The 72,089-nt window shown below is 37.7% G+C and overlaps 1 protein-coding gene across 2 annotated transcripts; it reads right to left on the bottom strand.

Moving 5' to 3' along the window:
• Positions 1-20,150: 20,150 nt before the first annotated feature.
• Positions 20,151-64,657, bottom strand: PKIA (cAMP-dependent protein kinase inhibitor alpha). Of its 2 annotated transcripts, none has more exons than XM_015619139.3 (3): positions 64,403-64,657; positions 27,727-27,904; positions 20,151-22,839 (listed from the first exon to the last, which is right to left on the bottom strand). In XM_015619139.3, the coding sequence occupies exons 2-3, from the start codon at positions 27,875-27,877 to the stop codon at positions 22,760-22,762; spliced, it is 231 nt and encodes a 76-aa protein (XP_015474625.1). In that variant the 5' UTR covers positions 27,878-27,904; positions 64,403-64,657; the 3' UTR covers positions 20,151-22,759. The 2 variants fall into 2 exon arrangements, with proteins under 2 accessions (XP_015474625.1, XP_015474626.1); XM_015619140.3 differs by lacking the exon at positions 64,403-64,657 and adding an exon at positions 39,774-39,916.
• Between the last annotated feature and the right edge of the window lie 7,432 nt (positions 64,658-72,089).

Raw genomic sequence — 72,089 nt, 5'->3', positions numbered from 1 at the left:
TTTTAAATTAAGAAATTAAAATGGCATTACAAATTAATCTATATTTATATTGTAATTTGATACTGTATTTCTTCACTATGCAGAGGAACAGGTCATATTAGATTATGGCAAGACTAGAAATCCTGTCTGAACTTAAATTTCGTTTCAGAATAAAGTATTCTGATGGAATAGATGGAAAAGTTTCATTTTTTATTAATCACCTAAGATACTCAGCTTTTCTCCCAGAATGTGATCTTGTAATCCATCTATTCTTCCACGAAAACATGGACAGATTATGCAGTGCATATCATCCCTTATCACATTGTGAGATGTGACTCAATTTGCACGTTTGCAGTTCTTTGGGAATACATAGCCATGGATATGCCAGTAGAAGTCCTTCTTAAATAATTTTTATATAACAATTTTGCAAAGAAAGAAAACACTAAAGTTTCATCTAGTTTTAGATGAACATTTAGTTTTGTCTAAGCCAAGTATCATTAAATTAGATGTACTTTCCCTTGAGTTAAACAAAGAGCCCAGTCAATGAATTCACCAGGCCTGTTCTAGTTGTAGCTGATCTCCCAGTGATCGTCTCTTTTTATTTTTCCTTTCAAAGCCACAGCCTCACTCTCTATGTTTCTTTGGCCTTTCTCACACTGTCTCACACCAGTAACATTTGTGCATGGCCAGGGTGAGAATTCCCTCTGTCTTATGATGATTTGTGGGTTTTTTTCCCCCAAATAATAGATACCTGCATACCCCATGTTCTGGTACTAAGATGTGTCAGTGATTACATCTACTGCGAGTATGGGATGAAAACTGATGCTCCAGCCTCTGTAACACCCAGCTCAACAGGGTATTGCAATCAATTTCTTTTTAGGTATAGACCAGTACATTGGAAGTTTTCAGCAAACTGGAAATAATCGTGGCAAATGTGGTGGCCCTCAGTCTGAGCTACTTTGGCTTTCTCTGTAAAACTTTGCTTTGCTATGTAGTTAGATGCTTGGATAAAAATCTAATTTCACCATGTGATACAACTCCACTGATCTTTCCAGCTTCATGTGAGTACTTATGGAAGAATCTTGACACATTTGGCACATAGTAGATTGTAAAAATTATTTGTTGTGATGAATGGTTGCTCATGAGTGAGTTTAATAATTACTGTAGATTTTAATATAAAGAAAAAAATGTTGCATTTTATTTTCTAATTTGCCATCTGGCAGGAAGTTTTCCATATCTTGATAAAAACTCATCAAATCTACACAGGCTTGAGCAAGAAGCACAGAAATATTAGTCCATACTTTCACTTTGGGGAATGGGCCCATCAAACTGGAATATGTCAGCAATTGGGCTGTGGCACAGTTCTATTTTTAATCACAGAAATCAGAAATAGAGCGGACACATGCTAGGTCAGAATAATTTTCACAATATGTTCTTAAATATTTCATGCCATTTGAGCAAACTGTAGAATTTAGAGATGCAAAAAAATCTTTGATTATTTGATTCACTGGATAGTATTTGATTTGACATAGCTTTTCCTTGATTCTCTTCTTTGGCTTACTGTGAAATGTCATATTGATGAAAAAGATTTACATATATTGATCTCAGAAATGGAGTCAAGGTTTCTGTTTTTATTCAACAGCATGAGACACACTTCAAATTCAGAGTCTGATTAAGCTGATATTTGCTCTGAGTGTAAAAAAAACCTATTTGGATATAGAAGCTGTTACTTGTGAAAATAATATCCAGCAACTATGGAAGTTTTTTGATCTAAAACAATTACTGACACTGGCAGAGTAAGACATGGAAAAAGGAAACGAAAGCACAAAAAACCACAAGTTGAATGAAGAGCTGAAATCGTCCCATCTGCCTGTTACTCAGAATCATCTTCTTTTTGCTTGAAGAGAGGTAAATATTTGCAAAATGTAAACTTAAGTATGTGATTTTGGCTTTCATTTAATAATGGGAATAAAGGAGATTTTGAGAATCAATCTATTCCGCATTGATTATAACACTTTATGATGGGATTTTTGTTTGTTTATTTCATTTTCCTGATGCCACTTCCATGATGTTTGTGAGGATTTTGTTGATTTTAAATGGAATTCAATCTTATTTTCTCAACAGATTATATACAAAATAAGATAAAATGTGCCAGGCAAAATCTGTCCAAAAATATTTTTTTATTTTGTGTCTCTGTACATCAAAATTTCTTATGGGACTCTTCTTAGTCTTTAAAACATGAACATTTTAAGTGTTCAGTAGATTTTTGTGTCCATTTGAGAAGGCCATTTAGATCATAAACGTATCAGGTGCTTCCAAGTATTGTCATTTAAAATGCAAAGGAGTTGGTCAGAGATCAAACATAGGCAGTAATGGGAGAAAAAAAAAGTGTTTTGCTGGCAGGCACTGCTGATTGTCTCTTTCCTTATTGATTCCTCCCTTTGATTTTTCTTTAAATGCTTTTGGAGAACTAATTCTATAAAAAGTCTAATTAAAACTGAAAGGAGAAACAAGGAACTGAAACTGAGCTTCAAGCCCAATTTTGTATTTTCAAATATGACTTTTGTGTGGATCTAACTGCAACTAAGTCAGCAAAAATCTTTTACAGCTCTGGGATACTGCTTACACTCCCTAAACATTTTGCAATGGAGTCCTTTTACCTACAGATCTATCTACTTCCCTCTGATCCTAGGGATCACTTAATTCAATATCCACTAGTGTGAAATTCTCACTTTTTGTGGACCTAATTCATTAGCAATAGAATGGAAAGAGCTGGCTTAGCAGTGCTGTGCAACTGGAAGTTCAGGGAGATACTCCAGTGAATGCTATTACTCCTCTGAATACCTTAAAATCAGCTTCTTGTGTTACTTTCTTGGCTTGATTTTCTATCAATATTTCAGATAAGGCTATTTCCTAAGTATTCTCTCCAGGTATTTGAACATCTATTTCCAGAACTTTGCTCTCAAGGAATGCTCTTGCAACCTCAAGTTCTTCACTTCCCTCTCATCATTATTTCCCTCACTGATTTCTGTATTGTAAGCAGAATTAAATGAGGCCAGCTCTTCATTTGCACTTCTGATCTGGCTTGGATGAATATGTCTGTATTATCCCTTGTATGCATTTCATGCATCTTAATCAAGATTTGGGACAGCAGAGTCAGTAGGCACTACTTGTACCTGAAACTACTTTTCCTGAAACCAAACTTAAGCATACAGATATGATTTGACCTTGTGAAAGGAGATTCTTGGGCATCTCAAAATACCCCAAGTTCTCTCACCTGTCCAGTGTCCTACATAAAATCACCATATGCAGTTGGGATAGATGGAGGCTGTTCAGCCATGTCTTGAAAGGCTGGGGCTGTTTGCACCTCAGATAAATATGTGACTAAGTGGGTTTCAAAGTGCCTGCAGTACAGCAGACAAATGTGGGGATTTGCTTAGAGCATGGTGACTGAGTCATCATAAAGCAAGCCCCATTTATGTCTTACGAGTCAGCACTTTGCATACCTGCTGAATATAGCCTTCAGCCCATATTTACAGATAGGCATGCCCTCCCTGCTGACCAGTCCTACAGGATATGTTACCTCAAGTCTTGGTGTCTTCACCCTTATGGCAAAGAGAGGGAATGATGTTGTGGACTGCACTGACAAAGCACTGCCAGCAGGCAAAGGGAGGGAATTCTGCTGCTCTACTCAGCACTGGTACTCAGTACTGGGGGGTACTACACTGCACCTGGAGTACTGCATCCCATTCTGGATGGCCCAGTGCAACAGAAATATGGATGTACTGGGCCATCTGTGGAGGATACAGTGGAGGACCATCAGAATGCTGAGAGGACTGGAGCATGTCTCCAGTAAGGAAAGGCAGACAGAGCTGGGACTATTCAGCCTGGAGAAGAGAAGGCTCAGAGGGATTTCATCAATGTGTAGAAATATCTCAAGTGAGAGGGCAAAGAGTACAGAGCCAGGCTCTTATCAGCAGTGCCAGTGACGGGACCAGGGGCAGTGGGCACACACCAACACACAGGAGGCTCCTTCTGAACATCAGGAAAGAGCTTTTTACTGTGAGAGTGACTGGGTACTGACACAAGTTACCCAGGGAGGTTGTGGAGTCTCTGTTCTTGAAAATACTCAAAATTCACCTGAACATGGTCATTGGTAGCTTGCTGCATGTGGCCCTGCTTAAGCAAGGGGGTTGGAGCAAATAACCTCCAGAGGCCCCTTCCCTCTTCAACCATCCTGTGATTCTATAAATAATTTCAAACATAAAAGTCTAGCACAGTTCCTGGCAGAACCTGAACATCCCCTTGTACTATTATTTCTATGTCAGAACTACAGTGTTATAAAAATGAGTAGGTATCTCTTAGGTCATTCAGTTTCCCTATATTCAGACCTCAAACTTTTTGTGTCTTGGACCTTGTATTTGAATTGTCATTTTAGCTCTTTCTAGTTCTTTGCTTCCCTCAAAGTCCTCCACAGAAATCTCAAATGTAATTTCCGTCAGCTGATGTGTTTAATCATCCATTATCTTAATCAGTCATCTTTTGTGTATGTTATGCTATAGTTGTGTGCATGCCAGTTCAGTTAATATGCTTGATGCATAAACATCTGGTTTGCTAACAAAATGATTATTATTTTTGTCATCAAAAGAAACAAAAATTAGAAGCAAATGCTGCCACTGACATTCTTTGAGGTAATTGGGTTTTTCTTTGCCAATGGCTTACAATTACTGTGTAGCTATTTTTGTATATAACAGATTTCATAGTTTAGTAGAGGGGATGAGGTCACTGTTTCATATCTATGGAAATGTGGATCAGCATGCAGTATTCTACTTGATACAGTAATTTATAGGAGCTCTGCATTGTTCCTGTTTGCACTGTGAATTTAAAATCTGTACATGCTATCAAAATAGCATATGCACACCCTTTAATGCCAATTCTCCCCTTTTTTGTTTGCTGAGAAATTTTCATTTTCAGAGAAATTCTTTCTTTCCTGGTACCATCTCAAGGCTTTTGTTTGCAGCTTTAAAACTCCTGCCATTCCTAGTTTGAGGAAATACCATTTTAACAAAAAGTATTGCTTATTTATGAAATATTCCCATTTCTGCTATGGATCATTAAATCACCATGAAAACAGCAGAGAAGTTGATTTTGGATGCTGCTGTGGTACAGATGATTTATGTCCTTATGCTTCTTTAATGCTTTGTGAAGTGATATTGACAGACAAGGTTTTCTACATTCAATATGATTGTAGACTTTGGCACAGAAACTATATTAGCTTCATTTTCAGATAGACAAGATTTTTTAGAAACAAAAATTCTTCCTTTCCCAGGAATCACTTTTAGCTACAGTTCTTTTAAATGACCAGTAGAAAACCTTTTTGTGAGTGGAAGGACATCCTTAAAAGTATGAAAAAATTTATTGGTCCAGTTAGCTGCATGCTAAATAATCAACACTGAAAAGTACTATCTAACCAAAACTAGGTGAAAAACAGGTGACTCGATATGGGAATGCATTGTTGTTGAATATCAGAATCACAAAACAAGCTTATTGTGCCTTTTTCTCCCAGCAATTCCATAATTCTAGAAATGTTAATAATAAAAAGGTATAAAGTGAAATATCATTTTTATATGTTTTGATCATTCTTTCTATGACTATTCATCTATCTGCAGTGGGGTAGAAAAACAGACTGTGAAATCTTTTTTTTTTCAGGCTTTTCATTTTGCATGATGTGAACTTCTTTTCCCTTAATAACATCTAGAAAAGTTATTCTTAAAAAGCTTGACCTGGGTGCTTGACTTACTGTCTAAAGAAGGCTACACCCACATAATTGGTGTAGAAAAAAATGTGACCTCTTGTTATCAGCCGATACTAAAGCTTTGTTTATCCTTTTGTGGGTTCAGTATGCGCTTCCAAAGCCATCAGCCCGAGATCTGACCTCACATTCTTAAGTTTCTTACTTATTCTGAGATTGTTCTAGTTACTATGCAGACTTCCCTTCATTTCAAAGAGGATTTTGCTTGAAGGAGTTGTGCAGAAATGCTCCTGTTCTTTATTTGAGGTGAATTCCTAAAGTTGTAGGGGTTCAGTGTGGTTAGGAAACTTGTAAGCAAGAGTAGAGAGTGAAACAATGATATGGTCAAATGTCATTACAAAAATTCTATTGGTATTTGCTTAACAACGCTCCTGAAATCCAGGCAGGCCCTTAAAGAGTACTCCTTTTCCTTCTCACAGCAAAGGCATTCAATCCCAGAGCTTTTTAGTAAGGCATGAAGGGACTGGTCCATAGTCTCTTCTACATTGCTTAATTAACCCATAAGACTTAGTTAATTAGTAAGGGCTATCATTCTCTATCCAAATCTTACTAACAGGTTATGAAAAGCATGTGTCACCAATTACAACTGTCCTAACTGCAATAATCTATTGTAGCTTTTTCATTAGGGAGCTCTTCCACGTTTGTTAGCCTATGACTTGGTCAAGAACTGTGAGGGGAACAAGAGCTCTCTCTGCAGTAGCCTCTTCCAAACAAGACTTTATGAAAAGAGTAAACAGTAAAGCTTGTGCTGCCAAAGTGACTATGTAGTCCTTTGGCATCTGAGCCTCTGCCCAGAGAGGATGTTCTGCCTGGCTGGCTGTGCTACCTTTCTACTCAGGTCCCCAGAAGTTGTCATTGTTTTGGTACAGAGCACTGGCTAAAAAAAGCTTTTTAAGTGTTTTTTCTTGCAATACAGTCAAGCAAAATGCTTGAGAAACTTGACAAAAAATGTTTTTTTTTTGTAAAAAAGAGGAAGAAGAAGAGACTGTCTTGATCTTAATAGGCATCCATCTGCTATGTGACTTCATAGCTTGCAAATGCTATGCTGCATCCATCTGCTATGTGACTACCACTGCCTTTCTGAAACTCTTAAAGAAAAGGATCTCACTCCATAACTCAGGCTTAAAAGGAATACTTAAAAGATGAAATGGGAAAACATTAAGCATCAAAGAGGCAAGTTTCATCTACAGTTATTGAAGAAAACAAAATTTTGACTTGTCTGTACACTTCTTGGAAGATGCTCCAGTCTGGGATGTCTGACCTGCTGTTGGAGAGGTCCAGCCCCAGCTGGAAGAGAAAGGAAACATTTTCTATGACCAGCTGGACTGGAGACAAAGCCCAAGACTTCTAGAATCAGAGTTGCTAATGACACACTTCAAAAGGAAGAATGAGGCTGGGAAAGTCAGAGGAAAGGTCATCACAGAAGCAGCAAATAAAACCAATCATTGCAAAGAAATCTGACTGTCCTGCCCTTCTCTTAAAAATGCTCTTGTAAACCAGAAACTTGAACCAGGAACACGATGTTTATCAGGTTTCCAGAATCTCTGTGCACACTGTCTGTTTGCTGTGTTCTCTGCTTTATCTGTGTTCTCTGCTTTTTAAGTCCTCTGTCATCTCTTCTAAAGCATTCAAATCACGAAGTATTTCTCCAATAGATCTCACATGTATTTACTGTAACTGAGTGTAACTTGGTAGTACATGATGTTGACAAGGTTACCTTCCTCTTTGCATGTTTTGAGTGAACAACAACTGTGGAACAGTTACCAGACATCATATGTTAGAAAATATCTGGCCTGTAGGGCCTAGCCAGCATGGATGAACCCTCCTAGGATACAGCACTGAAGAGTTAAATGGTAGGACTCAGGCTTGTGCCCTTGGGCCCTTGGTCCTACACCAAACTAAAACTTATGTGTGTATCAGCTCACAGATTGCACTCAGTCTAATGGTTTCCATTAGAAGGAAAACACATCTGCTGTCCTATAAAGCCCCTGTTTTGGACAATGAAAAAGTCAAGTGTACTGATGATATCACGTGACCTCAGAAAACATCATTAATAAGTTCCAAAAAAGCACCATGCTTCTGATAAAAAGGACTTAGCATATGAGACCTTACTTTTTACCATTCACGGTAAGAAAACAAGGTGAGGATGATGTAGAATGGTGTCATTATTCAGGTTCATGGGTATGTCAGAGTAGGGTTTTCCTAAGGAAAAAGCTTGGAGGCATGTAGAAGATGTCTGTCACTAATGCTAACCATGATATTAAATCAGTTAGTTGCCATGTATTAAATAAATGCGTGCAGTGATCTCATTTTTTACTGTATATGGATTTCACCATGGTTCCATTTAGGTAACTGTTTTGTGAGAAGCAAAATCATCATAGCTTGCATAATCAAGCTATGATGAAAGAAAAATGAACTCAGTATTATATAATAAAAACAATAGCAATAATAATAATAGTAATCCCCCCTCATGACTCCTTAAAGTCTCAAGGCTGAAAGTCAAATAAATATGAGGGGAATGAAAATAATCAAGATTTTGTTTGAAGAATGGGGATTTTGTTTTTGTTTCAAATGTATTGTTTGCTCTTCTGAACTTTCAGAACAATATGCTATTCTCAGATACTGCCTTACAGCTGTAAACAGTAACAGTATTTGTAGTCTTACGTTCAAAGAAAGAAGTGAGCTTTGAAATATGTTCACTGGATTTTGTTTAGGATAATTTTCTAGGATACAGACATTTTGCATTAAAAGGAATCCCAGTACACTGCTGGACACCTCCCCCTCCCCTCCACCGATAGACCTGTAGTAGCAATTTTCAACAAATGCCCTAAGAATAAATACATCAATGCACAGATTTAGATCCTGATAAAACATGAATCTGATTTACAGCATGGGTTTGATGCAGAAATTACAGGGTACAGTCAATTCCTGCCCTAAAAGCCAATAAATAAATGTAATGTAATATTCACTTCAACACCATTATCCTAAATTTACATCACAGGAGCTGAATTTGCCTCAGCAGTCTCACATCTACTCAGGAACAATGGATTTTAGAAAGATGGAGTCAAGGTAAATTTCTCACTTGTAATTTTCTTTTTTCAGATGATCACTTAATTTTAGTATCTCACTTCATCGATTTCTCCAGTCATACGTATAGATTTATGGTGTACTTTTCTATCACATATATACCATTTATATTCACATCAGATAAATCTTTCTGTTAAACACAGCTGTATAAGTTATATTTTTCCTATTAGTTTTAAATGTATTTTCTTCATGAAGAATAGGTCTTTATTTTTAGAAGTGTTTTTAAAATATTTGTTTGGAATACTATAAAAAGAACTGCCAGGTCAGAAAACTACTGACTCCAAGTTTTTTTTAGATTTTTTTTCTCTTCTTCTTTTCCCAGATTTCATTCTTCCAGTTACATGTTTCTCTTGGTAAAGGATGTTTTGGGATTTTTTATGAACTATCAACATCATACATGAAAAAGGCAGGTTGAGTTATTAATTTAAAGACCCTAGGATGGAGAAGCATTGAGTAACTGACAGCTTCAAAAGCAGCTGTTTGTCACTAACCTCTCCCAAAATTAGCCTGGAATATTAATGCTGAAAGGAAATCTGCTCCTGGATGCCAATGCTTAGTTGAATAGTTATAGTTTAAGGATGTTTTATTATTCTTACTGTTGAACAGAAAACGTTGGTTATATCTAAATTTCAGATCAGTTGTGGCTTGTGATGTCTCCCATGAGAAGAGTTAATAAATGTTTGACTGTGTTCATGAGGAGGATACAACTCTTGCAATTCTTTGTCCTTTGAGGATGCCCAGACTGACCCTGGGTTATGGGCACAGAAATGGGATCTGCAGAAATCATGTGCCTGTACATTAGCCATAAGTGAAGGATAGCACAAGGTGATGTCTAAGACCTGCTTGTCAAGGATGTAAATGTCTCCTTTTGAGCTTGGAATGACTTTCTCTTCTTTGGCTTGACTGCTCTTATTAAGTATGCAAATTCCTTTGAGTAGGTCCCTTTGAAGACGAGATTATCAATCTCAGTCTTTTTCCTTCAAGAAAAAAAATCAGTGTAGTTTTGGACCCATTGTGAGGTAATCTAGTGGTTTATGATATTCACCTGGGAGAAGGTAAGAAAGGCCTTTGATTTCTTTTTACACAGTGGGGAAATGCTTTTGAAGGAAGTCTTGAGAATCTCGGCACCAGAATACTTTCTTGTCTAGAAGGTATATGGTGCAGATTCAAAGCCTCAGACAAAGCATGGGAATTACGCTAAATCTTTGATGCCATGGATCAAAGATATCAAAGCTTTATTTTTCAAACTGTTGTGGAAACAGGCACAATTGCTATATCCTTTAATAAAGTGGTGTCCTAGGAAGAATGACTGATAGATTGAGACACAGTGTACTCTCATGATCATCTGGCCTTTGTTTTTTCTCATGTATACTTCAGGTATTTTCTTTAAAGAGCAAAATGCCCTGAAGTTCCTGTGGCTTTCAACAGGAAAGATGGAGAGATCTCATCTTCAGCCACAAAAGGACATGGCATCTGGACCTCGTGCTGTTTTGTACTTTTATTTAAAATTTTGAGTTTTAACTTCAAAAAATCATTCATGAAAGTGACGAATAGCTGTCCAAAATAATAGAAACCTGACTTTCTGGAAGAATAAAGGGTTTAGGGAGAGTAGTTCTGAGTCTTGTATTAAGTGGCTGTCATATTCAGAGCCACTAAATGAGCTTAGTCAAAACCAATCCTTATGCAGAATGCTTCTGTCCAATGTTTATTTCAACTCTCTGGCAAGGACAAGTGAGCATATTGGCTTATGGCTAAAAGATGGTAATTGAAAGAGAGGGCTAACCTTTCCTATGTCTCAAGCTACAAGGTTATATGCAGCACCTTCACTTCATGTACAGCACATCTGCACTTCCTTGTGATGCAGCCTGGCACACTGGTTCATAGAAATCATGAATTTCAAAGCCCAAGCTGTCAAACTGCACCCTGAAAGCTTTTAAGATAAAACTGCTTCCTTGTCCAGTAATGTGTCTTCAAAAAGCTTAGTGTATTATCTTTACTGAAATATAAAAACTAACAAAGACTTTTGAACAATATAAAAAATAATCTCATCCTACCTGGACTTGTTAGGTATTACAATGCTCAAGAAAAAAATGTTCTGCTTTTCCTGTTGATGAAACTGAAAAAAATATTGAATGCTATTGAAAAATCAATTGCCATGTGATTATGCTTGGTGAGTTGAGCAGTTTCTCTGCTTGGGAGATTGTACTGTTCTACTCATTATAGATTACAGAGATATGTAATACATACCTATAATATCCCTATATATCTATATGCTTATATTTGTATAAATGTGTCTAGTGTATCTCTATATGGCTATATCTGATCTATATGATTAGATGGAGATATAGATACAAATACAGATATATAGGTCCAAAGATAAATACAGATATTTTATTGATGCACTGCACGGTCCAAGAAACAAGTATTAAGATACGGCACCTTTCACTGCTCTGAACTCGTTCACATATTAAGTAGGCAAAAGCCTATTGCTCCTGGCTGAGTAGTGGAACAGATTGATTTTCTTAGTCAGTATGCCCCCACATTCTGTAAAAAAGCTTTATCAGTATCATTCTGAAACCTTTCTAAGTGTTCCCTGTGCTGTAGGCAAGAGCGGAATCACCTCAAAGGTGTTACTTACCAAGTGCACGTGCTTCTCTGAAACTGCTTATTTCCTATGTAAAAATGGTCAAAAAAACTTCATATTTGATTTAAACAAGCCAACAAGCCATGGGCTTATTTTTAAAGCATTAAAAGTAGATGTCTCAGGCTTAAACAAGCAATGTATTCAAAAAGTGAAGAGGGGAATGTCAGTATATGGTACAGAAATAGTAAGAAAGGAAATAAATTTACTGGTATTGATGAAACATATATTGGTAAAAAAAGTATTGTATTATATTTAATTGTATTGAATTCTATTGAATATATTCAGTTTCAGGTATTACCACTGGTTTAATTCATTATGCTAGTTCTGCTACACTCACTTTGCAGCCCTACTCAAATATTAAAATAGAAAAGAACACAGTATAGATGGAAATACCTTCCAAGTTGACATATATCTTCTGCCTCCTTCTACAAAGTGCCAAGAAATAAGACAATATGAAATACAGTCGTGTCATCCTGTCTTTTTAAAATAAAATCACTGATACAACTCAATTCACAGCTTTTTCATAAAGGAAGACGTTTTCAAGATTTCTCATCAAATAGCACCGAAGGTGCTCTAAAATGATCCTGCTTGAGCAAGGAAGCTGGACCAGATGATCCACTGTGGTCCTTCCAACCTGACCTGTTCTGTGACTCTGTGAAAAGCAGACTTGCAGCTGTTACCACTGAAGACACTGAATTGCCAGATGACTTTATGTGCAATGCAGTTGCGGAAGGGAACAAACTCCAGATGCCTCTTGCTGGGGTTATTGATGTCCTTTCTTTAGAACCTTACACAGCTGTTCAAATTAGTGTCTTTTGAAGTACTGCTTTCCAGCTCAAGTTGGATTTTTTTCAGGTTGGCAGATTGTCATATGTTAAAAAGTTGATCATTGTGTTTATGAACTGCAACCTTATTGTGAATCATCTTGTGTCTAAATCTGCAAAACCCCATTCACCCAGTTAATGTGGTTCATAAAACATAATGACTATAGTGAAACTGGCACATATGTTTGAAATACCTGCTCCACTTGGATATGAGCCTTTGCTATCTCATTTCATGAGAAAGGGCAAAATTAATAGAAAGTGAAGGTGAAAAGACAACTTTGTGAGTCCTGATTTTCATTGCCTAGGTATAAAGAAATATTCGTGCTGGACACTGAAGGGAATTGTCTGTGTAACTAAACAGGAAGTCCCACCAAACACTTTTTATAGGGTCCAATTCAAAGAACCTAAACTAGATTGTGCTGCTTAATCATCCCCTGGAGAAGCTTCTCTCTCTCTTGACTGTCTCTCAGCCCAAACCAGTACAATTGGTTAGATGAGGGATAGGAATTTATGGATTTGAACTGGGACAATTTATTTGGTGAAACCTCAGGGCAAAAAAATACCTTTTTAATTCTCCTTGTGATTGAAGCTTGAAGACAAAAAATTTATCTGTCTGCTTCTGGTAGTCAGAGTGTATTTTCCTGTGAGTTTTATAATTCTCCAAATCTGTTATCTTCAGTGAAGAGAGTCTTTATGAGGTTTTTCTTTGACCTATTAAATCAGATCCACTTTTTTTTTTAAAAAAAAAATCGTATTTCTGCAGAATGTGGTGAGCACAGTCTAGTAACTACTGTACATGTACTGTGCCACAAAACTCCAAGCAGTTACTTTTCTTTTTTTGTTGAAATTAACTGCTCAGTTCTTTCCATTCACTATTACTGTGGAAATATTCAGGATGCTGGAATATCTACTGAAGAGTCCTAATTTTACATGTCCTAAAGAAATAAGAACAGTAGAGAAAAAAACCCCCACAATTTAATATGGGAGATAAAAGCAGTAATATCTGAATTTTTTCTGACCTCACAACACATGAACATAATGCTTCAGAGAGTAGCCCCTAAATGTCTAATGGAAGAGAGTAAGGAGGGATCATAAAAAGGCTGTGAGGTCTTTGGAAGATGTTGACTGGCCTTGCATGTAGCTGACATGAAGGCAAGTCTCCTGCAGGTCCAACTGTGATAAAAATATTATGTTGACAGATCTGCGTGCAAGTTTTGCAAAACTACTGTAATTAGGACTAGGGTTTGTTAGACTACCATGGCAGAATAAATAAGGTACTTTGTCATTTGAAAACAGTGTCTTCAGGATAGCACAGTACAAAGTGCTGACATTTTACATTAATGTCAGATATTTTGTGGCCAAAATTTGGTAGAAGAATATTATTTAGTAAAGGATGTGGATTTTTCTATAATATTTAATATGGGAACTTGTTTTCTTCAACAAAGAATCACAGAATTCCAGAATAAGCTGAGCTGGAAGGCACCCTGAAGGATGCTCCTGTTCCAGCTCCTGGCCTACACAGGGCCATCCCCAGCAGTCACACCATGTGCCAGAGGGTATGGAATGCCAGCCTAATTTTCCAGTCCTTGAATACACACACAAACACATATACATATATGGAAAGTAAATACCTTTCATCAGACACATCTATCATTTTAAGCTCTGAGAAAACAGCAAGTTTTAGGGAAGAATGTGTTCCTGAACAAAAGCAACAGAATTCACAATTGGTATGATTCACAGGTACATTCGGATTGCCAGTAACTCCTTGGGAGAAAGCTGTGCATGCAGAACTGTGTTTGCAATACTGAAAAAATGATTTCTGGTTTTTGAGTGGTACAAGTATTAACACTTTTGCTACATATTGAAGAAATTCATTACTATATGGGTGGCAAGGAGATGAAACTGATTGCCCAAAGTAGTTGTGGATGCTCCCTCCCTGGGCGTCTTCAAGGATGAGGCTCTGAGCAACCCAGTCTAGTGGAAGGTGTCCATGCCCATGGCAGAGGGGTTGGATGATCTTTAAAGTTCCCTCTAGCTCAAACCATCCTATAATTCTGTTTGGAAGTATCATTGCAAGACAACTTACCATCCCTGTCATAACTCATATTACAATACTCTGTGGACTGTGTGAAAGCACAGATAGGCTACTTTAAAGGGAATGAAATTTCTCAGTGGCTTTGTCTTATGCAGAACTGTTTCATAAACTATAATGGTTGTTCACAAGGCTTGTTGGAGGAGGAACATATTCCAGACAGCAAAAAGAGAAAAAATTTGTTGATAAAAAATTGAACCCACAGCAGCACTAAGTCACCTTTCAGACATCAGCAAAGAAGGTAGGAAATAAGTTTACTCACCAGAGCTCTTTTCTGTTTACCCCTTCTCTTTGAAACATCTTGGGTTACTTATGGTACTAGCCACCAAATTCCTTCATTTGTCTTTTTAACACCTAGTTGTTTGACCCAGATCATGGGAATAGCACAAGGAAAGAGAGGTCTATCATAGACACTCTGTAATGCTTTGGAATTTCCCTTCTTCTGAATTTGCCTTGATGACATTGCTGAGGGTTTTTTGTTTGCTTGTTTGGGTTGTTTTGTTTTTTTTTTTTGCAGGGGGAAATTCTGGTAAGCACAAGCTTTCCACAAATTTCAGATGACTATTCTTTGGTTTTGCTATGATGACTATTTAAAAGTTTATAGCCTATTTGATATACTCAGATTGTTAATTTCCTGATAGCAAATGTCACCAGGAAGGTGCAGTATTTTGTCTGTACTGTCAGACAGTGACAGAGTACAGATGAACATGGGCTGGGATTCTTTTGGGTGTCCTCAGAGCTATCAGTTTGAATGAAGACCAGCCGATAATGCATTTCTGATTTCACTTCACCTACTGCAACCAGTTGCAAGGCCTACTTTAAAACCCCAGGTTTATTTCCAGTAGTTATGGAAATCTTATTTATGGGGTATGGGTGCAGTGCCTGGGGAAGTTCTGAAAAATAATGTGTTTTAGGAGATTAAATACAAAAGCCAAGGCCATAATTCAGTCATGTAAAAGATACATTTACAATACTCTGCTGTCATGATTTTCAAAGAGTTTTCTCAACCCGTTAATCTCCCTAAGCCTTTGTATTATGAGTTGGTTTAATTTTGAATCCTTCTATTTAAAAATACACCCCAGTGCCACCAGGAGGTGTCCGTGTGCCATTTTTTGGTTACTTTCTGGGGTCCTCGCCTTTTTTTTATTTTTGGGGGGAGAGCTCCATAATAATGCCATAATAGTAGCAGTTTCTTTAGAATCATTATTATTAATATTATACACTGCTGGTGTTTGCATCTCCAAACAAAAGGGGATATTGTGTTTGTGTCCAGAGAGTTCTTAATTCTTTCCACGGATGAGAGAATTATGGATGAAAAAGACCTGTTGAGTCATCCATCTTCTTCCCTTCTGGCATGCCCTGTTCTCTGAAATATACTGTATAATGTATTGAGTGAGGATATCAGTCTGTTGCTAGGGAAATGATGACTATAATCAGATGTTACACAGTCTACATTTTGACTGCATTGCAGGATCAAAGATGAGGCTGTGAAAACAAAGATTTTTACTGAAACACTTAAGCTGTGCCCTATTTGTACCTGTGTATAATTTCCAGGAAGACAGGAGTGTATACTTCTAAAAGCTAAATATCTCACAGTATTTTTATGTTGCATATTCTTACTGAGTCTGTGATGTTTAATTGAAAAGTATATAGTGTAGTTTCAGTGCAAATACAGGCATAAAACATTTACAGATCCTGAGGACATCACAAATAACTACAAGAAATTGTATTACACTTCAGCCTGAAGTACACCCATTTTAATTACCACATAGATACTCAGCAGTGTCCATCAGAGTGAATATTAAATCTATTTTCATTTGAATATCAGATAGGAAGAAAAAATTGATAAAATATACCTTGTGATAGAAGGTATGGTTCAGTTGTACTCCACAGGCTCTCTTGAAAATCCTATTCCAACTAAACCAAAATACAGTGTGTTGCAACAGTCACAAGCATCACCTGTGGATGCTGTGTCTTAGGGAGGGCCATGTGCAGGAATGACACTTTTTTTCATGGCTGTAGAGCCAGATTGGGTTTTTCTACTTTTTATTACATCTTCTAACCAATGTATTTTGATAAAGTGCACACAATCTTCGTTGAGAAGAAATTGTTAGCCTGCAAACAATTTCCAAATACAATGGTGTGTTGTATGGGTTATGGCTAAACTTCTTAAAATGTTAAAAAGCTTTTTAAGTTTGCCAGATCTAATTTAGCAGCCACATTTCTATGAGGATATGATTTTCTGGCTACCTGTGTAACACTCCAAGTTTAAAGCCTCCCCCCTCCCCAAATTTATACATAGTGCTGGTGTTTTATATTCATCTGTAACTATAATACCATTCCACCAAACACCTAGCATAGCCTCTTCCAGGACCAGTTATTGGATTCCCACAAGTGATGGCAGTCCCAGGACATTTTAAAGTAGATCTTCACCCCAAGGACACATCTGTTCTTTTCTATTGATAGAGAGAAATATTAAAGCAGAAGGGCATATCATTACAGTGCATGTGTTCTTGTATCAATAGCCACCTACTCACCCAATTGGAAAGAATGTGGAAACAGAAGTCATTTTACAGGCAAGTGAGTTGACTAAACTAGTAGTAAACACAGTGAAATTTCACTAAGGCTTAATAGATTCCCACATCTAAGACATGGCTAATACACATTGGCTAAACACTTGCCATTTGAGTACCCTAATAATAACTGAATTCTATTAAGGAAAATGCATGGTTTTGCTGATGTGCACATTCTAATACTGAATTTCTTTGCAAAATCACATGTTGTCCTTTTTTTATTGAAAAAAAGAACAAGCAAATAAAATATACGAGCAATGAAATGGATCTGTTAGCATGCTGTGTGGTTAAAAATATCATGCTTTCTTTGCTTTCTTGGAAACCTGTTTTTGGGTTGATAATTAACTGTTTTGTGTATCTGTTTGCAATACCCAATGTTTGATGAATGCAACGAGACAATTTACATGCTAATGCCACAAACCAGATGTAGAATAGATCAACTCACATGCAGAGCTGCTCAAGATTTGATCTCTCAACAAGGATTTCCCACACCTCTTGTAGGTGACATGTCAGTATTTCCTATCAATTACTGCCAAACTATCTTTTTAAAAAAATTAATCTCTTATCTTTTTGTATGCAAAATCCTCATTAATTTTTCAGGTTCAAAAGTTTGGGTTCTTTTTCATGAAACTAGATCTAAGTATTAACTGATAAACCACTGATAAAATAGGTTTATTATTTAGCAAATACAAAACACTTATCACCTTTCTTTGCTATTGAAAGAATGTTTTTGTCCCAGATATTTTGGGAGCACTCAAGATCATCTGACTCAGTTGAACTTTTGTAAAGCTACTTGCTATCACACTACACTCATGGATCATCACTGGAGAATTTCCTAACAGCAAACAGGACTGAAAGTGTATACTGATGGCTAATTTGCTAAAAGCTTACCTTAAGAACTCATAAGCAAGTCATCACTAGCACTGGTCTTTCTACAAACATTTTGTTTCTGGGTACTGAAGCATGTGTTGCCTGAAAATACCAAGAGACCATTTATAAACACATCATGTGTTGACAAGTCTGTCCTGTCCTCAATCCTAAAACATCAGCAGCTCCTAAGCCATAATGTAAAAATCAATGTAAAATGACAGTACATGAAGTCCTGCTGCTTTCAGAAGACGGGGATGCTTTTTGTAATCATGAGTGCACTATATTTTTGTTTACCTTTACTCTCTGCTTTAAAGCTTGTTCATATTTTGTTAACTCACTATTAGATAGCGAATTAATACTCAACCACATTGATCATTTCTGTCCCTACTATCTTGCAGGAGAAAGTAAGTTCAGCCTGAAGATGTAGAGAACAGTGAGAATGCTCATGCTACAACCTTTATTTCTATAATTTTCTTATCTGTTAAGAGTTTCTGCTTTTTGAGAGCATTCTGTGACCTGTGTTAGAGAACAAGAGGTATCCTTGATTTCATTAGAACCTGGTGATACTTGGATTGGTCTCAATGGTACGTGCCACAGATTTATGGATGCTTCTGTTCTAGAGTACAGTTGAGAAACAGAAGTTGGTTCTGAAATCAAAATAACACCTAAAGTTGAACAATTTGTCTTTTTAGCCACTATCAATACATCCTAATTCTTCATCATATAATGGAGGAAGCTATTTTATGCACTGGGCCCACCTGCCTTACTATTAAGAAAAGATATCCTCCTTATATTGCTGGCCTATCTTCCTGAATTCACACTTCCTTCCTGGCTCTATTGCTTCTCTTGTGAAAAGAACTTTGAAACAGATCCTATCTGTGCAATGACCAAAAAGATTAAGTGAAACAATCTTTCCACTCAAGTCTTTAGTCAGTCAATTTACAGTATTTCTAGGGTATCATTTTACATCAGGGAACCACGGGACAGAAAATAAACCAGCTAGAAAGAGAGGCAGAGCAAAACAAAATCACAAGTTGGCCAATAAAACCCCAGCAGTTCAACACAGGAACACTGCTGGGGTAAGGCAAACTCTGTCAAAGCTGAGGTTACTATACTGTGCTCAGTCTCAACAGCAGCTCTCAGTCCTTCCTCTGAACAAAATTCCGTGATGTTTCTGAAACATAAAATACAAACAAAATTAAGAACACACGAAATTCTACAATTTAGCTGAGAAAGGCATTCATACTGTAGAAATTCCATCTTTACCACTTTGGTAGTTGCTCCTTCTGGGCACCAGATAATTAATTATCCATTTGCACTCCTATGAGGATACACCTTTTCCCATTTCAGAATTTTGGGGAAAAAAAAATGCAAAAGAAATTACACAGATGAGGACCCAGTATACTGACATTTTTTCACATTCAATAATGGTGTTATTAAAGGTCATGGTGAACTTTTGGCTCTAAAATGATGGTTTGATGAAGTAACAAATATGTGTGCCTGCTGCTGTCTTTTAAAACATGCTTTTTTGAAGTTACATGGCCAACACGGAAGGAAATAAGCCAAAGAAAGAAATGCCAATTATAGTGCTAATAGTTCTGCTTGTTTCAAGTGGACAGGGAACCTGGACCCTGCAAGTGCAATATTTGTGGATATAGTCATAGACTTTATTATGGAAACAAGAACATGAATACAGAGACTTTTCAAGAGATGGTCCTTCAGAGTGACCAAGAGACTGTAAAAAAACAAACCCAAAAATGAAACAAAAACCCCATCACCATCCCACCAAAGCCAAATCATTTAAGGATAAGGAGTATTTATTATGCTGATATTCCAGACCTGACTTTGTTGTGTTTATATAACTTTTTGGGAAGATCTTTCTAAGACAAGCATGGATTAAACAGACATTTAATTATTATGAACACAATAAAATAGAAAGAAGATACTGGAAGAGAAGCCAGAGTGTGAAGTGAACTGAAAAAGGTAACTAACAAAAGCAAAAATAACCCAGTCAAAATCTGGTTCTGCCATCAGTGTCCCTCTTATATGATGCAATTACACAGAAGTAAAGGTGTGAATATATTGAAAGTAGCTTTTCTGTAATTGGTGCTTCTGCTTTGGTAACAATAATATTCAAGATACACTGTGGTGACTTGGCACAGACTAACCACATGTTTACATTAAGTGAGGCCTGCTTATAGATGCTACAGAAATATCCAAAATTGGGATAGCAAGCACAGCTCAAGCGATAAATCAAGCACTTGTACACTTTTGAGGGAAGAGGAACATAAATAGCCTTTTACTCCACTAAAATTAACAATGCTATTTTCCATCACAAAGAGACGGGTTTCAAAAATCAGCAAAATACTCCATAATTTGTTTAAAAACAAGAGAAAAAAGAGGAGAAACAGAAGAAACGGGTACAAAATAGAGAGGAAAGGCTGAAATTAATTTTATTTAACAACACAAAAGAATTAAGAAGGAAAATATACTAAAATAAAGAAAAGCAATGAAGGAAAATAAGGAAAACCATCATTTTAATATACTGTAAATACTTATTTCACTATTGCCTTTTTTTGCAACATTTTACTGATGTTTCATGGATTATCAATAAAGAAACACTATAAAAAAACCCCTAGAATCCTATTTCCTTCCGGCATTTGTGCTAGATTGACAGTAACTAGTCCATGACAACGAGTTCAGCTTGAAGACTTGATGCAAGAGCAAAATGGGGAGAAATAATAAAAAAAAAGGCAATAATAATGTGTTAAGTCTGAAAGGAACACCAAGTGAAACAAATGAATGAAAGTTATTTAAGGATAACAGTATTTCCAAAGCAAATGGACTACTTCTCTTACTAAGAAGATAGGGCATTTGACAGCTAGTAAGACAGCAAGGCATTCAGCTTCGAAACACTAAAAGTTGAGAGTTAATATTACACGCATGAGCCACAAGCATACGGCTGGCTTGTTTTTTATTAACACTAATAAATGATCTCATAATACTGATCAGAAGTGGGTTTTTCCTCCACACGTCTCACAAAAGATTCTCAGGTGACAAATACTATGATACATATGGTGGAAACAAACAGCTGTGGCCACAGAGATGTCTTGTTAACTGATGATTAATATATTCAGGAAGCAATCACACTATTCATTAGTAAAAGTTTACAAACATTAAAAAGTGCATAACATTTGAAACCAACAACACAAAAATATATATAATATATATACTATATATAAAGTGACATCACCTCCTATTAATAAAAGAAAACAAATCTTCTGACCTTGTGATTGGTGCTTGTGTGATTGCCATGGTTTACTATCAGTCACTCTCTTCACTCACCTTAGTCACACAGAGGTGTGGCTGCCCCATTTTGCAGCATTCAGCCTCATGTATGGCCTTGTCTATTGGGGCAGGATGAGGGGAAAAAACAAATCAATCAGCAATAGCTACGCAGAACAGGTTATTAATTTGTAGATATTTTAAGTGATGTCCTGGATGGACAAGCTATCCTGGTATTTTGATGAAGGCCCGGTTTGGACTGTCATTTTGGAATAGATGAAATGGGAACAAATCTAGTCTTTGGGTGCTAGATGCCAAGTCTCTCACCTCCCTTTCCAACTCCAAGCCACAAGGCTACTGTAGCAGATTCTAGCACTCAGCTGTCCTGGTGCATCAGTAGCAGGCTACTGGCTGTGCAAACTCAACAGCCTGATCAACGGAGGCAAAGGGAAGGAATAGTAAAAATTGAACCTCTTGCTGAATTCAGCCCAGGATCCACTCATTGGACTATCCTGCATTCTAAAACTAATTTCAGAATACATAATTGGCAATAGCCTATGCCAGTTATTTTCCCATGTGTAAACAAGGCCTATCTTTTACAATGTGAATCAGGAAAACCTCTAGCACCGTGGAATTAGTTTGAATTTTAACCCATATAAGGTTATAAATGTATTCTTAAAACTACTGTAACAATAAAATACTTGGAATAACATTTTAAAAAAATATCTCAGAGAAAGATTAAGAAATTGGGACCAAAATTAGAAAAATGGGGAAGAATAACATAAAAGATTCAATTTGAGTCTCTGATATGCAACTAACTACAGGCAAGTGGCAAAACTGTACCAAGGACACAACACACGCTCAAGTATTCACATTAACAAATCGTTTTGAAGGCTCATCTAGTAACAAATTAGAGTGTTGCTGAGTCATTTATGTTTAGGCATAATCAATTTAGCGGTTGACGTTTAGATCTATCATGTGCACATCACCACCTTATGCAAAAAACCAGCCCTTTCAAAACGTGTGGTAGAAAAATTCACAGTAACAGAAATATTCTTCATAAGCAGTTGAGAAGGGGCAGTGTGGAGCATCTAAGTCGTACAATACAAAAACCATTGTAAATAACAGAGCTGTAAAACAGATGCAAAGTTCTAAAAACAGTGCTTTCTTTACAGTTCTTATAATGGGCAAACACTTTGGCCAGAGAATTTTAAACTCTGAGGATCACACAAGCCTTTGCTTAAGATACACAATTAGATCCTCTGATGCTTCAAAGGCCATTTGCTACAAGATTTACCTGTTCTACTTTCTAAAAGTGTTCCCATCGAGTAGTCATTATGAAGGGATCCATCTGATGACACTATCCCAAAAAATCAATACATGTTCAACCATTGCTAATGACAGAGGTAGAGAAAATTCTGTCTTCTGTCACAGCTTGTACCCAGATTTTTAGCATTGTGTTGAGTGGGTTCCAGCAGTGAAGACACATGCACTTTCTTTTCTACCAGCTTGCTCATGGAAACAAATTTGTTCCAGCACACTCTTGTAGCCTGAAAACATCCAGCAGCTGCTCCACTCGGTCAAAGTCCGATGTCAGCTTTCTTGCTTTGCTGCCTCCCCTTGGGCCTCCCCGGTTTGCTCACTTGGGTTTCGTTGTGCATCTCCTTCTCCTTCTATAACACAGGAAAAAAAGGATGAGAAACCTACCCTAAAATAAAGAGAACCCTGATTGTTCATCCATCATTTTCAAAAACAAAGTAAAAAGAAACTGAAATATGAAACTCTTCACTACTAAGATAGCTAAACTTTGTTTTAGAAAGTGACTCTTGAGATGCAAATTCCTAGCTGCAATCACAAGTATCACTTTAAATAAATAGCAAAGGTAGCTAAAAAATCATGAATTTAACAAAAACAGTAATTGCTGAAAATTTATTCACTATGATGCTGTAACAGTATAAGAGAAAAAAAACCATTGCACCAATCTGAACGGAGGTTGCTACAAAGAGATGCAACTTCAATAAAAGCTATAGCTTGTTAAAGCTGCTTTACTTCTGTGCATCCGTTTTCAGCATCATGTCCATGCAGTTCAGTCCAGCTGTCTCACTGCAAACCACAGAACAACCTGAGGAACAGATCACATCCTGCAGAGGCACAGTGAGCAGAGCAGACAACTCACAGTCTGTCTAAAGAAGGCTAAGAAAAGCATTGTCAAATGCGTTTACTATCTACATGCAAAGCGTTGTATTTCACATAACAATTAAAGACCCCACAGGTTCAGGCAACAGGAAGGTAAGTGCAAGTGAGACACAAGTCCCTGAACACTGGACTGATCAGCTATAGATACACAACAAGGAATAATGTTAAGACATACATCGTCTCTTGTATGTTGCAAGGATTCTGAGTAATTTGTAATGAAATGGTTTGATAAATTACGGGAAGAAAATTCCATGGCTAGGTTGTAAGGAGGTCTAGATAGATGTAGCAGCGCCTCCTAATTTTAATCTACAGATCTTTAGAATGAAGTCAGGGCTCTCAATGCAGATATTTATTGTTTCTTCATTTCAGATCACATGGTGCATCTGCAGATTTATTTCTGTTTATAGAAATAAGCATCATAAACGCCTTCTCTTTTCTGTGTAGAAGAAAGGGCACGCTGGTAGGGGAGAAAGTTCTTTGCCTTGCAAAAAACATTGCAAACAGCTTAGACATGACAGCTGTGTTTTGTGCATGCACTGGGTATTTAGGCAGGAAAATGCTTCAAAGGGTACTGTGAATTATCACATTCAACCTGATTTAAAGTTGCATGGAAAGTTGATTACCCATTAAACAGGTTTGCTCTGTTCATTATGGGCTGAGTAGTAAATACACAATTGTTTTGCAAGGTATTTTCTCAGAAAACTCTTCACTTTCATCTCTCAAATTAGAAAGGATTCCATCAGGACAGAACTATGTGTGATTATTTACTATTGGGCAGAAATCCCTTTTGCCCCACTTGTCCAGATACTTTCTGCAAACCTCCTACATTTATTCTGATACTGCAGAAGATGTGGTAAGTGTAATTTCAGGGTTTTGTTTCTTTTATGCCTGCTCTGCCCTACATTTATTCTGACTACTACTATGTGAGCAAGCCAAACTTGCTTTGTGGAAATATCAACAAAAATAATAGGAAAAAATCCCAAAACTGAAGAGTAAAAAACACTCTTTCAAGGAATTTGTGTTTAAAAGAAAAATCACTCCTGGACAAAAACCCTAAATTTTTCACTACCTTAAACATAGAGTACAGAGTTCCAAGGAAAGAGCACTAAGGTTCTAATATACCACTTCTCGAAAGATTCTTCTAAACTTGCTGAAAAAACCGACTAATCTACATTCATTTAATCTATAATACACTATCCTGGTACCAGCTTTTTCTTTCTACTGGCAGAGCTCTCCTACTAAAGGCTTTAAAATATACTTACAGAGATAAATTTGCTTTTAAGTTCTGAGAACCTCAACACTGCAAAGCACATTGCTATTCTTCCTTTAAAGTCTGATGGCTAGAAACCCTGAAGTGCAAGATTGTCATTTTTATACATAATTTTCAAACCAGCAGGCAGTATTAAAAAAAGAAACAAAACTAAATAATACAATACTCTAAGCCACAATACAGTTGTGTGAGTTGGTCAGCTGGTTACAGTTACCAGTCCTGCTAATGTGCAGCTTTTATCTCCATTTTCTTCCTGTAACATTACTGACACTACAGTGTCTATCACTATTCCTCCTGCTTACACCCAAAACATTTCTACCATGGACTAAAATCAATTACTTTCAATCACTAATTTATAGAGTTTTCTGTGTTTTTTTTAGTTCTTCATTCCAGTTCTGTATGTCTTCAACACCCTATTACCATCATTATTTGTAGGTGCTTGGACCAAGCATCTACAACTTTTACAAGGAAATGTCCTTTTCACTTCTGTGTTCTATAGCACGTAGAAAAACAGCAGTTTGTTTTAGAGATAGATCTGCAGAGGCTCGTCCTCATTCTTCCTTGTACTTTCCCCTCACTTCATCATTTAGCTACAACCTGCAAGATGACCAAGTCTCTTGGATTGCACTGGTTACCTTAAGAGTGTTGAGCAGAAGAGCTATCTGTTGATTTCCCTGCTAAAAATCTTTTGCTTCTGTCTTATGAATTCTCTTCCAGTTTTCCATCTATCAGATGTACACAGTGTTGCTTTTACTCAATTTAGATAAAATGTATTGACACAGTCCTTGGAACCTGTATTTTGGGGTTTGGTAAATATATCCATTCCATAGATAATAGCAGGTTGTTAGCTTGCTATGGACAAAGAAAACTGGGACAGTTGTTTTGAAGGGAGGATATCACACAGTAATTATACTTATTACACATAATTATGCAGTAAACTCTTGATTATCTGTCGTTGGCTCATTGATGAGGGGATTAACCAACACTCACTTCAGGTATCAGCTATTGAGTAACAGAAAAACACATTGTCTTTGAACAAGTCTAGCGCTGTTAAAAGCTGTTCTGTTTTTTTCCACAGGAGAAAAATGTATCTGAAGGCTTTTCAAAGTCAATGTACTAAATATGCTTGGGTAGTTTAATTTAAATATCTTTTATAACCACCTTTCTTTTCCTTCAACATCTGCATTATCCTACTCTGCCATTACTCCATGCAGCTGAAAGCAAACACACTTGCAGTTTTGTAAGAAAATGCATGCAGCTGTAATAGAAATGAAAGAATCGAAACTTGATGTCTATATTTATATAATTAAGTTGTACTTAGCATAAATTGTTTGACATGCACCTTGAAAGAAATAAGATATAGCTGCCAAACATTTGTTTTCTTCTTAATCCTGTCAGGTGTGATGCACATATGCATCCTACAAGCATTAATATATTCTTGCAAATATCCTACAAGCACTAATATATTCTGAACTAGGATTTTACATGCAAAATATTTTTTAGCCTCTCTCGATTTGGAATGACATGACGTGATAATACACTTAATACTTGCATGAATGCTAGGTAAGACAATGCCTTTTTCAGTAATTTTGGTTTGGAGGCTTTAAACTTGGCCCCTAGTTGTACTAATAATACAGGATTTAAGTGTATTTTCATTTTATCTAATGGAAACTGAATAACCTTCTGAAGAAGTATGGAGACATTTCTGTGTTTCTACTATCTAAAGCAATTTTATGAGCAGCTCTGTATACTTTTCTGCATTGATTAAGTTACCTGGGCTTTAAAAGGGATCACCAAGAAGAACTAAAGAGACTCCTGAAAACACATTTCTGGCTTATAGAAACTCCACTGTTTAACTTAAAAATCGGGACTGCTTTTATCTTCTAAATGGACAAGATCAAAACCAATTTTGATAAGTGTAAATCTGAGACTGAAGAAAATTAAAGCACAAAGGAACGTTGGCATTATGCCTTTCAGATGGCACCTACTTTCTATTTTTCCAACATTTTACACCTGTCCCCACTAAAGTAAAAAGACACACCTACACACATACTTATAAAGCATTTTTTTAAAAATAGAAATAAACTAAAGGGCCCTGCCCAGCTAGAATTGCATCTAGAGTCTATAGGTTCCAAAGAGGCAATTGCAAAAGGAATGACTTAGGATGTACATTAGTCCAAAAGCCAAAAAAAGCAGCCCTCCTTCAAAACAGCACTACAACCACCTCAACACCATGCTGCCCATATGTGATTGTTCTGTCAGAGACTGCCTCTCAGAACTCGTCTTTATCTCTGAGAAAAGTATGTGCACAAACAGGGCAGCTGCTTATCAACAGTTTCTTCTTTGCTGCATTTATTTTCTTCTGCTATTATTAAAATAAGAAAAACCCTAACATCTGAAAAGGACTATCTGTAAGATCCATTAATCAGCTGCTACTCATCTAACATAAAAATAAATAGTCAGTCATTACTATTTTTATTTCATGTAAGGTCCACTCTCCCTCCTTACTCTCAACTGAATATGCACAAACATTTAAAAACGTTGGTAGTATTAAAGATTTAGGGTTGCATTACTGTTTATCACCTTAGAAGGAGGACAAGTATCAGCAGAAAAGAGGAAGAGAAAATTCACTCAGAAACAAAGATCCAGGTAAAACAAACAATAGTGCATTCCTATTGCTCTGCCCTTTGGCAGTTGAAAAAGTTAATTTCACAACAACCTTTCAGCAGACACATGGCTTCTACAGGCTTCAAATCAGAGAGCTTCCATTAAAGGATATTATGCAGACTTGGGTTTTAATAAAGACTTCCTTATATTTAATTTTTCATAAAATTTATCCTGATTTGGACCCTGTCACTAGGCACTCACTGCAGAACAACTTTTCTTTTTTCAGTGACATCTTGTACTTGCAAATAACCACCCTTTCTGATTATGAAATCCATGATTCTTATTGCAGGCAACCCATGCTAATTAGAAAAACAAAAATTCTCCTTCTGAGGGACAAGGGAGCAATGTGGGCACATAAACCATGTGTTGTGTACTAGTTGTCATTTTAGTTTGAAATAAATATAATAAAAGCTCAAAACATACTCACCTGTTTTGTTTATATCAAGCTCTGATAACTTTAAGGCTAGTTCACTAGAGTTCCCGCCTGGAGACGACACAAGGATGTCATGTAACGCATTTCTTCTACCTGTTCTTCCTGAAGCAATAAAGTCTGCATATGTAGATTCCACATCAGTCATTGCTAACAAATATCCACATAGCAGTACCTGGATGGGAGGAAAAAAGAGAAACAAAAATCATCACTTAGACCACCATAAAAACAGATGACTTTATGGCAGGTTCCTATTACAGGGTAGATTGAGGCATCTTCTTCCACTGGTTAGCCAATCTCAAAATTCTGAGAAATTAGAGAAGGAACAAAGTAGAAAGCAAAAACACTGTGTGAATTTTATGCCATCTGTATGCACAGTATCTTACCCAACTTCATTTTCCATGCTTCATAAAGAGATAGTGAGTACTTTATAAAAGCAATGACCTCAGCAACATAATTTCTTTATGGAGTTGTCTCTGCTTTTAATATTAGCTGAGATGTAGGAGGTAGGCAGGGGGTGGAACAAAGTTCTTTTCTACTAAAAGCAAGAATGTAACGAGTAAGAAAGTACAAATCGATAATGCTTTTGGACGCAGAACCCTGTGCTCATACACAGACACAGTTATGTTTTGTATATTTTCTTTTCTCTTGGTATTAGTTTTGGCATTGTATACAGACCTCTTCAAGCTCAACTAATTTATTTTGGTGTGGCAGTTTCCCTAAAGCAAATGCATTACCATAATGCTTCTGAAATGAGTAGAGACGTGCTACCAGAGCAAGCAGAATAGCTAAACTAGAATGCAGAGGTTTGAAAGCAGTGCCGTGTAAGCTAGGTATAAACCTAGAACTTCTTTTCATTAGAAAACAATTATTTCTTGTGTCATTATGGAATAATGTGATGATATGCATTAATGCAAGATCTGACAAAGATACAAGGAATACAAGATGCTATTTCAATCTCATTTAAGAGAAAGATTTGCCTCTCTGCTGCAATATATGCTACAGATCTAAGCTATTAGAATTTTATTTTCTTAATTTATAAAACGTTGAAGAATATAGGGGAGGAACACTTTCTCTTGCTGATCACATTGCTTTTACTGTAGTTTCATGTGTACGTGTCTAAGGTTTCCTGCAAAATGCTAGGCAACCATACCTTCCCCATGTTTTCTGTTTCCATGTAATAGAGGAATCAGGGAAGCTTTCTGCTGAAGGAGTACTCCAAAGAAAAGAAACACTACAGAACTACTAAACCAAAGCAGCACCCCCACAGTTGTATGCTTCCTCCATTCCTAAGCAGAATTTCTCTGGTTTTGCACACTGCAGACAGAGGACATGGCCACACAGGCAGAAACTCACAGCTGCCTACAGCGAGAAGCTTTAGCTGCTATTACTAAAGTAGCCAAAACTTTACATTTGCATAGAATGCACTAATCTTTTTCATCAGTTCCTACTGCAGGTGCTGGACACTGAAGCAGCTCTTGAAGTCATCACAAACATTAACAGCAGCAAAAGGTTTAGCTTTCTTTCTTCAAATTAATGACAAAACCCCTAATTTTTAATAAACACTTTTTATTTTAAAAATAGATACAAAAAAGATAGCCAATCCTTCTCCACCCTCACCTCTGAATAACTTTACAAACCCTGTTCACTTCTTATCTTCATTCCATTCCTCACCTCCCCAGATTCAGTCAGCTGTATGAGGGTGTACATATGATGTGTGAGAAGCCAAGAAAAGTGTTCTACACCTTATTTTATTTAGTCTAAACATAACTACATCAAGTATTATTGCAAGACTGACTGACTTGAAAAGAAGTTCACTGCTATCAAGCATTGGTGTCCCATGCCAAACACTGAATGGCTGACAGGCTAATTTTACTCTTATGATCAACCACCGTGATACAGGAAACAGCTTTAGAAAACCAAACCAACAAAGAAACAAAAACTCTGACAAACCAACAACCAAAACAAATCAACAACACAAAACCTAACACCACCACCTAGGGAGGGAAAAGAGGTCAGCACTGACTGAAAGCCTGCCTGACACACGTAAAGTAGCACAGTGCCTGTTTAATAACAAAAGCTTTTATGAGAATGAGACCACGTGCATTTCTTCCTCTGAACTGCCCTCTGATTGGAACACTGCAAGAATATTGAAGCACGTGAGAAGTCTACCATTTGTTCTTTGCCCAATGTTTAGACACTGCAATGCCAAATGTATCAACCGTGTAGTAATGCACCATGTAACTTGCAAAGGTGAAGGGAAACAATGAGGACAGTTTTTTATAAGAAAACAGCACAAGTTTTCAGACTTATCTGACCCATTCACTGAAGAGCATTCACCAAAATCAGAGACTAAAATATTTTAATCAGAATTCACTAATATTTGTGCATGTTCTTTATTGCAACTGACTTGTAGAAAAGGAAGTGAAAACCATGAAAGTAATCAATATACAGGCTTGGATTTCATATTAGTGTAGGACCAGTCCAAAGTCACCACAGCTATCACCCCCGTGAAGACATTAATTTATTTTTAATTTATTTTTAAGAAAAAAAAAACAAAAAAAACCCCACCCCAGAGTTGTTTTCTTTTCTTCTTTAAAAGGTACATATGAGTGCATCAAGCCCAGAATAACCAGAGAAAACTATGACTGAGATGGAACAAACTGCAGGGCTGTAAGACTTGCAAAATAATCCAGATCATACTCCATGAGATATTCCATGGATGTACAAACCATACTCCACAGAATATGCTTCTGAAATATTATACTGCTCTTGAAACATTCCATATAAATGGAGAACACCACGGGAAATCTCAAGCTTCTTTAGTTTTAGCTAAGAAATAAGTTATAAAGCCATGGAAAAATGTGCTTAAAGAGAACTTGTTTTCAAATGTTCATTTTCTGTATGCTCAATATGGGATTACTAACAACATTCTGATCAAAAAAGAATGTTATCAAACATACATTTATGACACTTCCAAATTTTCCTATCTGTGTCTCCTCCTAAATATCAAATACCATTCTGTTTTGTATTGGCATTATCCTGAGACATTACTGCATAAATATGGAACTCCACTGACATCACCCAAGAACTCCCCTTCCAATGAATGGCTCAGCGCCCAGCAGTTTGTACTTATTCACTGAACCAGTCATTAAGGAATTAACATTCACTCAAAAAAAAAATCTTTTTTTTTTCCCCCTTCAGTCTCTGTGGAAGGAGTGTAATTTGCTAACAACTCTGTGAAATATAATTTGAATTTCCCAAATGATTGCATTAACAGGTACTCATGCATTAAAGATTGTGGTCACAGTCCTGCTAGCTCTACAAATTTAATTTTTTCAAGAAGTTGCAAAACCGGTACTCTGCTACATGGAACTAAACTGAAACAAGAAGGCTGCAAACCTCACAGCTTCTGCCAACTGAACCAGCAAACTGAAGAAAGAAGCTCTGAGACAATAACGATTAATGAAACCTGCTGTTGAAAGATTGGATTCCTTGGTAACTGATAACTGTGCCATCAGAAATTCTCCCCCCAGCTGGGCTTTACCTTTCCTCCCATGCAGAGTCACTATGCCTGATAATGGGTTAGAGTTGGCATCACAGCCCAGGGGATTTTCATACAGCATCTTTTATTTCCTCAGATTCTTCCTTTCACAAATGTCTAGAAATGTGTGTATCTTAGGCTTTTGTCTCTTTCCCTTCCCAACTCCCTCCTCACATAAAGTTGTACTGAAAATTATTTGTAAATACTGAAAAAATTACAGAGGATGAGAATGGTAGAGTTGTTACCTTGGATTTTAGCCAGTCTATCAAGACATGGCCGTATTGATAATGAATATTCTGTATTAAACATAAGTGGTAGAGTAAGCACCCAAGGAATGCAGAATGAGAAGGATGCCAAGCATGGCTTCAACAAGGCCAAGTGCTAGGTCTTGAACTTGCATCAGGACAACCCCATGCAATGCTACAAGCTGGAGGAAAAGTGGCTGAAAATCTGCTCAGCGGCAAAGGACCAGGGGATGCTGGTCAATATCTGCTGAACATGGTCCAAAGAGTGCCGGGGTGGCCAAGAAGGCCAATGGCATCCTGGCCTGTACCAGAAATACTGTGGCCAGCAACACCAGGGCAGTGATTGTCACCCTGTACCCAGCACTGGTGAGGCAGCACCCGAATCCTGTGTTCAGCTTTGGGCCCCTCACACAAGGACAACGAGGTGCTGGAGCGTGTCCAGAGAATGAAGCTGGCACAGAGTCTGGAGCACAAGTCCTAGAAGGAATGGCTGCGGGAGCTGGGGGCATTTAGCCTGGAGAAAAGGAGGCTCAGGGGGGACTATATCACTGTAAACTGCCTGAAAGGAGGATGTAGAAGGCAGGGGTTGGTCTCTTCTTCCAAGTAACAAGTGACAGGATGAGAGAAAATGGTCTCAACTTGCACAAGCGTGGTTTATGTTGGCTATTAGGAATACTTTTTTCACTGAAAGGGTGGTCAGGTGTTGCCCTGAAAACTAAAGCCTTCTGATAATGTTTTCATTGTTTTAGTTACTTTCCCATGAAAGTTCTATAAACATAAGTTGTTTATCACATTCCTTCTAAGAAACATCTTTTGATGGATGTTTTGCATGACCAGTGTGCTTGGGAAGGCGGTAAATTAATCATCCAATCCCTGGTCATTGTCGAGAATCTAGAAATACTGGAGTCAGAGAATAGTTTTCTTCTTTCCTGTTCTAACACTGAGACCCGTGTGTGTGAATTATTTTGTGTCCTTTAGCGACAATCAGGCACTGGAAGAGGCTGTCTAGGGAAGTGGTCAATCACCACTCCTGGAAAAGTTCAAAGGACAAGTAGATATGTCACTTAGGGCATTAGATGTTTTAGTGGTGAACATGGTGATGTTTGGTTAATGGTTGGACTTGATGATCTTAGAGGTCTTTTCCAACCTTACTGATTCTATAATGTGATTATAATTTAACAGATACAGAGTCAGTAATTCAGAAATTTACTAGAATACTCCTTTAACTCTACAATCCAATTTATGTTAAATTTTCTATTTCCATGCTATATGTTGCAAATGTTATCTCACAAGTTTCTGAAGATAACTGTCAAATCTCTGTAACTGAAAAAAAAAAAATCCTAAAAAGTTACTAATGAACTCACAAATGTAATCCAAATTTGACTGTGTTCTATAATCATTCAGTGAAACCCAGCATTACACAGTGCCACTGTTCTCAAGAGTTTGGGAGGAAAACTACAGGAAATACGTGATATACCAGCATGAACTGAAAATCAGTGTCGCTACTGCTCATGGGCTAGAGGTACCTAGGGTTGCTGAACTTAAGTCTGTTTAAGGGACTAGACACCTAAAAGAAGCCCAAGTGAATTTGAAGTACGTGTACTAATTGGTACTCATTCTTATTTCAAAAGGGAGATAGAACAGGAGCAGGCACTTGACATACATACAGCTTGTCTATGAATTTGGCACACGCTGCTGGCAAGCACAAGAGAGCTGCCATTTTCTTGGCAAATCAGTGTAAGGCTAAGAGGTACAGTCCTTCAATGTACACTCCTGCTCCTTCTCCCTCTATGCTTAATGGCAGCATCAAATAAGAGATTTTCTAATGAATCTCTCCCAGGCCTTGGCTGCTAAATGTTGTATCACGATCAGCACATTATTTAAATGTAATTATCTATATTCAGCTTTCACAAGGGAACAAAAAAAAAAAAAAAAAAAAAAAAAAAAGAGAATTTGTCATTTAATAGCATGTCTGATTTANTTGTATCACGATCAGCACATTATTTAAATGTAATTTTGATAAGTCAGTAAAAAAAAAAGGGAAAAAAAAAAAAAAAAAAAAAAAGAAAAAGAGAATTTGTCATTTAATAGCATGTCTGATTTAGAGAAGGTGTATAATTATGTTTTTAAAATAAATTTTGGTTCCAAATCTAGCCTTAACTTAGAGACAGGGCTACAGGGCTCTTTCCAGTGAACATACAGATCTATTCCACAGCAACCTCTACCTAGATTTCTACCTTATGCATGGCCTTCTAAGCTGAAAGTAAAACCAGAGGAACAATTTAACAGCAGCATTTTTCTTCCACAGAGGTTGTATCTAATGTATTATACAACAATGTGATTTTGCACAGACACAGATGAACAGGAAAACAGCATTAACTCTTGAAAGCAAATTAAAGAAAATATTAATAACAATGCAAGACACCAAGCTGGATAGTATTTTAATTTGCACTTTGAAAACCCATCATCTCGTTTTTTCTGTCTGAAGTTTCTGAAGTAACCAGATCCTTAAAGCAGCAATGCAGAACAGTAACTTACCTTTGACAATTAGCATACTTTTAGGGTGCATATTCTATATGTAGCAATCCTAGTACTACTAAGATCTTAATAGAAATTAAAATTTTATTTTTTAATCATCTGACTAAACAATAAAACAGAACAAAGAAAATCACCATCTGAAATTTTTTTCAGAAAAAAAAATAAGCTTGTTTAAATTTGCATAAAAAAGCACTGTGAAGTCAGATATCCTTCAGCTCACAACCTATACAAGGAGTTAGTGAATGAAGACAGTTAATAGGTTTTCCTTCTATGGTATCTAAGTTGCAGTTTTCCTAAAGAGATCTACAGAACTAAAAGCCAAATAGTTACAATTCTTACCATGTCCTTGCCCAGGCAAATTTCATAGTTTGGTCTTTCATCCACCATTTAATCTGAGCTGAGAAATTTAGTTTTAGCTTTCATTGTTCCATAAAACTGGGCAGTGAAATAGCAGCAGCAAATTAGAAAGAAAAGGAGAAAAAAAAAAAAAGCGCAAATATAACCAATGAAGCAATACTACAGAGATCTTGGTTCTTTGGAAAGTTACAGTGCAGATATCATTGATAGTTTGGGGATTAATTAAAAAATAACAATAAATGTTTTGATATTTTTGAAATTAACACCCTGTGAAATAAACTAATCACAACATTTAAGTATTTACATAGGGACACTATGTTCGGGAGCAAAAGAGGGTGACCTAGAATCTACCATCACTGTTCACTATCTAACTTAAAGAATAGTAATGGCAGGCAACATGTGTTTGTGAGAAAAGGCATCCACTGCTGTGTGACTTTTTACTTGCAGTTTGTCAATGAACCTCTTGGCTTGTGAAGGGAAGGAGCAAGTTAAAACACTACTTTTCAGGACACTCTGATACTCTCTATGAACAGCTAAATCCATTGCAAGCACCTTATAATCACAGAGATAGATAAAGGCCAGATGAGAGCATTGTAGCTCCTCAGGTGACACACACCTGGCAGCCCTGCTGAGCATTCATGCATCTTATCTGAGCTGAAAGCAGGTCGGTGTTTTAAGGTTTTGGGAGGATGAGGCCAGGAGAGCAGCACCTTAGAATGCTGTGGTGCTCTGAACCAAGGAACACAGGTAGAATACTACATTGAACAAATGCAGTTTGTTCAAATGGACTGGTTACAGCCTTTGGAGAAAGTCTGTTTATTGGGGTCTTTATATGGCAATCCAGAAACACTTCTTACAGAACAGTAAAATGAAATAAGCTGATGAAGACACAAACCCCACCCTTCAACAGCAAAAATGGGCTCTTCCTCAATTGCTGGGTAACTGCAAAAGACCAGTCAATTGAGAATTCATAACTGACTGGCAGCTTGGAAACAATCCATGCAGAAAAGACAAGACTTGCTGCAGAAATGTGAAGTTGATCCCTACTAAGGATCAGGATGTTTAGCAAAGGGGATGGGGATTAGGGGGGAGGGAAATTTGTGTGGGCTTTGCTCATGAAGCTCTGTATCTTCCTAACCTTGCCTTTAATTCAGGATTCATGCTGTAAACGAGTTTGCTTTCTCAGACGCTTCTGTCAGCAGTGCCAGCGTTCACAGCCAGTGATTTAAAGGTATTGATCAACACAGGTCTCATTAGGTGAGACTGTTCCTTAGAGAACTTGACATAAGCACTGTAGTGACTATTTTTGTAATAGCCATGCCTCCTTTAGTCACTGCTACACACAGCAGCCCACACATGGCTTCACAGGGGGAAAAAGCCTCAAAATATTGAACAGTCATGATCAGTAACTTGCAAATACTTTGGGCCAAACTGCTACGAGCCACAACTCTCCACTGAAAAAAAAAAATACAGGTTTAGCAAACTTTTAACTGAAGGTCTGATAGCAAGATAGTTCTGTGAATTACCCACAGACAGGTATGAGCCTTCCAATCAATGGTACATAGGCAGTAATGTGGAAGCCACTCAAATAAAAGGTTTTCTATGAAACGGGTTTCCAATTTTTGGCAGAAGTTTATTGCTGTGGAAGGGGATAAGAATGAGATCTATAAGATTATAAGAACTGTATTTGCTCAGCCTTGAGAAAAGAAGGTTTTGGGGGACACCTTATCACCATCTCTCAGTATCTAACGCGTGGCTAGAAAGAAAACAGAGACTCCCTTTATACGAATCACATGTAAAAAAAGAGGGGTGATGAGTACAAGTTATCACTGGAGAGATTCCAGCTGGACACAAGAGGAACATTATTCACAATCAGAACACTCATCCATTGGAATAATCTCTCCAGAGAAGTGGTGTATTCCCCAGTATTGGACACCTGTAAGATTCAGCTGAACAGGGTGCTGGGCCATCTTGTCTAGAGATGCTTTTGCCAAGAGAGATTGGAGCAGAAGATCCTTGAAATCCCCTTCTGGCCTGGTATCATATGATTCTGTGAATCCTACTCTAAAAGGATTTTTGTCCATTGAATTTTCTAATTCAGCATTCATAAAACTCTTATCCATGTAAGATCTATTTCCCTCACTATATATATGTATTTTTTTTTTTTTTTTACTTTGCAGTTATACATCTTGCTAGATACTACTAAGGCTTTTGAGGTAAAACAAAAACCCCAAACCACCCTCCATACAAGGATCCCAAAAGAAAAAGCCTCCATTCTCATCAAAACAAAACAAAAAACAACCAAAAAATCCAACAAACGTGAAGTGGCACAAAGACTGTATGCAGTACATTGTGGTGCACTTTTCCATTTAAATGGGAACCAGCTGTGTTTTCCAAAAAATAGCTCCATAGCACAAGGCAGCCTCCATTTATTTATAAGGGCTCAAATACTCAGCTGAACTATAGATTTGAATGGCTAAACATTCCTAAGCAATTCATTTTAGTTGTTGCAATTCCTAACAGCAAACCATGAAATGAACATGAAGATTCATGCTCTTTGTTATAAGCCAAGAAATGTAGCCCATCTCTTCTATACTGACTTATGCCCACTCTGGTAAAATATTTTCTGATGCAAAATTTGTTATGCAATGGGAAAGAGCTTGCTCTTCATTGTTTTAAAGTATCAGTAAAGGTAATGGCTAGCAAGAGGATATTAACTAGCACTGCCAGGACTTATCTATGCATGTGCTGGGCTAGGGGAATATGACGGCATTATAAAAACATGATATGGATGTGAAGAATCAGATTTCAGGTGGGGAGGTACCATCCAGAAAGGGTAGTCTGTCTGCAGAACAAGACCAAAAAGGAAGAAAAGAGCATATGGAGATAAGGAAGAAACAGCAATTGCCTTAGATAATTGCAGAGCTCATTTAGAGAAACCAGTTTACAACCAAAAAGGAAGACTGTGGTGGACTCTTCCAGCTGCTCTACCAAAAAGCTCCCGGTGGGATAACTTGACTCAGGGACTTCAGACAGGGCCACTGATTTGAATGCAGGGCTTGGCTCCTCCATTGCAATGGGTAGCTCCCATTCCCAAGTTAGCCAAAGTTTGTATTTTGTGATGTTCTGCATTCTGTCAATTTGACTGATATGTTTACAGCACCTACAACAACCGTTTGCAGGTAACAAAAGCCTTTGATAGGGAAAGCATACAGTTAGAACAGCAAATAGAAAATGTCTAGATAACAGTATCATGACAGCATCTTTAACAGGAGGATGCACCAACAGTTTCATAAGGTTTCTTCCACACCTATTTGCTACGATTCTTCAATGTTTTCAGAAAAATGTTTTCATTTTACAATGTGTAGTCTGGGTAAATACTCAAGCTATCTAAATGCTATACAGTTAAGCTGTCCATGAACCCTTCCTTATTGTTAAAACAAACAGCTGTCCCCCCTCCAAGGCATTTTCCTCAAATCTTTAGGGCAATGTAAGATGCTAAACAGAAGCAGCATTTGTTGTATTACATATCTTTTCAGCAATTTCTGGTGAAGTAGCTCAACTGTTTGCATGTGACTACCTTTCAAAATCATGCAGGCATGACTCATCAAGAAAGTATGTGTTGCAGCATCCAGAACAGAAGAGCTTGAGCTTATTACTGTTTCTTCTTGGGCAGTAGCAAACACTGTACTGAAAGGAAAGGACTTGCCTTTTTTTGATAGCAAGATCAGACACAACCATCTATTTCTAAATATTGGTTCCTATTTGCCTTTAATAAAATCAATTACCTCTCAGAAAAAATGAAACTGCTATAGGATAATGTGCTTCTGTTAGGATCTCACATTTCACGTGCAAGCGTGGAGTTTCCAAAAATACATCCGATGACATCACATTTTTCAGTATTTGCAAAGATAAATACCACTGGGTTAGCCTGAAGACCTGTGAACATGAGACATCTAAAGTATATTTTCAACGCCTGGCACAGAAAAAAATACAGGATGGAAAAGGCAATTTATAAAATACTGATTAATGTATTGTGGCACAAAGACATTCACATTCCTGGTTTATCTGGTCGGCTTTTTGATTTGTTAATAACAAACTGCCTTTCCTATCCTTTTTTTTGTCCTGTGGCAGGCATTTAAAACCTACTTTACATTTGAATTAGTTTTCTCAGCCATTAGACATTCTGCCTTTTAATTACTATCTAGAAGCTGCAAAAAAAAAAAAAGCGAACAATTTGGCTAACAACATTTCAGGTTTTTTTAACTTAAAAGCAGTTCAGTTTTTATACCTCACAAAGCAGATTCACATTTTATATTGTATATCATTTCACTTTGGTTTCTCCTATTCTCAGCCTTAGATTTTTCAAGGTTTCCATCATTTTTGCATTCTGTTCCCATGTGTACACCGACTACTTTAGAGACTAAAGGACTGCCTGGCTCTGTTGCTATGCAACAGCATAGCCTACTTAGGGCTTCCTGAAATAATTGTCTCAAATGTGCTTTTTTTAGACTTGTTTCCAGCAGGAATACTTTACAGATTCTTCATAATGGACCACTGATATTACCACAGTGTTAGATAGTGGTCACCTGGGAAGTATGGGTAGCTACTTAAGAACAAAAAAAAACAATGTTACTGCTTGCAAAATTCCAGAGATACCTGCTGCATTTTCACAGGGAGGTAAATATCGCTAATATTCCTATATTTTTGCCAGATGTTATTCCTGTGTATGAGAGCCATATATTTATCAGAGGAAAAAAATACTCTTAACTGTTCTTTATTTCACTCTACTTCATTCAAGGGACAAGTTCTCTGTTTAACAGAGTATGTCACCCACCACTCAGGAAAAATAAACCTTCTTTATATAAAGTCTATTATAAATTTAATAATCTCAACAGAATGAACACATATACAAATATTCTTTATTACAATTCATTATCAAATAAGTTGCTAGAATTCTTTAGGACAAGGTTCCAAATTTTTTAAATCACAAACTGGATGCCACAAACTGGATGTGCATTTGCTTTTTGAGGTATCTTGAAGCAGCCCCTGAGAAACTGTCCCATGAAGCCTTCAATCTTTCCAGCCTTCAACAGCATTTTTCTTGTTACAACGTTCGTACAAAGCTCCTGCTTCAAGAGTGGAAAAATATGTTATGTTTTCTTATAGCTGGCATAATTGGGAGCCTTAAGTTAATTAATCTCTGTAAAAATACATAAAGGAATATAAACACAAGTGTCCTAAAAAAGCATTGATTAATTCCAGAGGGCCAAACATCTTACAATACACCAGGCTGAGGTATCACAGAAAGGTCTAACAGTACAGAATATTTTAATGAAAGGAAATATTTTATATTTTACCTCTTATTCTTTTTCCTCTCTTGTTCACCTTAGCATGTTCAGCAGCAGTTCCATCTACAGAGAGCAGCGTGACAGTCCGGAATTGTGGTAAAGAGAAAGATGTTTGTCAGAGCCAGAGAAAATAAGAGCAAGGTTTAAATTAAGGTCCCTGCAGAGGCAAGTCCACCTGCAGTCTTTTAAAGGAAGAGGGGGAAGAGAGCAGCAATTTCATACTGTGTGCAAGATCCTAAGTCTTAAAGATGACTTTTTCTTAAACAGAGTGGACTGTGCTAGGCTTCTCAAAACCCAATGCAGGAGGTGGCTTAAAGGGGTAATTTTCCATATTCATATGCATAACCATATACATGCATAATAGCCAAGCTATCCAAGAATATGAGTCAGCAAGGTTTAGTGAGTGGGACTCTCCCAGACTTCAAGTCTCTATTCTTTAAAACCACATAAGTAGTACAGCTCAGACTCTAATCTGTAACAATACTGTTTTAAAAGCAAAGAGATCAAGATACGAAGAGAAGCAACATTTGGAAGGATCTCCTTTGTGGCAAATAACCAGTTTGAAACCTCAAAAATTACCCAGAATCAGGTGGAGGAGAAGAAAGCATTAAGAAAGAAATCTATAATGGTGAAATCTGTTATTATGTGCAGTTTGTATTTTATACTTTGCAGTATTTATGGGCATTTCAAAGACAGGCCAAATAATTTCTAACCTAGCCAAAATAAATCCCTTATATTTGCCACAATATGCTTGAAGATAGAAACCTTAGCAAACTCTTTTGCATGTCCACGTTTAAAAAAGAATCTTATTAAACAAGAGGAAATAAGCAAGAGAAACTACAACTCTCTTGCTAAATAATCTTTTATCACCTACAATCATTCTATACACTTTGTTTTGAAAACTATGCACTATAGAGTACTTTTCTGACAAGTTTCCATGTGCTGGAACAAGATGGAAACTAGGAAAAAAAAAAAGGGCTTGCATATACTAATATTTAATTATATATATTAGAATATACTAATATTTAATAAGCAATTGTGCTGCATTACACAATCTGTTCATGATACTCAGATTTAAGATGCATTTGTAGATGCAAACCCAGGTACCCTGCCAAACACAATACCCAAACACAATTGAGGAACATACAAATTCTGCAAACCACAACTACTTAAAATCACTGCTACAGCTTTGAACCTGTTGGTCAAATATTTCTCTTTGCCCCAGTTTCAAGTGAAATTAAAGCTTAAATACTTAACTCATATTTGTCTAATGACCCAATTCTTCATCTAATTAAAAAAAAATGCCAGTTTGGGCAATTTACAAGCCAGTGATGGAAGCGTATAGACAAAGCAGAATTTTCTGGACTCTCACACAGGTCATTAATTTTAGCCAACCCTAAAAAATTGCTAAATCACTTTAAAACACAGCCTATTAAAAACCACATACAGGAGACATTTTATATCCATGCCAAGAAAAAATATCCAACCAAACACAGACTTCCTGCAACTCAAGCTCTTAATTCTACCTTGTAACTCTCCCTTTCACAGAAGTTGCTGACCAGTAAGAAATATAAGAAAAGCCTAAGAAGAATCTGAACATACAGTTCCTGACTCAATAAAATACAATAAAGTGTAAGCCATGTTTTCTGGTTATGAGCGTAAACACACAGGTATAAGCAGAAACAGGAGAACTAACAAAAACCCTCAAAAAATTCCTGAGAGGAATTCATGTTGTCAGACTACACAAATCCATCTGTATTTGAATATCTTACTTGAGCTTCAGGGCCATGCAAATTGCAGATTTCCTACTTTTTACTACCTGCTGGTGGATAATGAAAGGAAGTACCAGCTGTCTGCTTACAGTAAGAATGCGTATGTGGGCAGAACACTTCTTAAGACTTCCAATTCTTAAATCCTGGCACAGGGAAAAACCTTTTAAGAGCAAGAATCACCCACAGATGTGAATTCCTGGATACCATATTCCCCATAAAAGGCAAACTGCAGGTATAAATTCAGAGGAAGAAGGTAAAAATATAAAAAGTGTTGCTCAAAATCTGAGGCACATCTCATAATCACTAAGGAAGTGCCTTGTTTGAGTAAAAGCTAAACTTTAGCAATAAAGATAATAAAATAATCAAATCATTGGGAGCCAATGAAAAGACATATGGGCAGAGTACAATAAGAAGGAGCATGAAAACAAACCCAAATGGACCCTCAGACTGAACAGGAAAAAAATCAACTTGAAGTGTCTCTTGACAAAGATGAGATGTATTTTATTTTTATTTATTTTATAGCTGTCATTCCTCATGGAAAAATCTTGGGATGCTGACAGCTACCTGTAAGCCTCTATTCTATCCCAAGTACAACTGTCCACCTTTATACCTAGAAAAACATGAAGGACCGTAACACCAGAGAAAACTGGTAGAAACCAGTAATGTTCCTATGCAACAGTTTGAGTGTTCAGGGTTAGAGAACTTTGAATATGACTTCATCTACCCATGTAAATATATGTATGCATACCTGCTGAGATGGGTATCATTAAATATTCACAGCATCTGCATAACTACTTTCATCTAGACAGATTTAGCAGTGGATTAGTAGATTTAGTAGATTTCCCATAAACTGTTGAGAGAACTGCCTTACAGCTCAAATATCTGCCTACCTATGTGTAAAATAATTAGCTTTAAAGAACCACTTGTGGGTTGACCTTGGCTGATGTTCACCCTGCTCTCTCATTCCCCTCAACAGGGGCATAAGGATGAAATGGTAAGATGAAAGAGTGAGAACCAGTGGGTTGTAATAAAAAATAGGGAGATATTGTACTAATTATCAGCAAAACAGCCTTGACTTGGGGAAAACAAACTTACTGCCAGGTTTGGATAGTGAGAAACAAGACAAGTTAAAACAACACCTTCCCTCCACATCAGTCCCCTACCTTCAGCTTCACCCCACCTTAGCCCAGGCTCAGCTTTACTGCTGCAATTTGTGATTGCTCTGGTCCTTCCCCAGCTGTCCAAGGGGATGGGGAATGGAATGTGCAGTCACATCACTCCCTAACAGTTCTTCTCTGCTGCTTCTTTCTCCTCATGCTTTCCCCCTGCTCCAGCATGGTCCTTCCTATGGGCTGTTCCCACATGCTCCAGTGTGGGCTGGAGGAAACACCAGGGAGCTCTGGTCTGGCACACACTGGCAGGTAAATAAATACCTACTTCTACACCCACTCCACTGTGGTCTCCTCCAGGGGCTGCGGTGGAATCTGTGCTCCAGTGCCTGGAGCAACACATCCACTTCTTCCTTTTCCTTCAACCTTTGTGTTCTCTGCGCTGTTTTGCACTATCTTTGTTTGATTCTCCTCTACCTATGTGGTTTGTTTTTTTTAATTCCCTTGCTTAAATATATTTTCCCAGAGACATCACTGTCCTGGCCGAGGGGCTCAGCTGTATCCTGCAGTAAATCCATGGAGCTGATCTTATCTGTGTCCAGCACGGGGCAGCCCTGACCTTTCCTCACAGAGGCTGCTCCTAAAGCCTCCTCACCACCCAGAGTTACCTAACAACAAAATTCTTATCTGTCAGAAGATGCTCTGTGGCTGTAAATGACCATAAGTACTTAATGTGCTTCCCAGTGTCTTCCTTAAACTCACCTAACTGCTGAGACTGCCCTTCTGTCACTTTGCTTCATGTGAAGACTTAGAAATCACAAACATGTGAGGATCTCATCCCTGGTATCTCACAGCTGATAGGAGGCAGCTTCTTTCCAAGCAAAGGCTATGTGGGTAAGCACATTAACACCATGAGAGATAGACAGTAAGGCACTATTCTCTACTCACCAGCTTGTACCATCACAGAGCAAGAAAATCTCAGTGTTCACGATCACTGTAGCTGTGACTTTTATAGCACCAGAAACAATGTGTTTTTCCCCAAGAATGTGGCCCTGTTTTACATGAGAGAGGGCAATGAATCTTTTCTGTTATTTTAAGTAATATTAATACAAGATTATCTTTGACATTTTTAGGTTTCTGTACCAAGAAAGGTAAAAGAGAAGTATATACCAGCTTTTCAAACTTAACGGCTACTTCCAAGAGAGCATTCACTATAGAAACTAAAGTACAAGGTTTTCCTCAAGATCACACCATATTATTCAATTGAACTAATGCCTCTCAGAAGAGCCAGAAGTGCCAAGAATGCAAGCACACTGCAAGAGGTAACATGTTTGGTTTTGGGTCTACTCTAAGCATTGATTAGCTTGTTCACAAAGTAAACATTCCAAAAGAACAATAGGTAAAAAGACAACACTTGCCCATATGCCGAGTTTGGGTGAATAATTAGAGCATATAAAGACTCATATTTTAAGGTTCAGGTGACCAACATGGGATACTACAGAGATCCTTGCTTCAGAAATTATTATGAACTAACCTTTGTAAAAGTATTTAGGGTTAAGTAGTGAAATAAACTAGCAAATGCAAGCCCTTCTATAATTTCTGAAAATTTGACTTAATGTAACATAGAAATGTAGGACAACACCCATGGAATTTGAAGATAAAATGCTAATTTCAAGACCAAACGTTGTTGAAGAAAAGCCCCACTTAGATTTCAGCTCAGTCAAAAGTTCACCCAGACTGTAACAAACATTAAGGGAAGACATACCAGGGGCGAGAGAGAGAAAGTATGCATTATTTTTTCGACTCCTAACCAATTAATGCTCACACTTTCTAACCTGCCTATTTACAGCTGGATTAAAAGCTTCACTGAACATGTACTCCACAGGTAACCTTTAGGTAAGTAAATTTTAACTTTTAGTTCAATACATTTGAAATTTGCTATCTCAACCACAAAGAATTATCTTTTCTAGCCTCCCCTTTAACAAAATTTTCCATCCCTACCACATACCTTATATCTACATCCTCCTCATGATCCAGCAGAAACACCAGCAGTATTTTCAAACAAATAGCACTGATATTTGCACAATAGATAACATTCCATATTTGTTTTCCTCAGACTCCAATGAATTCAGAGCCAAGCTAAAAATGGAAAGGCAATGTATCTTCAGTTCAAAACAGCTTTTCAGCAGTCAGAATGAAATAACATTCTGGTAAGACACATCTTAACTATACCATGCTCAGCCTCAAAGTCTTTTAAATTTTTCTTCACAAAATGTGTCTATCCCCCCACCACTCCAAGTAATTTGCTTGTTAACCCTTTCTTGGGAATATCTTTAAAGTACAACTTTCAGAACCACGCAATATTTTCTCCCTTTTGTATGTTGCCCCTTTTCTTGCTCAACCCCCTGCGAGTATTATTAAAATGTTAGCACTCAAACATTAAAATCAATTAAATTAAAAACATTAATGTTACAAATTAAGAAATATAAAAATTTAAACATGCAAAGCATTGAAAGTAAAAAAATATATATGAAGAATCTGGAAGGCTAACTTCAATAGAAAACTACTTCCCCAGAGGTGACTTTTGGGTGAAGACTCACAAACTCTGGATTCTACATTCCTGGGTGAAGCACTGCTGAATCCACATGTCTTGACATGTGTCCCCTCCTTTCCACAAAGCCATTTTTCATTATGTCATTACAGGATTAACACATTTGTAACCAGACAGCAGTGATCTACATGTGACAAGATGTTTTTTGGGAATCACTACAAATTTTAGCCATTTGACTCGTATGCCAAATGAAGCAAACTTGGTTATTGCCTGAAACTCCACATCTTTCACAATACATAATATGATGATTCTTAGGTTCATTAAAGCTATTTTTCCTAAGTTCTCCTCTTGTTTGGCCTACTTCAGGATGCCATTTAAGAGACTTCAAAAGTTAATGGATTCAACAGAAAGTAATATCAAACTAAATCAAAATTTCCCCATAGAAAATAAATACTGAAGGATTTTTTTTCTTTACTTAATAAAAATACAACTGGACTGCTGAGAACATGTAAATGTGCACAGATTCTCTGAGTCTGACAATCAAAAGAGGATATTATATGAAGACAAGAATAAATCGCTACACCATCCTCATAATAAAAACAGTAGAACAAGAAAAGGCATTCCCCACATTTGCTCTAGGAATATATGCAGAAACAAATGGGGTTGTTTAGCATTAAAAAAATCAAACCAACCCTCCATAATTCCATGAACCACAAGCATACCTCTTCCACTCATGAGACAGAAGACCAAACAAATGCTTCTTACCCAATGACATTTAGTTGGAACAATTTCAGTTAACTTTCTGGTTAAATGACAACTTGAAGAAAAAATAACCCAGAAAAGCTAAACAAAACAAATCACCACCTGTAATTTAATTAAGTACAGATTATGATTACACTGCCAACAAAGGCAAACTGGTTTAGTCTGATTATTAGGCAGGTAATCAAAGGTTCCATTGAGCTCTAATGTTACTGCATGAAGTTTTAAGGAAGCAGCACAGCCTCATGTCTTTTAGATGTTACAACAGTAATAACCAAGTCCTTTAAAACAAAACCATATGAGACTCAGATAATTTTTGCTCTTTTCAGCTTCACATTATGTTCTTTTTTTCTGCATTATTCCTACTAATCTTAGGCACTCTAAAACAACAGTAATAGAGCAGAGGAGGTCCAGAGACAGAACCATGCCTGATATTAGATAAAAAGGTTCTTAGAAACAATCCTGATGAGGTACATCTAGAAGAATAAGTACTTCAGGTCAGCTCTCATGTTTCATTAAGAAAATTACTCTCATTATGCCATTATAAGGTTGAGTATATTTTTCATGCCAGAAACATACCACGAACAGAAACATGTCACAAGGGTATTTTTATTTGCATTGAAGAAGACTGGAAAATATTGTGCTGATCATGGTTAACACCAAATAGATCAGAATTTAGAAGATACATTTTTATAGTAAGATACTTCTTTGTTATAAGAAAGCAAGCTTTATGAATAGAAAAAAAAAAAAAAAAGTATAAACTATAATAGTGCAGCATGCAGAAATAAAAAAACACCCTGTGCTCCATACAAAGCGATTACTTCATGTTATGCCACTAGCAACATTACTACCAAATACACTCCTTTTTTATTGAGAATCAAAAAATAACTGTTTTATTGATTCAGAATGAGTATTTTTTCACTAGCTTTCCATAAGAGGTCTGTACAGAAAGACTTTGGCAGTTGTTTAAAGTGAATACACTTCAGGAGAAGAAGCTACAGGGTCTCCTAGAATAATGTCAATACACACAATTAAAAATGAACCAAAAACCAAAACACAAAAAACACCCCCCAAATGGTCTTGAAATTCTACAGTCTTTAATGGATTTTCTGGGTTATCTGTGGTTTCTTATGTCATTCCCTCCCAGTACAATATGAACTATATAGTGTTATTAATTTAAATTAATTTACTTCCCAGGGTTCTTTTATGTTTCACAGATTTCAGCATGTGATGGAGCTTTTCTTGAATATCTTCTGCGTGGGTGGATTTTATAGAAGGATAAATTTAGTTTGCAAGGCCTGTTGCCACATATCTATGTTTTTCTGAACCAGAGTAAGGTACATTAAACAATGACAAAGTCATTAACACCTAAATATGGAATTGCTTATTTTGTTCATGTCTCATTGTCTTAGTAAGAACTTCACATGTGGCAGCATATGGAAATCAGAAGTCATCTCTTCAAAGAAAAAGAACGTGGTGATGTCTTGCAGGTTCAGGGGAAAAGCAGCTTTCCACCACTCTTTTCTACACATAGAGTTTGAGACCCACTTCATCTCAGCACTTGAGCACTGCTCCCCTGCATTTGGGGATCTCAGATGTAACTGAAACAATGTCACTCACATGATCTTAGATCAGCTTACTCCTGTAAAATGACACTGTGTGATGGAAAAACTTGTCCTAAGGGTAACAACAAAAGTGAAGAGGACTTCCAGAACTGCTCCTGTATTTTACTACAGAGACCATTAATATCAATGCACTTAATCTAAGGAGCATGATCCAGAAGTGGTTTCCTGCTCTTCAGCATACAAATCACAAGACTACAGAGTCAGGCATCCTCATCTGCAAAAGGACCAGAAGGAAAACAATTGTGCTTGTAACTCTTAAACCAGTTTCAACATACCTATTATGCTGGTGGTTCTGTCTGGGTTCCTTGAGACTGAGGACAGTCTGGACTCCAAGTCTTCTCCTTCCTTAGAATGAAGCTATTATGTGGAAGATGAGCAGTGAGATTCACTTCTTCCCTACCTCCACACAGGGTTTTGAGTTAAACTCAGATCCTGAGTCGGGACTGATAGGTCTGTATGGGCACACCTAGTAAACCACCACTCTTTGAATCACAGAAAAACTTAGGAACGGATATCTGGAGGCCATTAAGTCCAACAACCACTTGAGGTTAGGTAGGCTAACCTCAAATTTCAGTCTGGTTGCTCAGGGACTTCAGAAGAATTTAGAGTGTCTCCAAGGCTGGAGGTTCCCCAGGCACTTTTACCAAGCAGTACCAGAGCTAAACCGCTTTTTAAGTGAAAGATTTTCCTTCCATCTACCTGGAATTTCCCTTACTGCAACTTGTGACCATTGTCACTTATCCTTTTGTTGCAGAACTCCAAGAAAAGCCTGTAACATCTCCACAATGCGTCCTTGGGTAGTGTTCTTTCATCCTGCAGTGTCCTTTTCATGATGGACAAACCCATTTCCTGCAGTTCCTGCTTGTACATCATGTGCTCTAACCTCATGTTTTTTGTAGCCACCACTAAACTTGAGTAGGCATGACAATATATGCCTGTTGTAGCTGCTCAGAGAGTCTTCGTTACCAGATCTTAGATGAGAAAAATACAAAGCTATGCAAATACAAAGAGTCTGTCCAGCAGTTCTAGATACTTAGTGCTTTTAAGTAAAATATGAAAGATTAGAATCTTGAATTCAGTTTCCTAAAGGCTATATGCAGTTCCCAGATATTTTCTTGGCTCAAGAGTCCAGTCTCATTAAAAGCACCAGAGAAGTGAAGGGCACAGGAACATTGGTTAATCCATGATTAGAGTGTAAAAAGTGTTATCATGTAATAGTTAAAATACAGCCCTCAACTTAGACATACAACTGTGGCCTAGCAAGTTGATTCCCTCACATTAATAGAGCCTGCTCTAGACTTGCTCATTCCTGACATATAGTAAAAGTAACTAAACTTTTTCTGGTTAATCACACATCTGCACAGTGTTAGTAAAATCATATTTTAGCTTTCTGCTTACTGGAGCCCAGGTTGAGACTGAAGTTGATACTCGTTTGTATCCTGGTACAGTAAAAAATTACAGGCCATTGATCAGCAAAGGATTAACTACAACATTAATCCACAAAGGATGAGAGTTCTAACTCTTCACAAGAAACCTGTCCTCTCAGCTTGTGGCCTCACGCAAAGACTACCTGGACTTCTGCTTACAGGCCTGAGACTCCAGGAGGCTGCCTGCATGAGCCAGGCTCTGATTGATCCAACTGTGAGACAAGACAGCATGTTTTAAATTACCGTCTGTGTAATTAGGCACAGTAAAGACTACCCTCTCATGTGAAGACCTGTTAATTACTTTGCTGCCTCTCTTCTACTGCCATTTCTTGTCCTGAAGGACCAGCTGCCCTTTTCATCTTTCTCTGCCTTCTGCTCAGAATCTATTTCCCCTTTAGAAAAGGGGACCAATATCTACCTATCCCTCCTCTCCCACATAACAGTATTTAATTAGGAACATACCCCTTGATATTTTTAAGCCCCAAACTGTGTTAGAGATTGAGTAAGCATTAAGGTTTGATTAATTAAGGTTGCAGAAACTGGAAGTATAATCTAATACAAAATTAATGCAAAGTGTTCTCAGGATACCAGCCTTAATTAACTTTACTGGAGAATTTTCACTGGCTGAATTCTCATCAGATTCTACCAACACAGACAAAAATATGCAATTTCTCAAGAGAAGATGAGGATATGCATACTTAACTCCTAAACTTGCAAGAACCCGCATTCTCTGGCCTTCAGCTTGATGATAGCTTAAAGGCTGTTAGGCAGCTGGTTTTTAATACATATACTATCTAATAAAGTCATACATATAAACTATACCTACAAGCTCAGTAGCATAGTACAGAAGGCAGAATGATAATCTCCTTTGTAAACTGGCCCACAAATGAGCCCTTGGAAGACAATGGGCAAGCAGGCAATGAAATAAGGTTTTATTTTTAAAATAATTTTTGAAGTAGTAAACAAAAAAAAAAAAACAGAACAGGAAATGATATCTGTTAACAGCATCTGGAAAAAAAATAGCTTAACTATACAGTTCTGCAGAGAGGTTTCCTCATTAGTATATTGCAATTATGAACTTTCAAAACCTTTGTTTTCAAACTAGGAATTTGTGAAGGAAGCTAGGAAAAAAAAGCAGTAGATGTACAGTACGAAACAATCACTCAGACATATGGACTGAGCCCAGAAATGACCTTCATATTTGCTTTTAGAGAGAAAACAAAGAAAGTGGAGGGATACAAACATAGAGTGATCTGGAACTGGTAGAGGCTGAAAACAAAGGATTCTGCAACAGCAAGTCTCATATAGTGTTCTGGCCACAGCACTGCAAAATAGGTACTTTCTAAATTGGGAGGGCTTGGGAACTTTTTGTTTGGTGTTTAGGTTTCTTCTAGTGGGTTTTTTTTGGTGTTTTGGTGTTTTTTAAGCTGCTCCTCAGAGACTCCTTAGAAGATCTTGTTCATTACAATTGGTGAGCTTTTTCCTTGCATTTCTTCATCTTGTGTTTCATATGCCACTTTCAATAACTGATCTGAAAGACCAAGTCAGCATGCTCTGGCTGCAACAGATACATACGAGAGATTCTCTTCATGCTACAAGGTAATATGCATAAGGCACAGCTGGCAGTCTTCTGTTTTCCCAACAGCCACAATTTTGTTGTATCTCCTAGAAGAGGAGAAGGGAAGAGCATGGGACATTAAACCACTCCCTTGATTTTTAGGCAACATGCTGATGTCTGGAAGAATCTTACCCTGTTATAGATGGAACAAGGAGCTGTAATGGAGAACATCCTGTACCAATGTTTAAAATGCAAAAAGACAAATAAAACAAAGTTCTTGTTGTCCAGTACAAACAAAGTAGAAAGCACCAAGACACACAAAATAATGACAAAAAATTAATGAGGTGCAAAACATTTAAATGAGGCAACAGTGATGAGTCATGCGGAAAAAAACAGAGATGTCCAGTTTCAGTGTTTCAACTGTTTGACAGTTTTACAGCAAGAGAAGGGAGCATTTTTGTGGATTTAATACGTAAGTTTGCTATGAACAGGATCACAGATGCATTGTATGTAAACAGACAAAACTGCACTAGTTGTGCATGTCTTTAAGATGGTCTGGGAGAACTCTTAATTTGCTTTGTGCTGCCTTTGAGTTCATCTAACAAACATTCTTAGTGAACCTTTTGAAGAGGTATTTTTAAGATACTGTTGAGAAATTTGCTATATTTATATACTCCGAGTACCAACACTTTTGAACAAGTGGACTTAGTATGTATTTATTTGGTTTCAGAGTTTTATTTCTAAAGAAAGATTTGCGTCAAGGTAAGCTATCACTAGGAAAATAATTCTTTCCGACTGGTACAAAACAGAAGCTGTATGACATCATATAGCTCTCCAGATATTCAGAGCTCTTTTGAGCACTTCTGAATTCTGTTTCTACTCTCTGCTGTAGGAAAAACTTCCCTCTTGCTTTTATTTCTTGGCAGGGCAGGTGAGGGAGGAGGTGGTAGTCAGGGAAGAGACAGAAAGGTAAGGGAGCACTCACAAATATTGCAAACCATTGCAGAGACAAAGCAAAAAAGGGAAAAACAGACATTTGCCTTCAAATAGTCAGTCACTGGTATTTTCTGAGGATCTTTTCATAGTGGACACAGAAGGAGCTGCTTACAGCCTGGGCCAGTACTGATCTAAACAGCCACAACGAAGTACTTTTTGGGAAGTTATCACACATATAGGACAGGTACAAAAAAAGCTACAGTAGGTAAGTCATAGGTATGAGCTGAACACAGTTGAATGCTGAACAGTGCTGAAACTACCACTGTGTTTGCCTGGCATACAGGAAATAACATCAACTTCAGTTTTCAATGAGCAAGATAGGCTTGATAGTGTACTTCTTGTAACCTCCAAAATAGTAAAGCTAGCATGTCAGGGTCTCTTTGACAGGATTTTTTTTTCATTAACCATCAGTGATTTACATTAATTATAATCCTGTCCTTCCATATACTTTACACTTACAGCTTTGCTTTTTCTACTGTTTTGCCTGGGAATTATCAGATCAACAGACCTTGGTAACTAAATTATTATATTCACCTTTTTTGTAGAAGATCTTTGATTAGCTTTCTTTTGACCTGCAATTTCCCTGCTATTCCAAAAAAATTAAGTGAAGAGTACATAAGCATGGAAGAAAGAATGGTGAACAGTCTAATTTAAATTTGAGTGACACTGTTCAGTTTCTTTAAGCAAGTTTATCTACAAATGTGGGACAAATAAATTCCACTCTTTCTGGTGGCTTATATACACAGAGTAAGAGAAAAAGACTAGAAAATTGGTCACAAAGTATTCTTCTTATTGAAGATAAGAAGAATACCATGAAAGTTGCATAGAAATAAATGGATGTCATAAAAGGCTTGTAGAAAAATTTCCTTAAATATGAAAACTCCCTTGCCTATGTCTTCTCCCAGGAAGTCTGAGGAAGGAGTTAGAATTATTTCAGTTATTAGGTACAGTATCTTTTCAAAAAGACACTTTGAGTACTGAAAATTACAAATAACAGTTTGGTTAACTACTTTGAAATGGGTTACTTGAAGGAACACAATTTTAGTTCCCTCAAAGCACCTGGCAGAAAATTTGCATGTTCAGGTAAGTCTTGTAACTGTAAATAGGTACTTTTTATTCAGCTTCAGATAGATAGGAAAGCATCAAATACATCCTCTTGGAGCAATTGTGGAAATAGAAACTATTGGCCAAAGGTATTTTCACCGGAAAACTCGGGTTAAACCATTCTTTCTGAAAGATCCTACTGGATCTGCATCAGCAAATGAAAGGTTTGAAGTATTACTCAGTGCAAATAGTAGACTAGCTTTTGTAATTTTAAAAATTATAGGAAATAAAAAAAATAAATTAAAAAGTCCACTTGTAGAAAAAGCAGAAAACGCGACAGTCAGTGAGACCAAACAATAAAGTTGCATATTTCACAATTACTTTGCAGATTTGTCATGATTAAATGTCAGGAGGAGATCTAGGCATTCCCATTCTCTGCACCCTCATTCCTGTTTCCATGGAAAGGACATGCACAGTCTGTGTAAGCGTGCTGTGGATTACCAAGGTGCACATGGTGAGGCCCACAGTTGGCATTTTAGAGCTTATTGCAGTCTTTGTTTATTCCTCTCATGTTCAGAGGCAAAAGGATTTTCAGAGGACAAAAAAGGATCCTTCCGGAGTAACTCGTTATTGTGAGATATAGTTGTGTGCAGATTTCCCAAGTGAAATTAAGCAAATGACTACAAAAGCAAGGATTATTTTGTTTTAATAATAGTTTTCATCAAGCTTGACATGAAGCTCTGGAAGCAATCAGTAAACAGGAAAGGAGAAATCCAAAAAGAAAGTAGCAAAGTAGCAGGCGTTCTGCTTTGGTTAGGTTTTGAACAATCAAGCACTTGAAGGAATAAAACTGGAATTAAGCTGGTGAGAGTTAGCCCTTCCAGTTAACAGACAAGCCAGCATTCAGCAAGGCCCTGTATGCAACCTTCTTTATTTATAGAGCCACATGGATACTGACTTCAACTCTGGCTCACTCTCAGATGTTATTCATGCCACCTTAAATAACCAACAATTCTGGCAAAATGTGTCTAAAACCATCCTTCAAGGGCAGGAGAGAATAGACTCTTTTTACACTCAGCTTTGTGAGCAGGTACGTAACAGCCATTTAAAAAATTTTACTTTATCCCTAATGGGCTTCTTTTCCAGCTCTTCTTACACTTGATAACTTGTAAACCTGAGACCCTGGTTTGATGCTTTCAGTAGCTGAAAGGATTTGACAAATTGTCTTTTCTGATTCCCATTTTACATTAAATTCCCACAATTAATGCCTCTTTCTTTAGCTTGCTTTTAGCTTTCAAAGGCTGCTCCCTCATGGAACAAATCCTTATGCTTTGTTATTTAATCCTACTGAATCTTTTCATGCTTCTCTGAATACTTTTCCCTTTAGTGATACATCAGCTGGGTTAGATATAAACAGCTTTCAAGCCAAATACAAGATTTTGGCTTTTCAGTGAGCTGGCTAGTTGGAGAGAATAGTAGAAATGTGCAAAAAAACCCAACACAGAAGCCTTGTTCCTTAGCTTGTAAGAGGTCTTTATGCCCAAACTGTTAAGACAGAAGCACCTAACTAATACCCAAATACATATACATGCAGAAAAGAAAAAAAAAAAAAAGGAAAGAAAAAGTTCAGAGCAGTGCTACCTTTACTTTGGGTTACTCAAATTTTGCTATTACTAATCTTTGTAAAAGGAACTACTCCTTGACTCATATTGGGCTCACAGCTGATAGTTCCACTGAGACAGCACTTCATATGGATGAAGAGAGAAAAAGTCAGCCACTGGACAAACAACTGACACATCACCATTACTATGTGTATGCAATTAAGTTTTCAGTTCTTATGTTTTTGACTTATCCAGAAGGACAGGCACTAGATCCACCCTCCCATTCTCCTGGTGACATTTAAGTCCTATTAACAATTTTCCAACCTGTCCATATCTATGGATAATAATATGGATGTATCACTTACAAAAGGATTTCTTACAACAGAGGGAGCATTGGTGACAAAGTGAAAGTCTAGTATTTTGACCATGGTTATCAGAATGTTAATTACATTATAAATTACCACTGTATAGGGATAATCCAGAAATTTAAGGTGCTAAAATATGAATTATCTTTGATTTTCACATCACTCACAAAAACCCGCGCATGCATAAAGTAAAACTACTGGCAGTGTCTACACCTGTTACTATGAAAATCATGATACTCCAAAATATTTCTCCTTTACCTAACAAGGCTTTCAAATATGCTCAAAAATAGAGATAAAGCAGAACACTTTACTGGAATTGCTGCTCTATGAGCAGAGCAGGAATACTTCAGACAGGGGGATGGGAAGGTGAAATTTCTTCAGCAGAACAAATGGCAGATATGATTAAGTGTTGAAGAAGAATGTCACAGAAACATTAGCTGAAGGACAGGTATCACAGGATGCAGGATGCATAGAAAGCTTCCACTGTTTTCAGCAGTTTGAACAGAGATAAAACAGACACATTAGCTAAAAATCTGGCCTGCTTCAACAGCAACCACATCAAAGAAGAGTCAGGTAAACTAAGAGATTAATAAAAGGAGAATTTCTTTTCTAAACAACATTCAAATCACCTACTGGGAAATGGGATCTAACTCATTATAACAACATGTCTAAGAACAAGTTCATATCATATCATAACAACATGTCTAAGAACAAGTTTTGCCTTGTTCGGAAGAACAAGTTGACATAAGTCAAAAATGCACAAAAATCCTCAGCAACAGTTTAAAAGTCATATATGAAACTGTCCTAGTCCTCAGCAGAATTCAGAGACATTGTTTAACCTACAGAGATTGCAACTCTGATCCTGCTGATAGCCATTCCACACACACAAAAAAAACCCCAAACCTGCCCAAACTCAGAAATTCCATACTTGCCACCAAAATTCATACAAGAATAGAATCATGAAAGATGACACTGAAGAGCAGCCCTGAGAATGTAATGAATCACTACTAAGCACAGACACAGAGAAGCTGGATAGAAGAGCTCACTTGCCAGAAACATATTTGGACACCAAAATGAAATGCTCAGGTGCCACCTTAGGCTCGGAAAATACACAATGTTCAGATTACACCATCTATAAAGCACAGGAAACTTGGGATGTTATTGTCACTTTTTTTTTTCTCCCACTGCAGTAGGAAATTAAAGCAACGTACCACCACAGGAAGATAGGCATTCATTTGGGCACTGACCTCAGAACACTACTGAAATTTTCTTTCTATTCTGCCTTGTAGTTGGCTTAAGAAATCATATGCAGTTACTTAAGGTATGTAAAACTGCTAGTCTCCAAATAAATGTTCAAAACAGTAGCTAAGAAACGTGGTGCTACCAAGAGGAACACAACTTTAAACTCAAAAATTTTACACTAAAAATTTCAGTAGAAAAATATACTTGCAAAACGAGTACCAGTTCCTGCCTTAGCCAGACCAAGAATGCTAGAGGGGGATGGAGGTACAGAAATGCAAACAAAGAGTGGACTTGGAAGACCTAGAAAACTTACACAAAATATATGTGCATAGTGTGTTATCCCACTAGAAACACTGCTTAACAAGCAGAACAGCAGTCTGTAACGGATGAATGGTCTTCAAAAATTGCTTCTATGAGGCACAAGAGTGAAAGGAAAGAGAATTTTCTGCCTGGAAGGAAACAGCACGGTTCAGCGTGCTGCAGCAGTCATCAGAAATCAGTACTTTTTTCTGGAGACTTGCATAAGTAACTCCCTGATCTGCAGCCTTATTGGCTATACAATTGTGGGAAAACAATGTTTAAGTAACAGCTTTCATCCCCTATTTCCAAATATTGTCAATGAAAATGGAAGCGCTGAAAAGCGTTTTGAAAGCTTCCATGATGCAAGGGGCCACATAAATAATACATTTCTCCAGTTTCTGAGAAAAACGGGGTAACAAAAATGTTCTTGCTTTTTGGTCTGTACAGCAATTCCCTGAGTGTACAGTTGAAAAGTATCTTCTAGAGTGACAATTAGCTAATGAATTATACCATGCAAAACACTTTCAATTCCTTTCTTAAATGCTAATGAAGTCATTCTCCATTATTAGCTAATATTAAAAGCCTACTGTTACATGAACATGTAATGAATACTAAAGTATCAGTGAGGAAGTGATATTACATGCTTAAATTTCTTACACAGTATCTGTGTTCCTGTGGGTGCAGGCTATCATGTTCATCTTCTATAAATACCCATTCAAACTTTATCTGTTCTGGAGATGCTTTGTGCACGAGTTGGGGATGACTGAAGGCTTTGCACCTGTTTTTCACCATGTATCAGGGATTTTGCTTTTGTATAACTGAAGAGAATATTGCCATTGCCCCAGCCAGGCCCAAGCAGTACCACATTAGGTATAGACAGAAAAATTAGACTTTAAAAGGACATGTTGCAGTGGTGGTACTATTTTTGCATATTGTCACTTAGAGTGAATGACACTAGCATCAATATAATTCTTACTATCATATAATATTCCAGCTGCCATTCAATAAATTAACATCTGTATTCCCAGCAGGCAAATAAACACACAGGAAAAGGGGTAAAAAAAAAAAAAAAAAGAAGAAAAGAAAAAAAGAAGAGAAAAAGCGTTCCATAAAGCCTAAAGCTATTTGGAATAACTTGAGAGAACTCCTTATTCAGGGCAAATATTTTGGCTGGAAAAGGTTTTGGTGTTTGCAAACATTATTAGCTTGTATATAAACAAATATATGATAAAATCGGCTTATTTCACTGGCAAAAAGCTGTAGTTCCCTTAGGCTTTAAAGGCATGCTGTAATCGTTTTGATAAATTATGTCTCTTTCTCAAGTCATACCACTTCTATATTTATGCAGACTCCATTCACATCTCTTATCACGCTTTGACTCCATGAGACCTTACAAATAACAGTTACTTAAAATGCAGCAGTCTATTTTTGGTTTTGTGTGGTTTGTTTTTGGAGTTTTTTTATATAAAGTGTTTCACTTTATGCCTGCCTTTTAGAGTCTGATTATTTTCACATGCTCCAATTCTTATATGCATTAACAAATCCTATTCACTTCTTTTCTGTTTCTGATGCCTGAGCTCAAAAACATTAGCCCAACTCAGTAAAGCTGCCATCATCCAACTATTTCACAACACAAATAATACAAAAAAAAGGAAGGGTTTATGACTGAATTTCTCTGTAAGACTACACACTACAGTTTGTTCTTTCCTGCATTTAAAATGCATTTTTGATATCCAGCTATCAACTTTTACGTCTTCTGCTAATGGCACCAGTACCTTAATGTCAGGCAAACATATTATTGTACTGATCCTACAATGAAAAGGAACCTCATAGGGACCTAAGAGATCAGCCCAATTGAAACATAATTAGTAACTGGAAAAAATATGCATAGTGAAAAAAATTGCAAGGAAATGGGACATAATTATGAAATTATTGTACTACTAAATAGAGTTTCTAAATCCTGCACATGAGAAATAAATTTTCAGGAAGTATAAAAACAGTGTCAAAGAATAAATCAAATATGAAATAGAGTCCATATGTACAGAAAGAGTACATACAGGAAGATGACTCTCTTCTTGAGGAAAAAGAATGTGACAGAAAATCTTGACTCGTGATAAACCGAAAAGGAAACAATTGTTTAACATTACATCATGTCAATTAAAAAGGCACCCAATTAAGCCATTAGGCAACACATTTTAAGGGAAAACAAAGAGACTTTCTTCCTTACACTCTACACGCTCTGCATCATGCCAAAGGATACTGTGGAGCCTGTGTACAGAAATCAGATCAACCAAACACATGCAGCGAGGACACGACGTCTCCTGCAATTAAACGTAATAGTGCAAACACTGCTTTATGCCCACGGAACTCCTAATCAATGCTGAGCACCAAACACTGGGAGACTGCATCAAAAGATGATTACTCCACCTAATTTAGTCATTACTTCTCTAAGCATCCTTTACTGGAATCTTGCCAGCCATCTTATTTTAACAGCAGACTTACATTTTTACAAGCTACATACACCACAGAATTTTTTTACTGAAAAAGAGGTTTTTGCCCATCCTATAGAATTGGAACTGGGATGTGACAGTCACTGTTCTAGAGTAAACAACTATTTATTTAATTTATTAGCAATACTAAACCAAATCAATCAATGCAATCTGTCATGTACCACAGGAAAACAAGTTTTCATATATATTTCATTTAAAAAGTCACAAAAAATCCAGAGCTACTCATACTACTTGTTATGAGGAGCTTTTGCTAAATTTGAATGAAACATCTTTTGTTTCTTATTTTCCTTGTGTATTTTTTTCAGTGTATAATAGTGTTGTCTTGGAATTCACTAGCATCATAGAGATATCAAGAACTTTCGATGCCTCAAATGAGTACCTTGGGAAGGTTGAAAGTACCTGAGCCTGTTTAGCCTGATTGCACTTTCAAATTTACATCTCAGCAAACTGACCGTTAACATCAAGAATTTTTCTTGGTCTGCTTGCAGATAGATGATTCCAAAGGAGAAATACATTTTTAACTTCCACTTTGACCATGTTAGACAAAGAAAAAAAAAAAAAAATCCAAGATAAATGTAGAGAGCTGCCGATCAGAAATATTAGGCAGAACTCTTTAAATTCTTTGAAAGTAAAACTAAGAATCCAAGTGACTCATGAGACTGAACAAAAAAAAAAAAAGGACTTGATGGAACATTTATGTACTTAAACATAATTTAGTCAGTTTAGAGATTACTGTTCTATGACAAAAAGATACATATATATTAGGCAACAGACTTGGACACAGTTAAAATTCTGCAATTATTTACTTTCCCTTGAAGTGTGAAAATGATGTTGAGCTTGGCCTGGAGGAATTCACTTCAGCTGGGTGCAAGATTTATGAATGTAGATAACCTGTGATTCAGATAGATAGACAGATATATGTGTAGATAATGATTTTTGCAGCTCTTGGGGTTGACTAGTTATCCAAAAGGCAGCAGGTATTTCCACAGAACACCTTGTGAAGGATTCAATGACAGCTCACTTGATGAGCATCACAGCTTTGACTTTTCTGTGGAGTTTACCTCTCTCCTACCTACTAATGACTGAAAAGTTAAGTCAAGATGCTGAACAAGAATTAATTTAAGGCTGCTGCTGAAGTAATAATATCCTTTACCAACATGATCCACAGTATTTTAAGTGAGGTTTCACATGCACTATAAACAGTATCATGGAAGGACCATTAATAAGCATCTGTGCTATTTTAAAACAACAGGTGGTGAGATCGTTTCACCAAAGTTATGTGCTCACCATATGTGTAAGTGGAAATACTGTAGGAGGTAGAAGGCAAATGAGTGAATAGTTAGCAAATATATATATTATATAATATATATAATTATATGGATATATTAAGATCTATATGATCTCATTAAAGCTGCAGCACATTTCATGGGCTAGCTAACAGCTGCCAAGATAACTTCGATATTCCTTTGAATCTTTTGGAATAGTGGCTAGAACAGAAATGTGACAAAAAGAAGCAGTCAGAGTAAGAGAAACTAAGACTGCATGTTGGCATTAGACCTATTTGCCTATCACATCTGATGAATCATTGGGACATGAGTGCAGAAAGGGATAAAGAACTGTGCAGAGACCAGGCAGTTACCATAAAGGCAGGTTAAATTCCCCATGAGTCCTGTAAAGCCAAAGAACAGCAAGTAGACAATTTTAAAATTCATTTTAATAAAGGTTAGAAAACAAACCAAATTCTGGTAAAAAGAACTACATCCCAGCTGACATGGAAATTCTTCTACTGAAGCTCTGCCTCACAGTTCATGTTGTATACTTGGTTCAACTAGGGAAAAAGAGCAGAGGTACCCTGGAATCACTTTACAATCACAGAAAATAACCAGCTCAGAAATGCAGCATGCCTTCAGTATTTTAGGGAAGACAAAAGTCACTATCATAACTTATTGGTCCTACCATAAGAATTAAGGGAAAAAGTAAAGAAGTTTTTTGATCTGGCATTCAGCTAAGACATTTGCACCTACTGTCCTATAAGAGTCCATTTTGTGTTACTTTCTCCTCTGATATGATTATACATTTAGACTGGGATATATACTGGAAACATACAGCTCTTGTACAATCAGATCCTTTCTTTTAAAATGTTGTCTTAATAAAGTAATTCTTTAAGAATTTAGACAATACAGAGGCTTTCTCAAAGCTAGTCTCTCGACACATCATGAAAACAATACCTATAAACAGATCCATGCCTGTGCTGCTGTTTGCACACAGTCCCCTTCAAGGAAAAAGCTTCAATCACCTTTCTTTTTCAAGAATACATGAACTCTGCACTTCTATCTCCATATTTCATATTAAACAGAGGGACTCATTATCTAGGTTGTGAAGCGCTGACTTACTTGACTGTGTCAAATTCAAAATAAGAAGATTATCAATACCTGTCTTGATGCTACCACTAATATATTTTAAATTGATAAAACTCTTAGTTCTCCTTAATGATTGCTACCTTTGCAGTTGACTGGGTACTCAAACAAAGACCCTCTATTGACAGTGCAACATGAAATCTATTTGCATAGTAGAAGACAAAGTTTCAGTTAGTGCCTGGCATTTCTTTTTCAGAAATCATTTTTTTCTCTCTCAGAAACACAAGATATTGCACATGAAGGACATGCATTTGGAAAGTGTGAATGCATTTCTTCTTCAAAATAAAAATGAGATCACTATTTTTGAAATACTCTTGATTGTTTGCACATGCTAAAGTACACAGTTTTAAGTTCATTGTGTAGTATCTGTCCCCTTTTACCCTGCTCAAACCTGTTCAAATAGAATTCTTAAATTGGAAAAAAAAAAATCCAGCTGAAAGCCTAGCAACATAAACGAAAAATGACCTGCTTGCTCTGAGATACGGTTATTTCAGTCAGTTCAAACAGTACTTGCTAACATCATTTTTAAAATTCTCATAATAATAGAAAACAAATTTAACTGAAGTGTTTCATCTTAGCCTTTGGAAAGGACCACAAGTGAAAGCAAACCTCTGCAACTTCAAGTGCATTCAAGGTCACTGGGTTTTCCAGTTTGCTCTACTAAGGAAACAAGCCTTTTGCAAACATACCCATCTGGTCCCCACGAATGAAACTGGGTAAATGAACCTGCTGGTTCAAAGGCTGACGGCAGCCTAGAAACCTCAAAGATAATTAAGCTCTAACAAATCTGAAGAACAAACCCAGATGAAGTATTCCAAAATAGCAGAAGCTCTGAGGAAAAGACAACTGAATCTCAGCTGCTCCCCAGTCTGTCTAGCACCAACCAGCTGGCCACCTAGGCTGCTCTTCCACTCAGTAGTGCTGCTGCCCCAGATCAACCACAATAAAGATACTTTCCTTCACTCGGTAGAAGTATGGAAGCCACGGTAACAGAAGGAGCAAGAAGAGTTCTGGGAAAGAAATCTGTAGGAAGTGGATTTCCGTCAGTTACACCACTGAACTGAACTCACATTGATAACTGGATATACTTTTTCTTCTATGGACACATGCGCGTTACACCGTTTGCCTTTAGAGTACGCAAGATGAAAACAGAAGCAATTCAAGCTTGCAGTGGGGTTTTTGGTCAACCACTACTTCATCTCTGCTACCATATTGTTTTAAAAATAATGTTAATTAAGAATCTTAAAATATTAGGTTTGCCAGGAAGCACAAAGAGCTAAATTTGCCGTGAGAACACTGTGTCAACATCAGTGAGGACTAATACTACCCTGTGCTTGCAACAACTGTCTAGGAGGCCATTACTTGATTTCTTCACTCTTGTGAAGCAATTGACTGTATATAGAATGGGTGGGCTAATATGTGAAGCATCTGAACTCTGAACTCAGCTACATTGTTTCTTTTTTCAACCAAATCCAACTAAAGAAGAAATCAGCCAAACATTGCAACTCAAACTGTCAGCCATGCTTAATTCTAGAAAGGAGAAAACAATAGAAATGTCCAAACCAATTCTTCCAAGTTTTTACAGGAACAAAATAAATGTATGGTAGATGAAAGACACAAATTTGACAAAAACATGGTTTTTTTTCTAGTTTGAAATATATATATTGCATGTGCCATGACATGCTTAAAGCAACAAGTCTATACATGATCATAGTTAATTACTGTGCTTCAGAGAAAAGATCTGTGTGTTGGACTGATTTCTGACTGTGCAATTAATCACTCTTTGTTTCAGCCTTATGAAGCCTCAATTGTTTTTTTATACACATTTTCTGTCCCTGTAGCTGACATTTCCCTTCTGCATAACCAGCAGAAGGCTTAAATACAGTATTTACTGTATTTAAGTGTCTTCCCAGAAATAATAACAACAAATAAAGCAACTCCCTGTTACCTCCTTAAGTATTATTTGTGTCACCCTAGCCCATGTCCAGAGGCTTCAACGAAAACCAAGAACCCCACAACTGTCTGAGCTTCTCTGTGAACTCTTGGGTAACAGGATCCTTGAAGATGAACATACAGGTAAATAAATATACATTAAATAAAACATCTTTCAGCTTCCAGTATCCTGCTGCCTTTTTCATTAAGAACAGACTAATTCCCAATTCTTTACTTTGCAGAGACACAGTCATTGCTCTCATTTCCAAACCACACGGAGCCATTAACCACTACATGCGCAGTTAGTGGTTATTCTAATGAGCTGCCTCTGCACACCTCCTGCATTGCCATACCTGCTTTAGGGCAAGTTTTCTTTTTTAAAGCAGAACAAAGTTAAAAAATAAAAATAAGCCAAGCAACAAACAAAAAAAACCCTCAAAAAACAAACAAAACCCCCCAACCAAACAAAAACAACAGCCACAAAAACCCCAAACAAACAAAAAAACCAACTAAACAAAACCCAACCTAACAAAAACCACCAGTGTATAAGGCACAGAAATAGGTCAGACAGACTTTTTTCCCTTTTTCTCCATTCCAAAATACCATTCATTTGATGTTAAGTATGTACGTACCACAATGTAAAATGTTAATAGCCAAGCTACAATATGCATGCATTCTTGTTTTTTCCACTTCTACAGGTGATATGATGGAACAGCAACTCAACTAATTCTTCCATCAACAAACAAATGCATTTCAATTTTGCTGCTATTTTGTTTGTCGTAAATCTTGGGCTAGATGATAAAAATAAATAAAAGGAAAAAACCATAAAGTCTTCGAACAAGGCGACAGAATCCAATTTGGCGTAAGGGCCGGTTCCCCAACTTCTGCACTCTTTAGTTTCCTGTGAAGCGACTTCCAAATCCAGGAATGTGTATGAGATGGCATCTTTTTTTGCTTCTGTTCCCTTGAAGCCCTTCTGCCCTAAGATGTCTTCCCCGTCACTCGAGGAAGGCGCGTCGGACTGGGGAGAGCCCGGGAAGCGGGGCGCAGTCCCGCACCTGTCGCAGCCCTCCCGCTCTTCCCCCGTCCTGTGCTGCGCCACTGACAGGGTGCCCCCGACACGGGCACGGAGCGCAGCCCGAGCGGCAGCTGGCACCGAGCCACCGCTCATCCTGGCCATGGAAGATAAAACGCAACACCGTGGCGCTTCAGAGAGGGCAGCCTTGCCGCTTTTGGAGGGAACTACGGCAGAATGGAGGAGAGGGTAGGAGGAGAAGGAGGTTACGAGCCCAAGCACCGCTCCAGACGCTGCCCGGTCTGGGCAGCCGGCAGAGCCGGAGCGCAGCTCGCAGCGGCAGCGCCGCGTTCCTCCGGCCGGGCAGCGCCGCAGCGTTCGCCGCCCGCCCCCGCGCCCGGCGGCTCCCGCTCACCTTTCAGCGACCGGCTCAGCGCATCTTCCTCCCTCCCTCTCTCTCTCTCTCTCTCTCTCCCTCCCGCAGCGGCTGCTGGTGGCGGCCCAGACTCCCCGGGCTCGGCGAGTGCCCCGCGCTGTTCGTCCCTCAGCCGGCGGCAGCTCCCGCTGTCACTTCACCCCCACATCTCGCCGCCGGCGGCGGCAGCTGCTGCTCCTAAATTCACGGCGCTCCGGCGGCATGAAGTCATCCTCCCCGCCCCCTCCGCGGGCTGCCGCACTCCGCTCCCGCCGCGGAGGGGGAGACGGCCCCGCCGCCCGGCAGCCCGAGCCCCGCGGGGCCCCGGCGCTCCAGCCGCACCGGAGCGGCCGCCGCTCCCGTCGGAACACCCGTGCCCGGCCGCCCGGGAGCCTGTGAGGGGCGGTGCCGTCTCCCGGGTGCGGTGGCGGTCCGGGGGATCCTCCCCGGGCACGGCGGCGGGATGGGCCGCTCCGCCCCGCGCCAGCCGTGCCCTCCCGGGAGTCCCGCCCGGCGGCCGGGGCTACGCGCCCCGCTCCGAGCCCCGTGCCCGGCACCGCGTCCTCGCCGCCCGGCCGGCCGTACCGCGCTGAGCGGCGGGAGGGCAGCTCCCGGCCGGCCAGGACCAAGGGAGAGCGTCCCCAGGGAGAGCTGTGTGCCTGGCTCTCGCCGTTTGAAGGAAAATGCGCTGCGATCCCTCGTGCTGGTGTGTGGGCTCCCTGTCTCCACTCTCACCTCACGGCCTCAGGGCGCTCAAGCGCTCCCGGGTTCGTGCCCCTAAAAAATGCGGCGCTGCCTGGGATGCAGGAGAGCTCCTCTGGCAGTGGCTTCTGCTCTGTGCCTGGAAGGGGAGAGCAGAGCACAGGCACTGTGCTGTGCTCAAGGTCAGCTGGGCATGCTTCCCCCTTACCAAGGGCGTCCTGATATTTCTGAGACCCAGCAGTAGGCAGCATGTCTATTTTTGTTACTTACGGAGTGCTGTGCACATACTGAGTGACCGACAGGCTTGTAAAGAAGGCTGGATTCCTATCACAGTTCACAATCCCATGACCCATCCCATGTGCACGACAAGCACAGCTATGCTGGTACGTAAATGACACAGAGCAGTCTAGTTTGGATTGATAATGCATGGCACGGGGGCATGCCAAATCACTGTCGTCTGAGAGCTCTTCATATCTCCCGAGCAAGGCAGGGTTGTGTCTGCTTGAGAGAAGCCATGCTGGATGAGCTCCCAGAAAAAACAAACGGGAGTATCCAAGATCCTGTGCTTGCTCCGTTGACCCGGTAGTCAAGTGGTGCCTCAGCAAGGTTTTAGAGTAGACTCGTGCTGGAAATGTTGATGATTTCCATTGTGCTAAGGTCTGAAATGTGGAGAGCTGCTTGAGTGGCCTGGGTATAGGTAGGAATATTGTCTGTAGTGGTAGAGGAAAACAGCAAAGAGCAATATCAATAAGGTAAAGTTTTTAGTCTCTCAGATGAAATATAAAAACTCTGAACCTAAATTCCCTTTTGGAAATTAATTGTGTTTATTTTTATAGTGGCTATGGTACAGCTTTTCACCTCTGCAGTTCTACAGTTGCTTTATTTTGGGCTGCTCCTATTTAGTCCCTGCCTTGAACCTCTTCTGTTGATTGGCATTGCAGACCAGAATATGCAGCACTGGCAGCATCTCAACAGTGATATTTAATCTCAGTTGACAGTGTGTTAGTTTAGTAGATTGAAGGCTCATCTCCACATGCACAGAGTTTAGGGGTGCTTGGGCAGGTGGAGATGAGCCAGGTCGGGCAAAGGGCCCAGCCCCTCCCAGGGATGCCTCAGTTCCCATGAAGGTGGGGGACACACCCAGCAGTCAGCCAAAAATCTCTGTGTGGGTGTTACTGCCTAGGGCTACACGACACATTATGGGATGGATAATAGAGCATTTTGGGGTTAAGACTTATGGGATGTTCAGAACAAGAACCAAAGACAGGGAAAGGAAGGGATAAAAGTGGTATGGGAATGAGCAGGTGTGAGAAAATAGTGGGAGGAGGAGGTAAACAGGGCTAGCCTGGGGTAAACAAACTGTGGGTCAGTCTGCTTGTCTGGCTATGCCCTGCACCTGATCAGCTCAGTCTCTCCTAGACTAGTGCCCTAGACTAGACTCTATTTCTGAATCTTACTGTGTGAGAGGTCTCCCTGTGTGTGTCTCTGCATGGGTGTAAGTGCCAGCAGCAAGCGTCACACCTCAGGTTACAGGGACTCATGCCAGAGAGGAGGACAGGATTTCACTGTTCATGCCATCTGTGTTTGATGGAGTGTGTTTCTGTCTATGTTGATCTCTGTGGTTGGCCTTGTGCTTATCTATTATGTGCTTATCTATATCTATATTTATGTGTACATGCTTTCTGTGTGTGTATGCCTGTTAGGAATATGTGTTCAGACTTGCTACTGACTAGGCATAGGAAAACGTTGCTATGGCAGCCTCTCTTCTATTGGGCTATATGGTTCAGCAACTCATAACACAATTCGCTAAATGATTAGCATACTAGAAAATCCCAGATCTGTGCAAAAGCAGGAATTATTATTATTTCTATTTTATTTTATTTTATTTTTATTTATTTTATATTTATTTTGGTAGCAGTGAATTCCAGAGTCAAGAGAAGTAAATGCTCTTGGCCCAAGGGTTTTAATTAGTATTATTCAATATACATGATTGCAAAAACAAGGCAATGAGTGAGACATCTATAGGATTTTATTTTAATAGAAAAAACATTCAGATTTCCATCATTTAGCAACATTCAAAAAGCCTGTTTTACTCAGAGGATATAATCTTTGATTTAGCAGTCATGGGTTCAATCAGTTTAAAATGAATGTCAATATAAATTGATTGAACTCTAAGCATTTCAGCTTTAAAAAGTATGCTGTAGGGAAAATAAAAGGAAATAGATCTCTTGAATACCTGAATATAGGGAAAGTCTGTAAATGTCTTTAGTAAGTAAGAACATTGTATAAGGAGGACTACTTATTTGCAAACGGAGTTACTTCAAAAAGGATGACAGAAGTAGTAGGAGGAGAAAGCTGTGTCTTAGAGTTTAGAAACAGCAAGGATAAGGTGAGATTTGCCAACATTCAAATTAAATTAGCTTGTTAAAATAAATAATAAACAGCAAAAAGTGCATCGCTTTTAAATATGTAAAGAAATCCTAAAATGAAGATATTGAGCTCTTTTTTTTTAGTGAGGAAGGGGTGAAAAATCAAGACTTTCTTACTCAAACTGTCTTTTCTGATAATTGCTGACTGGAGTAAAAGGTGGGGCAAAAGAAAAACAATGAAGGGGAATGAATGAATATATACAAATGTATGTTAGTGTTTTCACAGGGAAGTTAAAATCAAGAATGTGTTCAAGTCAGAGGAATAAAGCTCCATCTAAATTTGTGAATTCAGAGGTGTTGCCCATTCCTGGAGATTGTCAGGCAATACCAGTATTTATGAAATGAAAAGAGATCTAGGAATTTACAGTTACATGGCCTAGTAGGTGATAGTATGCAACACCACAGTACAAGAACATAAGAGACAAGGACCACTGCACAGAGTCTTCTTTAAAGTTTATACTCCCAAAACTAGAGAAAACTGGTTGTACTGAGTATAAAAAAGACTTCTGATCTCTCATTCACTTTTTTCCTGCCTAAATAGCCTACTTCTTATGGACCTGCTTATGTGGCAATTATTTATGGTAAGTTATTTTAATGTCTTCCAAAATTCAGATTCTTTGGGAATCTCTGCAGTGCAAGCCAATGTGCTGTTTCCTGAAGAGCAATAGATAATTCTGTTATAACTAGTTTATTTGTCAGTTTGCTGTAAGTTTTTTTTCTCTTTTATTAAACTGAATACTAATGTACACTTTAATATCAGGGTTTTTTTGGATATCCTCAGACTGCATTTAGATCAAATCAAGACAATGGATGAACTGTTCTTATGAAATTTTGGCAAATTTTTTTAACAAGTATGGGCAAAAAAATTTACATAAAAATTTTCATAAATCAAAAAATGACTGAGAAAACCCAATTGTCACATGTCAACAGCAGTGTGGTTTAAGATACTGAGCATTATTTTATGGTTCCCATGGAGAATATAGTAGAGTACAGTATAGTAGAGTACAGTAATATTCTTACTGGATATCAAAATAGTCTTACTCATGTGGAAATACAATGTAGGAGTGCACCATAAGAGCCCTTAGTTACACCCCTTAATAAGTTAATGTCCAACTGATCCATCTGGAACTGTTTATTTGAAGTAATTTCATGTCCCACAAATAAAATTATGCACAAAATAAAAATTGCTGTAGGCTTTCTACTGAGAAAAGTCAATATTTAAGAATACTGATATTGGAAGTATTGTTTCTGCAGATAATTTTTAAAAGCAAAGAGATTAACCTGTTTTTCTATGACCACTGTTTCACTTCATTACTCCTCCTTTCTTTATTTATTCTTTCTTTTCATTATAGCTTTATAAGCTGTTAAGTAAATTGGGAAGATTAACACATTTTGTTCAATTGGTCGAGGTGTAATATATATGCCAGAAGCAGTGACTCAAAAGTACTATGATGAAGAAGAACATTGCAGGATGAGCTGCAATGTCAACAATACTCAAATAGACTTCTTTATTACAGAACCATTACCAAGAAAACATTTTTAAAGTAGTGATCTATTTCTACAATCATTTCCAAACCATTTGGAAAGGAATAATTTTTAAAGTAAATTCTGGTTGATCACTTATCTAACAAAAGAATATGAATTAAAAAACAATCAGTATATTATTTTCTAATCTTCAGCAATAGGAAATTTGAAGTAATATGATCTGGTTGTACATAGTTTAGAATAACGAAACTGTGGGTGTAGACAGTCTTTGCCAGTGTTTCTCAGTATCCTCCTCTTAATGCTAGTTGCTTGCTTTCTTAGGCTGGGATACTCAAATTTTCATGTCAGGGATTGTCAAAAATTCAGTTTGTACAATATTGTTAGGCACGAGCAAAATGCATTGATAATAATTTATGACACAACAATATTATGAACTTTTGACTTCGATGCATGGGACTCGGCTGAACCTGAAGTTAGAAGTTATTTCAGCTGAAAGTAATGGTAGTTGTGTGTGCACAGGGGCAGAGCCTGGCCCTTAGCCTCCTTGACGTCAGTAGGAACAGATGTGTTCTCCTTTCTTTTCTCTTGGGGCTTCCAGTGTTGTCTTATTATAAAGGAGTCTGACTTTCTTAATGCTTTAAATTGAAACCTGCTTGGGTTTTCTCATTTTCCACTGCCAGCTTCATTGCTTGCTTATATGTTTTCTAAAGTTGGTAGGAATAATAGTCCCATCATAGCATTTTCTGTGCTTAAAAAGACATTACTAGAATTGTAATATAAAGCATCCTTCCAAGTGTGAAAAAATAACTTAGAACAATATAATGTTGCTATAATGCATATCCCATAAGGGGAGAAATTAAGACATTAGGCAATCTCAATTCTGGCATTAGCCACAATGTTTTCTGAGTTCTTGACTTCTCAGCCTTCGTTTTCTCACATTTTTCAAAGTAGTCTGTGAAATCTGTTATTTTTTAAAGAAAAACAATACTGTCATGACAATTCTGATACCTACATAGGTCTTCAGTATGTTTATTTATAATGTTGTCCCTGCCCATGGCAGGGCATTTGTTTTAGGTGTTCTATAAAGGTCCGTTCCAACCCAAACAATTTTATAATTCTATGATATTAAAGTGAGATGTACTATTTTATCTTTTGCTGCCATTACTGTTTGTCAACAGTACGAAAATGGGAGAATTCTGACATTGGTTGTTCATGCCCTCTTCTAACTCTGTCTTTGCATCCTTCTGGATATTCAACCTAATTTCCATCTGCAGGCTTCTTATACCAGCCTATTTCTTTGACTGTCATTAATATAAATTTAGAGTTCTGTAAAGTTTTAGGCCTGATTTCACATTTTTTCTCTTACATCTGTCTGTTTTAGTGGAGGAACCCATTTAAGATGAGTCAATGAATCCAGGTATTCATTGTTATGTAAAAGCATTTAGAAAGAGATTTGTCCAAGAGATTGTATTCTCTTCATTTACTATGCAGCAGAGAGCCTCTTGCAACACAGATCTTTAATTAAAAAAAGAAAAATAAGAAAAATTCTACCAAAATTTGCAGTGCATAGTGAGAGCTGCCAAAAATCAGTGCCTTTACAGATGCAGGAAATTTGACAGCAAAAATGTGTCACAGTGTTTCTGTATATCTTTGATTATTATTCATTGCCAAAACAATAAAAATCAGCCAAGAAACATGATAGTCCAGTCCACCTGGCCAGAAAAAATGCATATTTTCCTAATTCCAGGTCTAGCACAACCCATTTCTCAGTAATGTCTCAGCACCCTTAAAACCTTGCCTAAAGTAATTTCTAAAACTGAAGACTGCCTGTTTTCATTCTGTATATTAGGTTTGCTTTCCATTTCCCTTTCCCTTTCTGTTTAGTATCGTTGGGTAAAAAATTTCAGTTCAGATTTAAATAAAAAACCCCAAAATTTTGGATGGTAACTAATCTTAGTTTTCTAAATAAAAGACACTTGTGGGTTGCTTGTAGTTTTTTAAATGTTGGTGAGTAGGTGGCATTTAAACATATCTAGTTCTGGTTTTCAAGGCATTTACAGTTCTCAGTTATTTCTTTGGGTACCATTTTTTGAAACTTTTGATTAGGTCCCTCCTCCTGCCTTTTCTTGTACCAGTGTAATTCTTCCTGACATTAGTGCAGTCAGGAACAAATTGGACATTTGGAGTTCAAGTTGATTGATAGTCATCGTTAGGAACATGTTTTGTAAGTTAAGACAGCTGCCTGTTTCCTGAGAAATCTTTTCTCAGTTGTACAGGTATGTATATTTTATGATTTTTTTCTTCCCTGCAGACTAAGAAGAAGAAAATTAATTATAATTGCTGTGCCAAAAGCTGTTTGGTGGTTTTGCTAAAGCAGTCAGGGCGTTGGGGCTTTCTGCTTAAAAATAATTATTTCCCAAACCAAGTACTTTAGTGATTTTGTATCAATGCTAGTGAATATTCTTTTCCAAAACATAATTGTATAAAAACTAATTGACTTGTAATTTGTTTTGGTTAAATTTTGTTCTTTCATTTCTGAGAGTATATTAGAAAATTCTGTAACTGCTACTTGTGCCTGCCCACTCACAAGCTTGATGCCTATATAGGAATCTCACTTTCAAGTCACTCTCCTGTTATAATTGTGGATTTCTTTGAGTCTGTTTATGTTCCTAGAGCAAGCTGTGTCAGACATGAAACACAAGAAACAATAGTCTTTTGGAGATTACTTTCACAGCAATAGGTTAGTGGGGTATTATTTTGTGCTGTGGTGGGGGGAAATAGATGCTGGAGAAGTAGATCATTTGAGCCAGAGCTGCATGGAAGGTACAGCTGTCACAAAAGTCTTCTGCAAGGATCTTTTTTTCCAGTCAAGAAAGAAAGAATTACCAAGGAATAATTTGTAAGAGATGTAGTCAGTGTTTTAATGAGCTCAGATATTGTTATTGTGATAAACAGGGGAATAAAATGGTACTATCAGTGGAACATTGACATTTTATAATGTGTGGAATTTCATTGTACTTGTAGAGCTATGAACACTCAGACAGATAAAATTATATTAAATGAGCCTTGGA

The sequence above is a fragment of the Parus major genome, chromosome 2 (assembly GCF_001522545.3).
Source record: "Parus major isolate Abel chromosome 2, Parus_major1.1, whole genome shotgun sequence".
In the NCBI taxonomy this organism is placed as follows: domain Eukaryota; kingdom Metazoa; phylum Chordata; class Aves; order Passeriformes; family Paridae; genus Parus; species Parus major.
Note: the sequence above shows the minus strand (reverse complement) of the source record. Positions and strands in the feature narration are given on the sequence as shown.

Bases quoted from the DNA above. Each gene is read 5' to 3' on its own strand.
- PKIA (XM_015619139.3), bottom strand. From the start codon at position 27,877: ATGACTGATGTGGAATCTACATATGCAGACTTTATTGCTTCAGGAAGA. The intron at 22,840-27,726 runs GTGAGTATGTTT...CCTGTGTTATAG, and splicing joins GCTTGATATAAACAAAACAG to AAGGAGAAGGAGATGCACAA.